Source organism: Labeo rohita, chromosome 11 (genome assembly GCF_022985175.1).
Source record: "Labeo rohita strain BAU-BD-2019 chromosome 11, IGBB_LRoh.1.0, whole genome shotgun sequence".
NCBI classification, from domain to species: Eukaryota; Metazoa; Chordata; class Actinopteri; order Cypriniformes; family Cyprinidae; genus Labeo; species Labeo rohita.
This window is the reverse complement of record NC_066879.1, coordinates 26,919,280-26,991,368: the sequence shown is the minus strand read 5'-3', so window position 1 is coordinate 26,991,368 and position 72,089 is coordinate 26,919,280. Positions and strand designations below refer to the sequence as shown.

At 36.7% G+C, this 72,089-nt stretch overlaps 5 protein-coding genes across 5 annotated transcripts; 1 reads left to right on the top strand and 4 right to left on the bottom strand.

Moving 5' to 3' along the window:
* Positions 1-4,928: 4,928 nt before the first annotated feature.
* On the bottom strand, positions 4,929-11,365 carry optc (opticin). Its single transcript, XM_051122057.1, has 7 exons — positions 10,919-11,365; positions 9,928-10,089; positions 9,142-9,307; positions 8,863-9,021; positions 8,486-8,688; positions 7,940-8,035; positions 4,929-7,856 (listed from the first exon to the last, which is right to left on the bottom strand). The coding sequence occupies exons 1-7, from the start codon at positions 10,958-10,960 to the stop codon at positions 7,686-7,688; spliced, it is 999 nt and encodes a 332-aa protein (XP_050978014.1). The 5' UTR covers positions 10,961-11,365; the 3' UTR covers positions 4,929-7,685.
* Positions 11,366-33,593: 22,228 nt separating this feature from the next.
* On the top strand, positions 33,594-53,033 carry csf1a (colony stimulating factor 1a (macrophage)). The gene is made up of 7 exons (XM_051122787.1): positions 33,594-34,002; positions 37,889-38,002; positions 38,388-38,450; positions 45,647-45,817; positions 48,412-48,601; positions 50,802-51,611; positions 51,958-53,033. Exons 1-7 carry the CDS (start codon positions 33,970-33,972, stop codon positions 52,188-52,190), a joined length of 1,614 nt encoding a protein of 537 aa, XP_050978744.1. The 5' UTR covers positions 33,594-33,969; the 3' UTR covers positions 52,191-53,033.
* Positions 53,034-53,760: 727 nt separating this feature from the next.
* Positions 53,761-60,262, bottom strand: LOC127173126 (uncharacterized). Its single transcript, XM_051122788.1, has 7 exons — positions 59,724-60,262; positions 58,815-58,845; positions 57,543-57,646; positions 57,333-57,431; positions 57,223-57,260; positions 56,811-57,059; positions 53,761-55,781 (listed from the first exon to the last, which is right to left on the bottom strand). Exons 2-7 carry the CDS (start codon positions 58,832-58,834, stop codon positions 55,677-55,679), a joined length of 615 nt encoding a protein of 204 aa, XP_050978745.1. The 5' UTR covers positions 58,835-58,845; positions 59,724-60,262; the 3' UTR covers positions 53,761-55,676.
* Positions 60,263-60,366: 104 nt separating this feature from the next.
* On the bottom strand, positions 60,367-62,629 carry kiss1 (KiSS-1 metastasis suppressor). Its single transcript, XM_051122790.1, has 3 exons — positions 62,315-62,629; positions 61,196-61,310; positions 60,367-60,876 (listed from the first exon to the last, which is right to left on the bottom strand). Exons 2-3 carry the CDS (start codon positions 61,278-61,280, stop codon positions 60,611-60,613), a joined length of 351 nt encoding a protein of 116 aa, XP_050978747.1. The 5' UTR covers positions 61,281-61,310; positions 62,315-62,629; the 3' UTR covers positions 60,367-60,610.
* Positions 62,630-62,776: 147 nt separating this feature from the next.
* Positions 62,777-71,302, bottom strand: golt1a (golgi transport 1A). Its single transcript, XM_051122789.1, has 5 exons — positions 71,181-71,302; positions 70,807-70,898; positions 63,331-63,509; positions 63,102-63,165; positions 62,777-62,979 (listed from the first exon to the last, which is right to left on the bottom strand). Exons 1-5 carry the CDS (start codon positions 71,203-71,205, stop codon positions 62,938-62,940), a joined length of 402 nt encoding a protein of 133 aa, XP_050978746.1. The 5' UTR covers positions 71,206-71,302; the 3' UTR covers positions 62,777-62,937.
* Between the last annotated feature and the right edge of the window lie 787 nt (positions 71,303-72,089).

The window sequence follows — 72,089 nt, the reverse complement described above, 5'->3', positions numbered from 1 at the left end:
GCATTAAAACCTACCTAACCAGCATATGCTACGTTTTTCAACAGGGAGTGTCAGTTTTTTGAAACTGAATAAATAAACTGGTGCAAGAAAAAAAAAATAATAATAAAAAAAATAAATAAATAAATAAATATTGAGAAAATCGCCTTTAAATTTGTCTAAATTAAGTTATTAGAAATGCATATTACTAATCAAAAATTATGTTTTTATATATTTACAGTAGGAAGTTTACTAAATATCTTCATGGAACATGATCTATACTTTTTTAAAAATAATATTGTTGCATATTGTTGGCTATTGCTACAAATATACCCATGCTACTTACGACTGGTTTTGTGGTCTAAGGTCACAATTATGTTCATATTTTTAATTAAAATGTAAAAAGTTACATGGGGATCATTCCCCTTGACACAACTTATCCCAAACAATTTATTATTATTATTATTATTATTGCATTTCAAATGTACTATTTAGCATGTAAAGTTAATTTTATTTAAAAGCAAATTTATTCTGGTCTGAAAAAAGTTATACATGTTGGTATATATAAGTATACCAACATGTATAAAACATGCAAATTATTTGGCTCAGTGTTAGTCAATAATTTTTAAATAAAGAATTTTATCAAAATAATAGGCTTTGGGGTAAGATGTGCCATAGTGAGTGCTTAAATAAATAACTAAAATAATTTTTAAGAAATTGAATGGAAATTATTTTATGTTGTTTAAGCGTATTGAATATTAAACCTGGCTGATTTGTGAAAATACAAATAATGTGAAGCAAATTCATATTAAGTAAATTGTTGATTAGCAATTTGCATCAGTAAACTGTTTTTACTCAACATTCAAGTTCATATTTTTAATTAAAATCTGCAAAGCTGCATGCACTGTTTAAGAAGTCATGTGTCTGTGATGTTGTAGATACTCTCAATACAATGTGATTTAATAGCAAACATCCTGAAATATGAATAGGCACTCTCTATATATCTATATATCTATATTTCACAAAGAAGTGGCACATCTTACCCCACCCTCCCTTGTATGTAACTCCCTAATAGAATGCAAACCAGTTTCCCCTTAGATTCAGATATCACAGCAATTGAGTGAGTTCGTCTTCATGTGGGAGGCTGGAGAGAGCATTTGTATGTTTATATGTGTGCGTGTGTGTGTGTGTGTGTGTGTGTGTGTCTTGTTCAGGCGGGGGCTCGACTCAATTATTCGATGGCTCTGGGCAGCTGAAAGGAGGATGGATGCGTGTTTTAAACATTCCTCTTGCCTTAGCCCCTCTCCTCACCTACTACCTACACAAACACACACACACACGGACGGCTGAAATACACCCCCACAGCATATGCACCTATCTGTGGCCCCTCCCTTCCCTGAATCATGTGGGAGGGAAGCCCGCAGGTCCTTTCAGTGATGAGATCAATGGATGAGCTCAGGCAGAATGCAAGGTCACCTTCACGGACCCGGCGCAGAGCGGGAGAGAAACACAGAGACGGTAATGTAGAATCCATGACATTAAAGCAGGTGCACGCTTAGCCGTTGTCGCAGGAACACGACTTGTTTTCAAAATCATTGTTTACAAAAGCGCTTTATTTCTTTGCTTTCTCATCTCAGACACTCCTCCTTTTTATGTACCAATTAGACGTTGGTAAGGTTCAGGCTTCAAACACCCCTTCCCTCCCTCACCGTAAAAGCTCCTGCAGCCGCTGGGAAAGGGAAAGAGTTTTCTCTCGTCTTTATTCATCAAGTGAGTCACTGGCAATGGCTGCCTGGAAGAGGTTAAAAAAGAGTCATATGCGACAGAGGAGAGGAAGGATGATATAAGCCCTCGTGAAAGCAACTAACAATGGGAGGATCATTCGGGCGCGGAGAATGGAGCCCAAAGAAAAGGAGAGGAGGAGGAGAAATCGTACCGATCGTAAAGCTTGACCGTACTGGGAGATTAGCAGCTCTTAGCCTCGCTCTCTATCTCTTCCGCTCATTGATGGACTGCAGACCACTGGCTTTCAACTTGTGGGCTGTGAACCAAAAAAGGCTCGTGGGCTTGTTCTGACAGAGTTATGAATAGCTGGGGATTTGAATGCAATGGAAACGGTTTCCATATCTTTTGTTGGTGACGTCAATGGCCACTAATCAGTATTTGGGCACAAATTCATCTCTCACTTGGTAGAAGCTACCTAAATTATACAGATGCCAACTTGAACAGGTTGCATAACGTGTCTCCATCTTCAAACCATGAACAAAACTACATTTGAATGCTATAAAGCTATGAAGACGGTCCTGTCCAGCTGTGTTGTAATTAAGACCACCTAAACCGAGACCAAGACAAGACCAAATCAAATTAATCTGAAAGAGCCACATTTACTGCCTGAGAAATGTCTTACATTTAATCAATAAATACATCTAGTATAAGACACTTTATAGAGCTGTTACCAATCAAATGAAATCGCTAACAACAAAACTCATCTTTGCACTGCAAAGCATGTGGAATTTGTATTAATTTTAGTTACATTTTTGACTCAATTCTCTAATAAATTCTGACACAGCGTAACAGTGTCAAATGAAATCAAATTAGAAATAAATTATTGATTGTATTTGATGCAGGAAGTTTTACATTCATTCAGTTGATTGATGTTAACAAAAACGCACTAGCAATTTAGTGATATCCATGCAGTTGTCGTCTTGACAGGTCTTAAAAAAAAACCTGAGTTCTTTTAGATTGTGACCGAGAAAAGACAGAGTAAAAATACAGTCGAGGCCAAAACATGACCAAGACCTTCAAAAAATGGTCTTAAAGGTGACATATCATGAAGTTGAAGTACTAGGTCCCTGATGCATTTACCAATGAGTGTTGCCAAGTCCGCTGTTTTCCTGCGGAATTGAGATACTTTAACACTGATGCAGCTGGTTGAAGTGACCCCCCCAAAAAATGACATTTATCCACTGGAATGCAAATTTTACCAAGGGTGGCCTGCCAAAAAATGTGGATTTTACCCTGCGGAATGTGATCTTTTAATGGGGGACCCCCCTCTAAATGAGATTGGGATAGTTTTGAGTAGCAATTGGGTGGGTTTTGTTGTAAAAACCAGGCAACCCTGCTACCAACCCCTAGCAATAGGAAGGGGATCTTATTATAATATTACCGCCCCTTAAGATGCATGTTTCCACCCACGTCACCATCATTTTGTTTTTGCGATTTCCTTCCCAGCTGTTTACCTTTACAGACATAACCGACTATTTATAACGTATGTTTTTAACATAAACTGGTGTGTATTTGACAGTTTAAGCGCAATAAGATATGAAAAAGAGTTTAGTTTAGTACTCACATGCTGTGTGACAGCTGCTTTCTGTGCATGTGCTTCAGATGAGTTTTGAAAACCGTATATCAGAAGTTTAAACTGATATGGCTTTAAAACACATGATTTCAGCACAATTGATATGGTAATCAAAACCAAACAGATGTTTTTTTGGCAGAGTATCTGCGGTACAAGCTGTAAAGGCACAGCCCTAATCTGGAAAAGTGGGCGGGGAGCAGCAGCTCATTCGCATTTAAAGAGACATGCGTGAAGACAGCGTGTTTCTGCTTTCACTCAAAATAGGCATTTTCAAAATGATATAATGAATGATCTGTGGGGTATTTTGAGCTGAAACTTTACAGACACATTCTGGGGACATCTGAGACTTATATTACATATTGTAAAAAGGGGCATAATAGGTGGCATTTGGTAAATTAAGACCAAGCTTTAAAAATGAGTACTATGGCGATAATTGATCAAAAATATAGTAGTCACAATTATGTTGTTTATATGCATTTACAAAATTGTTAGTGACAGTTCACCCAAAAATGAAATTTCTGTAATCATTTACACATCCTCCTGCTATTACAAACCTGTTTGGCTTTCTGTATTCTGTGGAGCATAAAATTAAATATTTTCAAGAAGGTAACCAAATTGTTTTTGTTATCATTTTTAATTGTTAATGTTAATCAATTTTAATTTTTGGGTGAACTTTTTTTTTTTTATCTATGTAGCATATTTTGTGTTATTTTAAAGGAAAATATTGGTTTCAATTCAAGTTAAACTTTTGTGGCATAATTCTTATCACAATAATTTCTACTCAAAAATCAAGATTATAGTGAGGCATTTACAATGGAAGTGTATGGTGCCAATATCTGGAGCAGAAATATGAAGCTCAGAATTCTATAAAATCACATACAATAATTTATCTTCTTTAGCAATATTTGAGCTGTAATATTGTTCTTGCCAAATTTATGGATGTTTTAGGATTTTAGTAGGGACACAAAAAAATCATGTAAATACATGCAGTTTACACCTTGTGGCTACTTGTGTGTACTTCCATTTTAAGTATTAGTATTTATTTATTTGTTTATTTAAAAAAACTTTTTTTTTTTTGTGGCAATCAATATTATGCTACAAATGTTGGAAATGGACCTTAACTTGTATTATACCTGAAATAATCCTTAAATTATTCAAATTAATTTAAATTGTTAAATTAATGTTAAATTTTAAGGACCATTTTGTTTAAACAATTTTGTAATTGTGCCAGGTGGCCTCTTTCTCAAATAGTCATATACCATATAAAATCTGTATTCTGAAACAAACCATTTGAGAACTACTGCTGTTGATCTCAGTGCCATGAAAAAGAGCCAAACTGTAATTTTCTGTTGTTGTGTTTAATTTAGTGTTTGGACAGAAATCTGGGCTTGATTCAAAATGTTGCATTAAATGGATCTGTGTGGGATGTTTGCAGTAAAGACCTGTGTGGCACTTTGTCCAATTGGACATCGCGCTTATGGCACCAAAGGTGAAAGAATGAGCGCACACAATTTGGTGTGTGAAAACCTGTTCATCCTCATGGGATTACATTTGTTGCGTCTTTACAGGTGCTTAACATCCAGTGCAAATAATCTAGGAGTATCTTTACATTGCACTCATGGGTAAATGTCAAACTATAAATATTTGACAGTTGCTAAGTAACCTCAGAAACCACCTGCAGTGGTACATGAACGAATTGATTTAAAAATAGATGCGGCTGAGTTGTCACTGTATATACATCCTGAAAACTACTGAATGGGAAATAGAGATTTAGCAAATCAAGCAAACATACGACATCATTAATAAAGAAGAGTGCATTTTCAAAGACTGTTAGCATCATACTGAGATTAAATGACACAAACACCTGACAGATGGAGCTAAGTGTCTATAGAAATGCAGAAATATCTTACAGCAGACAGAAAGTGTTGGAGAATGGCGCCACATTGTGGTGGAAACTGAAAATCATTTGTACAATATACTCCTGCTCTGGCTTCCTCTGCAGCTTTGTCATGACTAATCAATGTCTCTGTTCCAAAACCTAGTGATCTGCCTACTATGATATTTTAAGCCATCATAGGCGTGCTCACAACATGAAGGGTGTCCCAAAAGGTAGTTAGCATGATTACATTGCCTTCTTATGAACAAACTGTAAGGCAACATCACATACATCTTTCATGCAAAAGTAAACCCCAGAATACTGTATATTGCAGGGGTGGCGAACTCCGGTCCTGGAGAGCCGTAGCCCTGCAGAGTTCAGTTCCAACCCTAATTAAAACTCACCTGGCTGTTGCTTTCTAGTAACCCTTCAGACCTTGATTAGCTTGTTCAGGTGCATTTGATTAGGGTTGAAGCAAAACTATGCAGGGCTGCGGCTCTCCAGGACAGACGTTCGCCACCCCTGGTATATTGCAATGCCATTAGAGAACAAAATGTGCCCAAATGTGTGGTGGTTGAATCAAAAATCATTTATATAATTTATAAAAACACAGAATCTCAGTAAACAGAACATGACAAAAACGTGCCTATGGTGACATTTGTGTATATATATAAATATATATTGAATATATATATATTGTAAAAAATATATTGCCTGTTGCACATTATTATTACAACACTATTGCAACACTTTTAAAGTGAAATGTCCAGTGAGTGCTGCTAAAAGTGTGTTCGTATGTGAAACAAACGAAACATGAATCTGGAAATGTTTTATTATGTTGTTGTATGTATTGTATTGGTGAGTGGTGATAAAAAGGTTATAAACCAAGAGCTCCGCATAGCAAGTGCAGTGCTGTACCAGGTGAGCTACTGGGCAAGTTTACTATCAGAAACATCACACAAATGAAGCTGTTTATGTGATGCAAATGTCAAAATGCATTCGTTTCTAAATCATGCATTATGGCACATAGGGATGTGTCTGAATCAGAACACCATGTTCAGAAAGGAAATTACGTGTACTACGAAACCCCTAAAGAAAATAAATAGGAGATGGAAGGAAAAAATTAATTTCAATGCTTATAATGTTGGGTAATTTTACTGCATATAAACTGCGAACATCAGGGAGCCGCTTTCACTTTTGAGATTCACGATCACACATGCTCTGTGTATACTACGGTGTGGCAGTATACATGTGTAAAAGGGAATAAACACTGTTGGAGTTTTACTCCCTATAGTGTTTTTTTCAACTGGCAGCTGTAGAGCATTCCCTGATAGCACACGTACATCTTGGAGATGTCTATTTGACGTCTACATTTACATCTGCAGTTAGAGTGTTTGCTCATCTGCAACACATCTATAGGACGTTTCCTGTCAGATGTCAAATAGACTTCTATTAGACGTCTTTAAGATGTTTATGATTTAGAATGTATGTAAAACACATCTTGCAGACATCTGACAGATGTTTGTACTCAGCAGATGCTTTCCAGATCAAGTGATCTTTAACAGACATCTTGCAGACGTACGTGTGCTATCTGGGTCGCATGTATACCCTGATAGCACACGTACATCTCGGAGACGTCTATATGACGTCTGCATTTACATCTGCAAGACATATTTTTAGAGTGTTTGCTCATCTGCAATACATCTATAGGATGTTTCCTATCAGATGCCAAATAGATGTCTATTAGATGTCTTTAAGATTTTTATGATTTAGAATGTATGTAAAACAGACATCTTGCAGACGTCTATCAGATGTTTGTACTCAGCAGATGCTTTCCAGATCAAGTGATCTTTAACAGACATCTTGCAGACGTACGTGTGCTATCTGGGTTGTATGTATACCCTGATAGTACACGTGCATTTCGGAGACGTCTATTTGACGTCTGCATTCACATCTGCAAGATGCTTTCCAGATCAAGTACACATCTTATCTGGGGAGCTCGTTTTTGTAGTTTTGTAGGTGAACCCATGTTAAATTGATTTATACGTGACTATTGAATTGACCATTTGCCACATATTTGTGTGTGGTATTTTTTTTTATATAGTTATCTGACTAACTGTTCAGCAACAAGCTAACTGCAAACACTGTTGAAATCAACTGAGATATATCTCCTTTTTGTGGCAGTGTTGTTGCCTATGCAGACTTTTCCAAATTGGTAACTTATGGTGGCTTTTCATTTAGAACTATGCTGTATTTTTGAACAGAGCCCTTTTGTACATTTTTGTATTTTAATGAGTCAAAAGTCACTAGATGAAATTTAAAAGATAGATATTGATTGCCTAGATATTGATATGGTGACATTCTAAAGTATTTGATCTTTTTGCTTCAAATTATTTTCCTGTGGTCACAAGAGCGTTGAAGTTCAGAAAATACACACATATACACACAAACTGCAGAAAACAGGGGGACACTGTCCTAGACTGGGGTTCCTATAGGTAGTCGTGGTAAGCAGACATAAGCCTGGGCATACAGATTGATGTCCACAGGGTTGCCGTCAAGCCTGATGTCCTCCAGGGCTTTCCGTATGTAGTTTATGTCATGGGTGTTGCAGAAAGTATCTTGGCTTATGCTCTGTATGTTGTTGTTCTGGAGGAAAAGAAAGAGAAGTAGCTTTAAATCTGAGGACATTACTTATTACTAGTGAGGAGAGTAGCAGGAGCTGTTTTTACCTGCAGGTGGAGCACTCGTAGGCTGTCTGGTAGGGAAACGGGAATGTAGTCTAACTTGTTGTTTGACAGGTACAGGAACTGAAGTTCTTTCATTTCCTGCTCAGGATAGAGAATGAACACAAACAAGATAAGATTATCAAGCTCACTCCATGTGCTGTCTGTGATTTGCCAATGGAAATGTAACTATTTGAGCACCAAATCAGCATATTAGAATGATTTCTGAAGCATCATGTGACAATGATGCTGAAAATTCAGCTTTTCCATCACAGAAATAAAATATAATAATTTAGATATATAATATACCAATATAGAAAACAGTTATTTTAATTGTAATAATATTTTTCTATAAATACTACCAGTCAAAAGTTTTTGGACAGTAAGATTTTCAAAGTTTTTAAATCTCTTCTCCTCATCAAGCCTGCATTTATTTAATCCAAAATACTGCAAAGGCAGTAATATTGTGAAATATTTGTACTATTTAAAATAACTGCTTTCTATTTAAATATATTTTAAAATGTATAAAATCTGAATTTTCTGCAAATATACCTTAAAGGCCTCTGCATGCAAGCCTGAACTCCTCAGCTGGTTATTGCGAACGTCGATGTGTTTGAGGGTAGATGGGAGTTCTGGAAGTGCCTGGATGTTGTTATCAGCCAACATGAGATCCTGAAGCTGAAGCAGTGAACGAAAAGCATCCTTGTTCACTTTACTTATCTGGTTTTCACTCAGGTCGATCCGTTTCAGCTGATCTGAGAACAGCATTAAGTGCAGTCTTCTTAAACATAATTCAGTTTGATTTATAATACAACCTTAAATCTTAAATGCAGCTATAGACTTCATTAGCTAACTATCTATGCATTTCAGGCCTGATGTACACTGTGTAATGTTTGAAAAAGCACATTTGATGTCTCTTTGAGTCTTACTGAGATTGCTGAAGTCTGTGGCCCTGATCTCCGTGATCTTGTTGAAGCGAGCATAGAAGTGTGTGGTTTCTTTAGGGAGAGGGGGAATCTGAGTCAGATCTGAGTCATCACAGTACACACTGCCACTGATACACACACACAGCAGGCAGGAGGGCATCCCTACAGTTGAGAGGAAGAGAGGATCGTATTATGACTGTTTACACCACCAGAGGGCAAAGATGAACAACTTAAATAGGAAACACAACATTTTTATCCCTTTAAAACCTATCATCCATCTACCTAAGCCTGTGTCAGGCCCAAACAGGCCTGGATCATGGAAGTCTAGAGTGGAAGGGACAGGTGACTTTGTTGGACGGGGAGGCAGTGTCACTTCCTCAACATAATCCTCTGGAGGAACTATAGCAGGTGGCTGAGTGACTGCTGGAGGAGGAGCCAGAGTCCCAACCTCAGCCAGTGAGAAAAAAAGAACAAAATGACTTCACAGAACATAACAACGAACATAAACATGTTTATAGTGACTCTTCCTTAAAGGGATAGTTCACCCAAAAATGAAAATTCTGTCATTAATTACTCACCCTAATGTCATTCCAAACCCAAAAGACCTTTGTTTACCTTCGATATTTTCAATGAAATCCGAGAGCTTTCTGACCCTGCATAACAGCAACGGAACTACCACATTCAAAGCTCAGAAAGTTAATAAGGACATAATTAAAATAGTCCATGTGACATCAGTGGTTCAACCATAATTTTATGAAGCTACAAGAGTACTTTTTGTGTGCAAAGAAAACAAAAATAATGACTTAAATCAACAATTTATTCTCTTTTAACAGTGTCCTCACTACCGTTCTGGGCCTTGGACGTGTTAGTTATGTAGTTAAAAAGCTCTTGGATGTCATCAAAAATATCTTAATTTGTGTTCCGAAGATGAATGAAAATCTTACGGGTTTGAAACGAGATGAGGGTGAGTAATTATTGATGAAATTTGGATTTTTGGGAGGCTATTCCTTTAAAGGGGATAGTGACAAAACTAGACACACTGACAAAACTCCTGAAACCTCCACTCACCTCTTCAGGCAGGTCATCATAATGATACGTGTTTCCGTACGTGTTTAGCTCCCATGTGTTTGAGTCATCATAATTCTCCAGATCATATGCTGCAAGGTCCAAATCAACTGGAGGGGCACATAGACTGAAGCCCATCAGGGTCCAAACAAGGTACAGTGCCATCTATAGTAGACAAGGTGAATGAGCTGTGTAGATGTACTTAGCACTTAGTCATTTGAGACTCCTTATTTGTCAATTTAATTCAATATATGCCATGATAACTTTCTTATTAGCTGAAAAATGTTGCTTTCATTTGGCAGTTTTGGCAATGTCCTTTCTTTTTTTCCCAGGGATTTTATGGCTGTCTGCAGGAGCTCTTTGTCTGCAGCTCTGTATGCCTGTCACACAGGTATTTGTTTAACCTTTAAAGCCATTTCTTTCTGGCTGCCCAGACACATAAATCCATAATACGCAAAAACATCGCACATAATGACAGTGTGCAAGTTTATACACTTTAGACCCACCACGTATTTGAAAACATAAAGCAGTTGCATGGTTCGCAAACAATAGTCTATCATATGGTTTTATATGGATGGCCTAACATGAAGTGTTTTGTGAGGAAGGCTGTTTGCTTTGCTGACAAGGGTGTGCATGCTAAAGTATGGGTTTTCCGCACACATTATTATTGATAAATCCTCTCATTTGGTCAAACAATCTAAATAACCTACCAAATATAACATAATAAATCCTAATCACGTGTCTTACTCTTTGCTAAATCAACACAGATGGAGTCTGTGATGCATATCAACATGGTTGTCAATGCTGTGTGATCAGAGGACCACACCAGCCTCGCATTCCGATAAACTTCTAACAACTTCAGCCTGACACATCAGTATTCAGAGCTCTCCTGGGCATATTCAATTACTCACATAACTCCATTCTGAAAGTATTCAGAAATAAGACTAATTACCAAGGAGTCTCCACGCAGCAGGAAGGGAAAAAAGAAACCTACCTTTGATGTTTGTCTGTGAACAGCCATGGCCTGAGAGCGCATCTTAGGGGGAACAGTGGTATGGAAGCTGGCCCTGTGTTCTTCTGAGGTTTAAGAAATGAAAAACTGACCCAGGATTGAGGAGACGAGCAGGTTAGGTGAGGGGGGAGAGGTGGGAGCTCAGCTGGGGGATGGCCAGGTCTGTTTGTTCAGCTGTCACTAATTTTACACCACTTTCAAAGGTGTAGTCTTAGACTCGGTCTGGTTTGGTAATTTACCAGCAGGTTGTTATCATCATATGGCTTTCAGACGCATGTCCCAGTGACATGCAAGGATTCCTGTTTTTGGCAGTGTGTTTGATCATGTTTTGTTGTTCCAGAAGACAATTTTCAATTCCTGGAAGCATCTTGAATTGTTCTAGTAGCGGTCTGTTTACCCCTGTGGTTTGAAGTCAAGTTAATCTTACACTTTTTAGACCTCTTAATATAATAGTGAGAGCTGAGAAGAAAATTTGTGTGGTAATTGTTTGACTTGATTTGCTAAAGAGTCAGAACTGATTCTGACTGAACAGCCTTTAAAGTCTGATTCGAACTAATGGACTTAATGTTATTTCATGCTATATTAAGCAGGTCGGTAAGGTCAGCTATTTGTGATTCTGCCTCAGACTGATGTCAAATAACAAAGCTAGTGAGTGACCTTTGAGATCCTCTGATTTTTTACTGGCGTCTGCCTGACGAGACGCAAACAGACACAGAGACACAGAGATCTTGCGTCACTTCTCAATTACCAACTGTGTTTCACATATCAAACATTCCTTTGCTAAACGCTTTGTACAGATGATGAGGAAGGAGCTTAGGAGGTAGCACTGATTAACAAGAGAGGAAAAAAAATAATAAAACCAGTGGTGTATAAAGTACCTGAAAGCCATACTTAAGTAGAAGTAGAGAAGTACAGATATCTTACCATAAAATGACTTTGGTAGAAGTTGAAGTCACCGTTTAGAATACTACTTGAGTAAAAGTATGTGATATTTATTGTACTTAAATACATTTGAAAGTATTGAAAGTAAAAGTACAAGTAAGTGCAAAATGCAAAGAAGCAAAGAAGCATATATATGCTTATACACAGCTTGAGTAGCAAGATTGTGTTCAGTTTTAACTCTTTCTTCCAATTTTGTATTTTTGGGTAAGAATAAGAAGCACTTCATCCAGTACTTAGTGTCTTTCGTTCCAACATAAGAAAACATTTCTGGAATCTGCATCTGAAATAGTATTTAGATGTATTTACACAGTTTAATGTATCTCAGATGGGACATGGATGTATTTAAACTGCAGTTACAGATGCATAAATAGGCCTAATGTTTTGTTTTTAACATAAAACGTTGAATCCTGATATTCAAAATAATTTAAGACATGAAAAACATAGTCGAAATGTCCAATTAAAACCGCCAGTAGGTGGCAGCAAGTGACTGTTAATGAGTGAGTCATTGAGATTCAACCGATTCATTCAAACGGCTGCTTCATTCAAGAACAAAGCATTTGACTGTGTTAATGAGTGAATCACTAAATCATTTTTATCAACCGATTCGTTCAAAAAGCTGATTCACTTAATAAGTAAACACCGTCCATTGCTCAGAGATGCAAACAGTGCTGTGATCTTTGTTTGGAACTATTTCCGTTGGCAAAATTGAGCAAAAACAAGCAATTTAACATGTCACTTATTGTTTTACTAAACCTGTATAAAATGATTATTAAATGTGTTAATAAAGTAACGAATATGCTTCAGGGAAATGTATCGGAGTAAAAGTATACATTTTATTTAGCAAATGTAGTGGAGTAAAAGTAAAAGTTGACAAGTTGAAAAGTTGAAATATAAAACTCAAGTAAAGTACAGATACTCAGAAAAATACTACAATACTTAAGTACTACTTAAGTTACAATACACCACTGAATAAAACTTTAAAGATGACCTATTATGCCCCTTTTTACAAGATGTAAAATAAGTCTCTGATATCCCCAGAGTGTGTATGGGACGTTTTACCTCAAAATACCCTACAGATAATTATTTATTGCTTGTTTAATTGCCACTTTCAGGGTATGAGCCAAAACACACAATTTTTGTGTTTGTCCCTTTAAATGCAAATGAGCTGGTGCTCCCAGCCCCCTTTTCAGGAGAAGGCGGCGCTTCAAGAGCCAGCAAAAACAAAACAGAACAATCTCATGGACTGAAAATATCAGAAACTCTCAGTAGCGTTGTTCAGCCTTATATGTTCGAACTGAAATCAGTTTAAAAGTCAGTCATCTGATTTTACACGAACGGGTAGCACGTTGTGCTAAAAATAATGACATAGTTTGTCTCATGGTGTTTTTGTGTGCTATCACACACTTTATAAGTCCCACTTAAGGTTATGAGCTCGACACCATCAAGCGGTCGACTTTACATAGCTTTCACATGCAATTTTGAACTATACACAGTCATATTTATGATCAGTCTGGTAGCATGTAAAGTCAAAATCAGTGAAAAGAGACAACAGTAGCTTTAGCAATATTATCCTTACAGAGTGCCAAGAAGCTCTTACAGAAAGGCAATTTAGAAAACAAACGTGTGATTCTTACTTTGTCTGGAGCTGACGTTCGGACACAAAGTGTATCGATCCATAAACATATAGGGGAGTTCACCAGTTTTTTTTGGGACATTTCCTTCGAAAATTAAATTTTAACCACACCATCTGAGCCTCAATGACTCAGATGCTTGTTGGTGCATCTCAAAACCCAATACTTGTAATGCCTCTTTGGCACTGACATCGTATATTTCCAGCAGCTAGAGCGAGAAATTAGTAATGGCAGACTGCTTCTTATGCAGGGCTGACTGTCTATGCTAACAGAGCAGACATGTACAGAGATTACGTGTACGCATGGAAAAATCTGAAATGGCGTGTTCAAAGAGACTGTTTATGATTTTTTGGGATTATAAAAAAATGGGTTGGTGATGCTGGTTGTTTTTACACACTGTGGCCACACAACTGTGTTCAAACACTTTATAAGAGTGATTTTTGCATAAAAGGCCCCTTTAACTTATAAAAAAGTATGCTTATTTTCATAAAGATTTTTGTTAATGGTTTTGAAAGAAATTGCTTAAAAAATGAAATTGGAATATTGTGAAATGTTATTGTTATTTAAAAAACTACTTTCTATGTTAATATATTTTAACATTTATTCCTATGATGGCAAAGCTGAATTTTCAAGAGTCATTACTCCAGTCTGCAGCATCACATGATTTATTTGGAATAGAAATCTTTTGTAGCATTAATGTTGTTACTGTCAGTTTGGATGAAACTAATATATTCTTGCTGAAGATTTTCTTCAAATTCTTTCAAAAATCTTACTGACCCTAAACCTTTAAATGGTAGGGTATAATAAGTGTCATATATATGTGTCAGCTTGATGTGTTAGCATGCCACTAACCAGTATGTAAAACCACAATCCTGTGGTGCCTGGCTCTTGTCTCTTTTACTGAAATGTTTTCAGTTCTCATATCTGATAATAAAAAACACATTGCTGTAAGAGGGAAACATGCAGTAAGGTCTCCAGAGATGTTCTTCAATAAATGATATTGGTTCTACATAATGCCTAAATGAAAACAAATATTGCCAAATAGAATGAGAAAATTTAACAACTGAATCAAACATACATATCAATATAACTCATCCACTTGCATCCACTGATGCTCACTTTCCCATAATTCATCTGGAAAATCTTCTGATAGGTCTTCTTCCCTCTGTGGAGCTGTAAAGCCTTTTATAAATTAGCATCTTCAGAAACTGATGATTATTTCTAACAGTTTTTTTTTTATTTTTTATTATTAGTTATCATTTTTATTACATAAATCAGAATTCATTTTAGCACCATTGCAGTAATATCTGTTGCCACAATACAGTACAAAAACTGAAATCTTATATAATAGTGTGAAAATAATTATATACAGTTGAGATCAAGTGTTTACATACACCTTGCAGAATCTGCAAAATGTTAATTATTTTATCAAAATAAGACAGATAATACAAAATGCATGTTATTTTTTTATATTTGTTTAGTACTGACCTAAATAAGATATTTTACATAAAAGATGTTTACATATAATCCACAAAAGAAAATAATAGTTGAATTTATAAAAATGACCCTGCTCAAAAGTTTACATACACTTGATTCTCAATGCTGTGTTGTTACCTGAATGATCCACAGCTGTATTTTTATTTGGTAATCTTGTTCATGAGTCCCTTGTTTGTCCTGAACAGTTAAACTGCCCGCTGTTCTTTAGAAAAATCCTTCAGGTCCCACAAATTCTTTGGTTTTTCAGCATTTTTGTGTATTTGAACCCTTTCCAACAACTGTATGATTTTGAGATCTTTTCACACTGAGGCCAACTAATATGTATATATATTAGTTGCATATGCTGAAAAACCAAAGAATTTGGGGGCCTGAAGGATTTTTTGAAGAACAGCAGGCAGTTTAACTGTTCAGGACAAACAAGGGACTGATGAACAACTATCACTATCAAAAAAAAAAAAAAAACACATTCAGGTAACAACACAGTTTTAAGAATCAAGTGTATGTATGTAACGTTTGAGCTGGGTCATTTTTTTTATAAATTCAGCTAATTTTTTCTCTTGTGGACTATATGTAACCATCTTTTATGTTAAATATCTTATTCAGGTCAGTACTAAATCAAAAATAACATGCATTTTGTATGTAAACTTTTGACCTCAACTGTATAAAATGTAGGCCTAATAGGCCTAAAAAACAAAAGTTCTTCCCTGTCAAGCTGACTAATTTCAACTATAATAACAGTTACAGTTGTCATGTTTTGATATCCACCTGCTGGGGGAGCAAGATAACTGAGCAGTTAGTCACATTGTACAGCATTCCATCAGCCACCTGAATGACATTAGTCAAGCCACAGAGAATGTATAAAATTACAGAAAGCTCACTAGGATTCTTTCTAAGAACGAGGACGATGTAGCCACTGTTGGAAAACTGGCCTTTACTTTTTAAAGAAGCATTAAGAAAGCTATAAAAGCTGTTTTAATGTTTTGGGATTGGAAAATTAGGATTGGAGCTAAGATAGTGGCATAAAAAGATTAAAAGAAAAAAAGTTTAGTTATGTAATCGTCATGTTGTTCCAAACCTGCATGACTTATTTTTTTCTGTTTTTGTTTTTTCTTACTTTTTTTCCTCCATAGAATTAAAGTCCAATCCGTATGTTGTTTTGGACAACCGGCAATTGAAACAATCTTTAAAATATTTTCTTTTATGTTCCACATAATAAAGAATGGTTTGGAATGACACAGGGGAGTATAAAAGATTCATTTAAACTTTCATTTCTGGATGAACAGTCGCTTTAACAAAAACATAATAACCATTAAAGGGCAAGACGTGACAAAGAGCAAAGCAAACAAGAGTTGTTTCTACTCACTAGGATTAATGGGAAAACAAGATTATTTTAAAAGACACCTGGGGACATGCAATTAACCCGGAAAACATGACAAAAGAGACACATGAACCTAAATACTCAACTGATAAAAAAAAAAATTAGTCCTTAAATTGTTTGTTAACCAAACAAAATCACTAAACAATACCATATGCAAGTGGTGATGATTATGATTCAGAACTCTTTTGAGTTCTGAATTGTTTTCTGATTCATTATTGGTTTTCTAGGTAACACCAATAGGCGAGTGCTGTATTTATTGCAGTAAATCATCTAAAACTACGTTCTTCTGTTCAAAAATTCAAAAATACCATCATCCAACCAAGCAAGTGTAAGTGTGGCTTCTGTTAGTAATAACAACCTCTGCGAACTAATGTGCAGTTCGCTTGTGGGTAGGTTTACTAAATAACCAGTGTTTTTGAGAGCATGACTAATTGCTCACTCCTACATTAATGTTCCTGTGTAGCAGAGAGTGACGATATAATCAAGCAGCTCTTGAACCCAGTGGGCTGAATGTCTGTGCATCCATAACTCAAGTTTAGAGAAAAAGCATGAACAGCCTGACTGTTTCTAACACGACAGCTTCAAAAGGAACCATGTATACAGTTACCATGTTAAGGGCTTTTGCAAACACAGTGTAGTATCTACTTACTCACACGTTTTTCTGCACTGACCTGTATGTTTGTTTTCATGAGCACACAACATGGTGTCTGTTGTTCTTCACCCAGCACGACAATGTTAACAATTCACTTGATTTCCATACATGTATAGCTTATAAAAACGGTTTGTTTGTTTTCTGGGGAAAACTCAGTTCACAGTTTCTCTGTTTCTAAAATAACCAGACGGTATGCAGATGATTCATGAATTGTGATATCTGCAATAATAGTACGTTATAAATCTACGGTTGACTTTACGTTATTGATTGAATAGATGTCTCACTTTGACTGTTTTTAGTAATTCATAGCAATGGCAGAGCTTGAAAAACATTGAGAAACACTGCAATAGTCTACTGTCAGGACATTTCATCTGTTTTGCAGTCACACGTCAGAAGAGTTTGATTGGTTGCAGGTGGCAAGAAGACAAATTTTGGAATCTTTATAGATGTCCTCATATTTATTCACATTTGTTCTCACTAACAGTGAAACAATGAACCTACTTGTGAGGACATTTCAGCAGTGCTATTTTAGTTTTATTTATACTTTTGTATTATACTTTTATTTATTAACATTTTAAATTAGCTTTTAATTTTACAGTTTTCATTTTAATTTTAGATACGGTACATTTGAGTAATTTTATTATTTTTGATAGTCGCTTTTGTCATTTTTATTAGGATTTTTTTTTTTTAATTGGCTTATTCTATTTACCTCTGAAGGCAATATTTCTAATTTTCATATTTCATCTAAAATCTATGTCTTATTTTATTTCAGATTATTTAAATCACGGATGCAAAATTTACTTTTACATGTTGTTTGAACATAAATTTGTGTTGGCAGTGTGTGTACACATCTACTCTATAATAATAACCCACCCAGTGCTTTTTTTAAAAATCCTTACAAATAATAACAAATCAAGTTCCTTTCTCAAATCAAGCCATTCTCAGATTCTTGGCTGTGTGACACCACACAGACCAAGGCAGCGCCCGCAATAGTTGACTGACATGGCCGTCTTACCTTAGACCCGCCCTGAGTGAGCTGAATGAGCGATAAACTCTCTGCCATTGTTTCAACGCCAGAGCAGGAGTAGACAAGAATGTCTCCTAAGCATTTGAGGTATTCTGTTGTTGGAGGAACATAGCAGTCAACATTTTCTCCCGACATCTGAGCCGCTGAAGATGCAGATGATTACTTTTGTTTTTTAAGGGAATGCGCCCCCCGATCTACCTAAATGTGTAAATTTTCACACAAATCATTCGTGATCCAGGTTCTTTCCTAATAATGTGCTAGTTAGTAAGTTCAGCGGCTAAAGTTTACATTCTCAGAGAGAACCACACGTCACCCCACAGCAGAGAGGGGCGGAGTGAGTAGAGCTCATTACCATTTAAAGGGACATGCACCAAACGGGTTGTTGTGAACAGAGCTGCTTTTGACAAGGTAAAAAGGGTGTTGTTTTACACAACAATTGGGAAACTTTACTACTTCCTGAATCGACATATAACTCGGTAACATTGGGCTGTTTTCATTTATATGCTGTTTATTGTTGATGATTGTACTATTTTTCATATGCATCTGCTTATATATGAGAATGCTTGTTTCCGCGTTTTCCTCACCTGTTTTTTTAAATCTGGAGATTCTGGACTCAAGAGTTGCGTAATAGCGCCCCCAAGCATATAACAGTGAAAACATGAAAACACGGAAAATTGCGTGTTTGGCAGAGAAGCATTGTTTCATAAATAGCGAAAAATTACATGTTTGGCGGGGAAGCGTTGTCTCTCAAATAACGAAAAATTACGGGAAGCATTGTCTCATAAATAATGATAAATAACGTGTTTGGCAGGGAAACTTTGTGTCATAAATAACGAAAAAATTGCATGTTTGGCGGGGAAGCGCTTGTAAATAACAAAAAATTATGGGGAAGTATTGTCTCATAAATAACGGAAAACGTGTGTGGAGTTAAATGGACTGATATGAACAGGTCTGTGTAAAGGTTTGTCTTCACTAATACAGTAAATCTGTAACATGTGTACCTGGTATTTCCTACATTATGAGGACCAAATCTCCCCACAACTATAGTAAAACCATTTTGACCTTGTGGGGACATTTTTTTTGGTCCCTGTGAGGAAACAAGCTTATAAATTATACTATAGTTGTGGGGACCAAATGTCCCCACAGCTGTAGTAATACCAGTAAATTCTGACCTTGTGGGGACTTTTTTTTTTGTTTTGTTTAGTCCCTATGAGGAAGCAAGTTTATAAATCATACCAAATTAGGTGTTTTGAAAATCTAAAACAGCAGAAAGTTTTCTATGAGAGGTAAGTTTAGGTGTAGGTTTAGGGTAAGGAAATAGAAAATACAGGTTGTACAATATAAAGACCATTACGTCTATGGAATGTGTCCACAAAATTGGAATCCAGATTTGTGTGTACAATTTTTTTGAGGTTTTCTTATGAAACACTGCTGAGAGCCACAGCAAACATTCTGACTACTGCGCTATTGTTGAGATGCCTCCAAAACACACTGCTCCTGAGACATGGAGGATACATTTACCTCAGCTTATGAGGTATGCTTCTTGAGAAGTGTTTCTTAACTTCTTTAAAATGGACGTTGCTTTTTCATCATTGAAAGCAGAATTTGTATGTGCTGGACTTCTGCTGGAAATGCATTAGTGTAAATATGAAGAGTTCAGATGCAAAACCAGCTAAATCCATCTGACATCTTTCTTTCTTGTTTTCGTCAATTAAACAAATATTGGCTGCATATCCTGTGGCCTAATAACTGATCATTACATTTAATCAAATAAGAATATGCAAGCCTGGCAAGCTCATTATTTAGCAATGTGCTAAGCCTGTATGGCTGGTGCTCCACTAGCCGACTGTTTTTCAGCTGATTATCAGTTGTAAGATTTATTTCCATAATCATTGATGAATCGTCAGGAACAGATGTATGCGGTTGGATCTTTCAGCGTGTGCACGGCGCTAACAGCCACAGCAACTCAGCTCCCTGCAGATTTAATGGTCCTGTCAGCTCAATGTTTGATATTACTTTTGACAGTCGGTGGAACGGTCAAGCCGTTATTATACTCGGAACTGATCCAAACTTTTTCCCCCAGCAACTGAACAACCACATATCGTGAATACAGATTGTTATCCATTGTGTAACCAAGCTTTTTTTGTGTGGTTTTTGAGCATTCAGTGACATTCACACGTGACCATGGTCCGTGAACTGCATCCTAATTTAGTATTAAGTGTTATGTTTGTATTTATGTGGTTACATAGTCAACAAAACCAGGCTGATCTAATCTTAAAGGATGTTTAAAGGACACATGAAGATTTTTTTATATCTTCCTTTGCTGTCTCATACATGAATCTCAGTACTTTTAACAGAAAATAATGAACTGTTAGAAAAATATGATTTTATTTGTCTTCCTATGTTCAGGTAAATCGATTCTAAACTCCATTCTTGTTGTCTCACACAGAGAGACATTGTAAAAAAGATCATTCTCAGACGATTTTGTTTCACCGTTTCATCCTCACACAGTTTGAAGGAGACGGGGATCATCTGAAACCTAATCTGAAACAATATTCCATTCACCCCTACAGATGCGCTGCAGTCAGTGCATAATCAGTTTTGCAAGGACAGTCTTGGTTACTTAATCATTTCCAAATGACTTTTGTCGAGGGTGTGAAAGGATGGATCTCAAGATGGATGAATGTGAATAGATGCATCTCAAAATTCTACAGTGACTGCTGGAAATTATTCAATTATTCAAATATACGGAATATGCAAGAAAACAGAATAATGTCCAGAATCTGGAAGTGTTTTTTTTTTTTTTTTTTTCTGGGCAGTTCAACTGCGCAGGACAAAAAAGGGACTCACAAACAGTTATCGCAAAACATAGACACATTTGTTGATCATCCACAAAGTAGACTGAAGATTCAGGGGTATGTAAACTTTTGAACCTTTGTCTTGTGGGCTGTATGTAAACATCTATTATGTGAAAGAGCTTATTCAGGACAGCACTAAATAAAAAAGAACTTGCCATTTTATGACCCTAATATTTTGTTAAAATTATTAACATCTTACGAATTCTGCAAGGGGTATGTGAACTTATGAACAGAATTGTACAGAAATGTCATTCAGCATCCATAGCGTCCGTGTTAGTGTGCTAGGAGCGAAAAAAAAACTTTAGAGAAGAGCATAAATATATATGCACCATATCATAAATACATAATATTTTTACTTAACCTGTTGCTGATGCTTTATTTTGTTTATTGTTCTGTAAATCTCCTAATTTTGTCAAAAAATAAAAAATACAAAACTAATAAATCAAATAAAATAGATTTAAAAAATTGTTTGGAATCATTAGAGGCCATTTTGTCTTTTTTTTTTTTTTTGTGACAGTCATTTAAATAACTGTATCTCAACAGCGGTTTGGAGTAGACACGTAATTATACAATTACCAAATAGAGTATTTCATTTTCTAGGAATGTGTTTTCAAGGATACAAAGATGATAAATCATATTTGTCGTGCAAGGCCTCACACACACTGAGAATAAAAAACACAAGGATTCTCTTTAGGAATCTTTAAAAGGACTTTCTTATTGCTGTACAAACAGATATATGATAACTCTGTGGTTGCGTTTCTGCTTTGAAGTATATGTAGGTATGAGGAAAAGGCTGAGAAATTTTTTTTGTCTAGGGGTGTACTTTCAAAGGAAGAGACGGGGAAAATAGATGACCAGATGCAGCAGATGTAGCTGCTGGCTGGCAGGTTAAAGTGTAGCTTGCTTGAATTCAGGGGGCCCAGGACATAATATTTATGAGTGATGCCGAATTCACAGAGCCCTAGAAAAAGAGATGGGCCCCAGAGCCCATACGCTCAGCAGTATAAAGGTACGTTTATTGGACTCCCTGCATCACAGGAATAATGTCCAAAGTCTTGGCTGTTTTGTACTATATAGTATACTAAGTATACTTTTAGTCTACTTTTTATGTGCTTCTCAGAAATGTCCTTTTATGTACTTCTCAAAAATATACTTAAAATTACATTTAAGTATACTTGACTTAGAAAAAGTCTAAATATATTGGGGCAATATTGTTTTCTGAGAATCCATGTTTTTATTGCTATATGGTAGTGGGTGCTATTACGCATTTTCTGTAAAGAATTTCCAAAACACAAGTGAACACAAGAAGAAACCCAACCAACAGATGCTTCCACACATTTTTAACACAGTCATGAATCATAAAACAGCATCAAAACTGTAACGTTATAGAATAAAATGTGACCCATGAAGAGGTAATATCAAGCTTTGGGGTATTGATCAACTCCATCAATGTTTTGATTGTCACTCTGAATCCAATTCATATTCTTTTTATCTTTTTGTTCTATTCTAAAAAAATATTTATTTTTTATTACTTATAAAACTTACCCACATTCAAGTGTTTATAAAAAAATGTAACAAATATATACAAATTTATTCCTAATAGTAGGGACATAGTAAGGACATAGTAGTAAAGGGGTGCGCGGGGCACAAACTGGTTTAATTATTTCCACACACAGTAGCGTAACCAAATTTACGGTGTTTACTAGTTGCCATAGGAACGCTATACAGAGAAAAAAAAAGTATGCCAAAATTCAAAAGCCTTTTGAAGATATCGCTAACCAGTTTTATATTCCAGTCACGCTGATGGGAAACGTTGTAACGAAAATAGTGTACAGATTGCGTTACAATCTGTACACTATTTTCTTTGATGGATTTTAAAAAGAAACCACAAGAAACAGGTGAATAAATACTCACAATCGATGCTGAGAAATTATTATTTCAAGAAAATGCATGTAAAGCATTTTGGCCCGTTTATGTGTCTCGTGTTCTATGAGAGCTGTGTTTGGAGGGAGGGGAGTGTTTTTGTGAATGCCTAAATGTGTTTCATCTATTTGGGCCATTTTTTTTAACCATACTGTATAGCTGTGTTTTGCGGTCAGGGCCGTCCCACACATGGTTGCGATGTGTTCATTGTGAAACTCAAAAAATTAGATGATTTTTCATTCTTAAAAAACGCCATTATTTTATTTGAAAAAGTTAATCATTTTATTTTATTGACAAAATACTGTTTGTTGTGTATATTTTTTTTTTCATTCAATCAGATAACATTTTAAGCTGTCATATGGTCATGTTACAACGTGCCCCTCACATGTTACAATGTACCCCATCTGTGGGGCATGTTGCCACTTTTCACTTCCTTTCTTTTGAGGTAAATAACGAAAAACGTATACACTGTAATTATGAAACAAAGCAACACATTTGTACTAGACAAGTGTGAAATTAACATGGATAAAAAATTATACTCTAAACCCCAAATGGATTTACACAAACTGAGAGATTTAAAAAGTGTTAGGTTGTGCCCTGCGGTCCCCTACTTAAAGTATGATGTAAAGTTCACTTAAAGAAAACTTACGAGTATACTTGCAGTATAAAACTACAAAACTAGTAGTTTACTGAGACTATACTTCAAAGTGTACTAAAAATGCTACAAGTATTTAATTAGTAAACTATCAGTATACCTATAAGTTTTAGTACAGTTGGAGTACAAACTAAAACTAGTTGTGTACTCAAAGTTTACTACTGTTATACTTAAAGTTTACTTAAATGTATACTTTTATATACTAGAAAGTGGGCCAATTTAGTCCCAAGGAGTACTGAAATAACACACTTACAAGTATACTACTAGTACACTGACATTTGTATACTTACTACATAAAGTATACTTAATAATATACCTGAACTTTACTTATGTATACTTAATGACATAAACTTGAAGTATACTTCTTTTTGGTAAGGGGAGAGACGCGGACTCCCACTGTAACTTTACCTGCTGGCGTTGCTGTTGGATTATGTTTCTTTAGAAAAGCAAGTGATTTGTACACTTCTTAATGTCATATTTTGTAATATGTGCGTTTTATTTTTGTACAATTTTTTTCATCCAATTTTTTGAGGAGACACTGCATCTCATGTCTCCTTGAGGGAAATGATCCTGATGTGAACTATTTATTAATTTATTTTCTTCGTAATATATGTATTTAATGACAAAAATCTGAGGTTGCTCACTCATTTTTGTTTCTCACTTCCCCATATAGTGCATTATGTGCCATTCACTAAATAGGAAATAATGAATAAATGACTGATTTAGATGTAGCTATGAAGCAAATGAGATTATGACCCATGAAAAAACTTCATAATAAATGCCAGACAAAAACAATAGCTAAAAACCAAAAAGGGCAGAACTACACGGTGGATCCAAGTGGCGGATCTGCCTCAACAATAAATTTTACAATATTTTTATGGGCTGGCCCCACTCTCATGAGACCAATGAATGCTGCTAGGCACTACAAGACTGTAGTGGGCCACACGTGTTTGCTGCTACTACATACAATGTGAGGGAAAAGGGTTTGAGGTTAGAGAAAATATTTTTGGACGCACAGTCCCAAAAGCCCAGGGCTGCTGAGAGGGCAGTGTAAAACTTGTGGCTAGCAATTCAAACCATTAATCTGGGCAGTTACCACAACCACCACAATGTGAGCACATATTGCTCAGTGTGGTAAGTAAATCCCCAAAAACAGATAAATAAGGTTGACAAATTTCCAAAATCAATGGAACATTTGTTGAAACAATTATAAAGCCAAAACAGTTCCAAAGGACATTGGTGTGCTAAAGTATAGTCTCTGAAACATCCAGTGTTGGGAAGTCATGTGACACAGTGTGCCTCTGCTTCAGAAATTTAATAAACCAGAAGAATATCAGATGGTATAAGGTTAGAGGAGGAAAACTGTGTCTGAGAGAGGGAAAGAACAACTGAAAGCTTTAAAATCAGCAAGTTAGATGCAGTGCTGGGCAATTTGACTAAAAATCTGTATGACGTTTTTTATAGGATTCTGGCGGTTGGATGGTTTATTGCACTTTTTCCCTAACTGTGCATTTATATTAATCACAATTAGGGATGCACGATATTATCGGACTGATATCGGAATCGGCCGATAATGACTTCAAATGTAAATATCGGCATCGGCCCGATATGAAACATTATGCCGATATGTTTTGCCGATAAGATGAATATGTTAACTCACATGTGCTAAGGGTGTGCTAGGGATTAGATCATGTCAGCAGTGTGGCTCATTCTTGAAGCAAGGTTTTGACTGAATGAGGAGTAGATTCACTGTTTTGGATCGCTGCATTTAAACTGAGAATACACATACAGAATGATGCATAGCAATAGCACGTGCAGTGGCAGCAGCGGCTATAGGAGAAAACGCGCCGTTGTTCCATTTGGGATAATTTACTGTTGCCTGTTTCATATCCAGTCACTAGATCGCTAAATGCACATTTTAAATGGTTTTATGCTCTTTGTTGTATTTTGAAACCCAATGGCTGTGTTTGCACATGACATGATCTGCATTTAAAATAAAAAGTAATTACGGCGCGCGGTCAGTGAATTCTCTTTCTTCGGCGGCGCGACGGCAAAACACACTGTTGCTCATATGAAACATTTTTCGTGAATATGACACAAGTGAGGTACAAAGCATTCTTTATAAGTTAAATAATTGGTTAGCAGGCAAATGTTAGTAGCGACCATACTTTTGGATTCATGCCGTTCGAGCCAATACATTTAAAGCCATAAGCGGCTGTGTGTCCTGTTTTCCCGGTTGGTCACGAATTGCCACAAACTTAATAATATTTATGGTTTCTTTTCACAAATCATCACCGTCTCACCCTTTAATTTCGCAGGTTTGTTTTCTTGTCATTTACTTTTAATCCATGTTGTCGGATCATTTATGCGGGTAAACTGCGTGTGGGAAATAAAAGATTTCGTGGCAATAAATTAAGAATTCGTTAATACGACTTTTTAATTCGTTCCCTTATTTTACAAATTAATAAATTAATAAAACGTAGGAACGAATTAACAAGTTGTAGGAAATAATTATGTTCGTGTCCTGCAGCCCTGTCAGAGCGAAGTGCACCATATAAAATAATTAGAAATTATAATTAAACATGACTTAGTGACTACATTTCTATTACTTTCTTTCCATGTTGAATGCCTTTGTATTGCAGGGCTCTAGACTGATCAAAACTGTCACATTTTTTTTTTTTTTTTTAAATGTGCAAGTTAAAATTTGACATGGTCGCACTGCTCCATACAGCGCGGGTTACAGAGTTACAAAGCCGTGGCATATTCAGGATTTCACTGATCACGCGAAGAGTAGTTTTCGTTGTGAGCGCTTCGGGTGTAGAGCCTGGTTTGTATTTGTAGTGTCAGCACGAGCCAGGCGGTGACGGCAAAAGGACGCGACTATTCTGGAAAGATTGCGGACGGAGGATTTGGTTTTCGAGTAGGGTAAAAGACCGCTTGTTAAACCAGAGAAGGTAAACATGTTGGTATTCTTGTGCAAAAAAAGGTGTACTGTTTTGCCAGTTGGTCACGAATTGCGACATAACTTAATATTTTTATTTTCCCAAATCCTCACCGTCTCACCCTTTAATTTCTTAGGTTTATTTTCTTGTCATTCACTTTTAATCCATGTTTTCGTATCTCTTACTGTGATAAATTGCGGGTGGGAAATAAAATATTTTGTGGGAATAAATTAACAATTCGTTAATACTACATATTAATTCGTTCCCTCATTTTACAAATTAATAAATTAATAAATCATAGGAACGAATTAAGAAATTGTAGCAATGAATTATGTCCTGTTCATGTCCCGCAAAGCACCCTCACAGTCACCCAGTTTAGTTCTACTTTTCTGTTTTCGTTTTGAAATGTTGTATTCAGATTGCAAAATCGAAAGTGAAAGCATCCGAAGTTCGGCTTATAACATAGCAAAAGTGAACTTAATTTACAAAATTCAGATCATAAATAATGCTAGTCTACTGATGAAAAAGAAGGGATTGAATGTAAACCACTCATTACTATTTATTTAATCCTAACAAATAAGTTATTGTTAAAAACTAACTTTCCAAATAAAATGATATATATCGGTATTGGTATCGGCCAAAATGAGATGAAAAAATATCGGCATATCGGATATCGGCAAAAATCCAATATCGTGCATCTCTAATCACAATGCATAAAACAGTTGCAGAACCACGCCATTTTAATCACGATACACAAACATGCTACATAGCATGAGCAGTTTTTGCTGTAAATTAGATTTTACAGCATTTTACAAAATTCAAAGCGAAAACAGAATGGTCTGACTTTAAAGGGGTCATCGGATGCCCATTTTCCACAAGTTGATATGATTCTTTAGGGTCTTAATAAAAAGTCTATAATATACTTTGGTTAAAAATTTTCAGTGGTTGTGTAAAACAACACCCTTTGTACCTTGTCAAAATGAGCTCTGCAAAAAGCATGTTTTTAGCGTGTTAAGCCGCAAAACTTTCTAACTAGCTAACTTATTAGGAAAGGTGATTGCAAAGATTCGAATGATTTGCGCGAACATAGACGCATTTATGAAGATCAGGAGGTGCATTCCATTCACAAACAAATGTAATCCACTGCATCTTCAGTGGCTCTCTCTGACCGCAGGTGGCGCTTATGGAACAGCAGCGATGCAGGATTTCCTTCGTTACTGCTGTAAACAAAGCAGCTCAACGCTTATGAATACTGCATTAAAAAGCTATGCATTAAAAAGTCTAAACTTTTCTGAATACAGTCGGTTCCCCTCAGAGATACATTCTAATAAAGCCACAAATCAGTATTTAGAATTTTCTTCCTACATTTTGTGCATTGTGAATGGTGAGCTTGATCTGCCTGCTACAATATTTTCACCTCTTTGCATTTGTCTTCAGCATCTCTGGTTTCTGTTAAGGGGGTCATCGGATGCCCATTTTCCACAAGTTGATATGATTCTTTAAGTCTTAATGAAAAGTCTAGAACGTACTTCGGTTAAAAATTCTCAGTGGTACTGTAAAATAATACCCTTTTTATCTTGTCAAAATCAACTCTGAAAAAATCAATCCATTCTGTTGGATGTTCCTTTAAATGCAAATGAGCTCTGCTCACCCTGCCCCTCTCTTCTCTCTGTGGCATGAGGAGACACTGTTTACTTTAACCGCATTTAGCCGTGTTTAGCCAGGCACATTCCCTTCACGAACAAAAGTCATCCACTGCATCTTCACCAGCTCAGATGTCAGGAGTAAATGATGACTACTATGTATATTATTACGTCCGACAACAGAACACCTCAGTCGCTTAGGAGCAATTTGTCTACTTTCCTGCTCCGGCATCGAAACAATGGCAGTCAGACTGTGTACACACACTGGCAATACACATTTATGTTCAAACAATATGTAAAAGTGAACTTTGCATCCGATGACCCCTTTAAAAATTCATACCGTTTGTGTAATTCAAACTGGTATATCGCCCAGCACTTGTGCAACATCTGTAGTTTAATGGAGTAAAGTACTGAATATGTTCAAGCCTCCAAAGGGAAAACAACATCCAGCTATTGGATAAAAGAGGATGGTTATTTCTGGAGAGTTATGCTGCCAAATGCATTTCACAGTGCTGTTCATCTCACATGACTGATTCAGTAGCTATGTTGTGACACACCCAGATAAAACCAAATAAGGGAAAGTTTGCTGTTCCTTAAATGAGTTTGGACAGGTACTACCAAGGCAGCTTGAAAACATTTAAATCCACATGTTGATTAAATGCATTGTTTAAGACCTTTTTGTTAACATGTAATGCCAAATAATGTTTCATTAGAAAATGTCCACATAAAGAGGAATCAAAATATCTCAAAACAAAAACGTTAACATCTGTAACATGTTACTGCACAAGCGTTGAATAGTTTGATTAGATTTTTACTGCTTGTCCACAAAAATGCATTTAGGTTTTGTCAGAATTATGTCACTCCGACAAACCTGGCTTCAGGCATGTGCTTTATATTGTCTACTTGGAGCTGATACTTGGATTTGTGATATAACCAGGGTCATCTAAAAGAAAAGCAAAAGAAGTGGGATAGCTGATCCAGTTTTAATGCTGAATATCCCCACTCAGTGTCCCAAAGGAAGAACAGAACAGTGATCTTCTGACAGCACACATGCTTTGGGCCTGTAATGGATTTCTCTCTCCATCTTAAAAGAAACGGCACACATGTCACCCATGTGCATATGATTACTGTGGTGTGAAGATATTCATGTGGGTGCATGCATGTGACTTATAATTCTGCATCGACTCTTCAGACAAAAAATCATTTAGTCCTTCTTATCTTAATCTTCTTAAGACATTTACTCAGCGGTTAAACTTCATTTTTATGGAGTTTAACCATTTCAATTCTAAATAGCTTACACAATAATAGTTAGCTTGCGTAAGTCATAGTTGGCTTACATCAACAAGTTTATGAGGTTGAAAATTAAAGCTTTGCTTGTTTTTTGTTTTGTTTCTAAATTTGTGGCTGTAATGACTAATAAAATGCAACTTCACAATCCAAAACTCAGTGACAGGCAGTAAAATATAAAATAGAAAACATGAAAATATGAACCAATCCTAATTTGTACCAGTATCTCAGCCTGTTTATATCACCACACATTTTTTCATCCTTCATGGATTTGTGTGTCAGACTGAATGTCTGAGCAGAACAATGTGTCATTGATCACCTAATTGATATATAATTGGACTGAATCAACTGAAAAGCTTATTTCAAGAGACTAATAACACCAATTTCTAGCAGAGACAGAAGTGACGTTTAGAAGCAATTTAATTAGAGTAAGGTCTTGGATATTCGAGCCACTTTCGGCTGGAGGAAATATCTCTAGATAAGGTCATCCTTCCTCTCTGTACCATTCAGGTTATAATGACTAATGATATACTTCATATGAACTGCACATGATCAGAACTTAGGTGAACTTCTATTTTTAGACGATAATTCAATGTGTTATGTAATGCATACACATCAGTTTTTTTTTAAAACTCGAGTATCTGGAACAAATATGTGAATTTATAGGCAAGTAAAAGAGTTTTTTTCTTAAAGACTTGCACAACTAGGGAGAATGTTGTTTAAACATTGTAAAAACAGTATTTATAAGGGATGTCAAACATCTCTCATCACATTCAGAGGGAGTGAAGACAGTACAATGAATAGTTACTTCAATTTCTGTCAGCATTTACTCATTTTATCATCTTTTTAAAGTTGCATATGTTTCAGCTTTCCTCAGAGCACAAAATAAAATTTGGAAGAATGTAATCCATAAATAAAAGTAAATGGGAAGGGAAGTTGTCAAGCATCACAACATGACAAAAAAACACTTTATAGTTATAAATCCCATCTAACATTTAAAGAATAGGCTAATTGACGACGGGCCGTTGAATTATTAGAAAATCATGCACACCCAAGGTTTCCAATAATTCAACAGACCAGATTATTGCGCTTATAGCCTACTACGGTTACCACACTTCTCATATTGTTCAGATGTTGTATTTAAAGTAGCGCTGGTAAGCAATTAAAATTTGTAATCTAATTAATTACATGATGTGGCGATTAATTAATCTAATTAATCGCAACTCAATCACACATCAAATTTGGCTGAGAAATTACTCCCAAAACATAATTCATAATTCAAAGACATTGTTCGGTAAAGCATCAAACTGACATTACAAAAAGTAGCTTCAGCAAGAAATATTTTGTTTGATTCAACGTAAAATATACTACATAGGCTTTTAGACAATGAGGGTGAGTAAATGATGACAAAATGTTAATTTTGTGTGGGTGAAATGCCTAGTTCTTTCATGAAACTCTAGATGGTGCAAGCTGACGGGTGTTAACATAACTGATAATATGCACAGCCGTACATGACTTGGCACAAGCTGACTGGTTCATGTCGCGTACACAGCCAATGAGTTTGCACCTTTACCTTTAAATGGCTGGTTGGCATTCACTCGAGCCTTTCACAACAGTGTGCTTTCAGAGTTCCTCTGAAACCCTCCACCTTCCCCAGCTCCACCTGTATAGATCTGCTACGGGTTATTTTATATGCTATTTGTGCAGCAGGAGTATGTCTTAAATACTCACAGCACCGTATCGACATATATGCTTTGGCAGTAGCAAGTTCCTGTACTTGCTTGCAGCAGCAGCAGCAATAATCTACAACTATAGCAATAACCAACATAGCAGATTTATTCCGCCAAGACCAGATACATTACCTTTGTCATATCCATTACCATGCTAAAATCTTTCGAGAGTTGTCATGGAAGAACTATACCTTTAATAATTTTTATTATTATTTTATGGAAATATGAAATTATTTCTTTATTGAAATGATACTCTAAATAAAAAACTAAAACTGCCGATAGGTGGTGATAAATGTCTTAATGATTAAGTCATTGAGTCATTTATTCATTCATTTGATTAGTTCAAATTCATTCAGGAGTAAAGTAAATGGCTGTCTTTATGAATGGTCCATTGGTTCATTAGGCTTGTTTGACTTGAAGCAGATCATCACCATCAGACCGATCAGTGTGTGACATCAAAGTACCGCGAGCGATTAGTGATGAAAAATGCTAAAGATAAAAGATGCTTTTAAATCACTCTTGCAGTACTTTGATGTCATACTCCGATTGGTCTGTGCATCGCCACTTTAAACCCTCCCCTCCCCCACCCCCGTTGGGAACTTTTTTGCAAGACACATTTGATGTGAAATCTACTGAGTGGTGCTAAAACAGTGTTTGGTTTTACCCTGGAACAGATGAATGTACATTGAGTACATTTTATGTGACGTTGGTTTTGTACGTGTCACCGTTGTTCTGACTTGAGTGGTGCTATAACACTAATGCTCTATGACGTTTTAAAATAAAATACCATCTGCACTACATCTGAACCTACCTAATAGTATGAACAAAAGCAAATGTGATGTAAAAACGCGATTGCAAGCATGCTGTTTTGTTTTAGATCTCTCATCTTTCTGCTCTTTCATCGTGAGTTATATGTTTAATGGGATTCGTACCCAAGGATTCTAAATCCAGTTCAATACTGGCTGATCTACCGAGTAAACTTTTTACGTGTGGTGTTGTGCCCATTTTTGACCCTTGCCAAATTCTTACCCTCTCTTGTTGAAATCGCTACATGATTGCCTAATCCTAACTCCACACCTAACCCTAATCCTACCAGTCCTAGTACTGGTAGGGGGTAGTAATCTGGCGGGAAACACCGGAAAGCAAAGTATATGGAGTTGTAATCATTAATGTGTAGGAAAACAATTACAAGTGTGTACTGTTTTACAGCCTCTAGTCGTCATTTCTGTTGGAAACTGCAGTGATATTTACTTATTGGTACATATTTGGCATCTTGCGAAAAAGTTCCCACAAGTACATTTTCATCATGAGATCAGGTAGACTTTAGCCGTGTGCTTCCCTGAAAATAACTGCACATTTTAGAACGTTCGTCACATATCATGAAAATCTCATCAGGTGCATCTACCAACCCAGAAAATGTGAAAAAGGACAACCCAGTACTTTGTTTTGGTAAGCCTTTTTGAGCATATGAAAAAAAACGAGTGCGTCAGATTTTGCAAGATTTTTGTAACTCCTGTGTGTTTTTAACATAAACTTGTGTGTATTTGACAGTTTAAGTGCAATAAGACATGAAAGAGAACTTAGTTTAGTACTCACATGCCGTGTGACAGCCCCTTTCTGCGTGCGTGATTCAGATGTGTGCACTCAGAAATCTGTATATCAGAAGTTTAAGCTAATATGGTTCAAAAAGCATGATTTTAGCACAATAGACATGATAATCAAAAGCAAACAGATGTTTTTAGCAGAATATCTGAGGTACGAGCTGTAAAGGCACAGCCCTATTCTGGAAAAGGGGGCGTGGAACATCAGCTCATTTGCATTTAAAGAGACATGCACGAAAACACTGTGTTTCTGCTTTCTCTCAAAATAGACATTTTCAAAATGATATAATAAAGTATCTGTGGGGTATTGTGAGCTGAAACTTCACAGACACATCCTGGGGACTCATGAGACTTATATTACATAAACGGGACATAATAAGTCTCCTTTAAAGTGTGTCATGAGACACATGTGAACTAATGCTGTTAAGTGTCATTGATGTCAAACTTCATATTGACATCATATATGAACAAATGATTGCAGAAGGAAGGATTTCTTCTTCAACAAATCTACTGCAAATCTGTTGCTTGCCTTCAGAAAACCTACTGAATGAGTTGAGACAATAAGACTTTTATACTTAACTTCTGATTTTATGGTTCTTTTCTGGCCATTTGCCTTCATTGTACTGCTAAACATCTGCTATTGCTTCTCAAATGAAATTCATGGACGGTTTGAAGTGACATGAGTAAATGATGAAAAGATTTTCTGGCTGAATCATACCTTCAAATACATCTTTCACAAGAAAACTACTTACAATCAAGATCTGCAAGTTTCTCAGTAGAAACTTAACATTTAAAACATTATGACAACTTGTAGAATGAGCTGATGATTTGACATCCCCACTGGATTTTAAACTCATCCCCAAATGTTACTTTTGAGAGGTCTTATATTGGTTTGGAGGGAGCTTAACCGTCCTTCATCAGTAAAATGGAAGGATGCTGGAATGATCTGAGTGAAGAGAAAGTGAGAGAGGTCTTTTCATAAGCCCAAGAGTGGGAGAAGAGGAGGAGGAGGTCTTTACCACAGCTTACTTTATTGGTCCACTGTAAACCTCAGGCAGAAACGTTCACCCTCTCAAGGTGGCACGCTTCAACTGTTTCACACACAGATCCGTTTTAAGACAACCATCAATATCTGGACGCTTGAAGCCCTCAGAGATCTTTGGAGGGGCAGACGCTATCTTCATTAGGACCAAACGCAAAACAGAAAGACTAATCCAATGAATCTACGTGTGGACTTCATTGCTTTCTATTTGCTCAGGTCAGCCAGATGAACACACACATAACAGCCCACAAAGCCAAGGTAAGTCTACTGATCTCCGTTGACATATGCGTGTTGCTTGAGAAAAGCGTTGAAGTGAATGTTTGGTCTCATTTAAAATTTGAAGTTCTGTCAGTTTTTTGTTTTTTTTTTTCTCTGCAAACCCGCTTTCAGTTTCTGCTTCTGTGCGATTAATAAATGACGTTGGATTGATGTGTATAATGAGGTTTGTTTAATGTCAGACATTAAATTAACGCTGAGGAGCCTTGTGAAACTTGAGAACATTGTTGAACATTCTTGTTGAACCTTTTCCCATAGACTTTTATTTCTTGATTCATGGCCATCACACTATTTCAGTGTAAGAATGCCAAACCAATAAACAACCGGGGGCAAATTTTGTGAGAAATGGAAAGTGTAGAAGTTTGTGGAATTTCATTGCTTCAGCTGGCTTATCATTGCTCCTCTTGGGCAACTGCTGAGTAAAAAAAAAAATCCCTGTTAGTTATTCTGGCTATACGATTGTTGATTGTTAAGTTGCTATGCCCACATTTATTCCTATATTTGATTTCTCACACACAAGTGGTTTTATCCAGCTGTTTAAAGTCAGGTAATGGAAACATTTACTTTATGGGGTCTTTGTTCTTCTTACCTGTTATCACTTCATGATTCATTGGCTTAATACCCCAGGACGTCCCAGATGCATGGCAGGAAACACTATTTCAGTTAGATTTAAAACAGTTGTGCTATTAAAGAGTTATTTGAAAAGTTGTGCTATTGAATTTGTTCCATTGCTTCTAGAAAGAAGAAAAAGAAAGAGAAAGAGAAAGGAAAAGGTCTTGTTTAATAACAAATGTTTTCTAATTACGGACTTTAAATTTGAATGATATGTTTATTAGAATTTTTTTAAAGTTTATTTATTAAAAACTTTTAAGCGGAGAATATATTTATTCACATATTTATTTATTTTTATATGAAATTACATAACACCCTGAATTATATGTTAGTATATTTATTCATTTTCAACACCCTGAAAAAATTGATTGATTTTAACACCTTGATTTATATATATAGTAGTATATTCAATCATTTTCAACACTCTGAAAAATATATTTAGTACATTTATTTGTAAGGGACTTTTAACACACTGAAGAATATATTTCTTCATATATTTATTTAGGAATGATATAACACCCTGAACGATGTTTATTAGTATATTTATTCATTTTCAACAACCTGAAATATTTATTTATTTATATATTTATTTATTTTCAACACCTTGAATTATATATTCAGTAGTATATTTATTTATTTATTGTCAACACTCTGAATTATATATTAATACCTTTATTTGTTTCAAAACAGTGACACCTGAATTATATATTTATTTCTTAGAGACCAGAAGGATAGTATATAAGTCATTATATAATATTAATCTATCACTATAGATATTATCACAACAGGTCACTGTATAAAAATAGTCTGATGTAAAAAAAAAAACTGCAATAGTATTTAGAGATGAAAACCATTAAATGGCAACAGGCTGTCTGAACTGCTTTTTAAATTTCCTCTGTAAATTTTGCATTTCATTGCCTAGTTAAATCTGACCAGCTAAATTTGAGTCAGACTATTTGCAGATTTTTGCCATAAATGTGCCATGTTAAGCACTCTTTTTGTCTCCGATTCTGTCAAGAAATTGTTAACATGCTGTCTGGCTTTTATCAAACTCCAAGAAATTAAGATGTAAAGCTTAACATCTGGCATACACACAACTAAGTCCATTTAACTCTCCTGTAGAGAACCACTTGGGTGATATCTATTGCTTGTTTTACTGATCTGGCCTAGTTTCAGCAAGTTTTCACACCAGAGACTTTGCTGTCATGTTTCGAGAGGTTAGGCAGTACTTAACCCGACTTATTACATTAAATGATAAATCCATGTTGTCTTGCATAATTCAAGTGATCCACAATGCAATGAATATGAATTTTAAACATGAGGTTTCAGGTTAAACCCAGGTTGGAGTGACTTAAGGATTGGGAAGGTACTGAGGTTACATTCCTTTTCCATCAACATCTTCCCCCTTTCAACACCAGGTTGCATCTGGGGGATTGTCACTGTTGTTAATATAAAATGAAGTAGCTTTGGATATGTTCAAAGCTGCATGTAAGTTGGACAATAACAATGAGATCAAGCTGTTTATGTTATATTTTCTTAATTTTGCTAGTAAATTTCACAAATAATTACAAAGAAATGGCAAGTAACACATTGAAATGAAAATGAAGTGTTTCATTTTTTATTTTTTTTTTAACATTCTATAGCAGGTTACATAAAATGTGAATTTGGCCAACAACATTACTTATGACCAGTCACATTGGCAGTTTTATTGATTATGTGAATAATTATGTGTATTATTTACCATTTTACCCTCTCCAACTAATTGCCCATCATTGCTTAAAGAGGTCATGATCTGAAAAAACAAAATTTCTTTGATATTTTGACTTATAAGTGATCATTACACTATAAAAATATCCTGTAAGTTTCAAAACTCAAAACTTTCTTGTTAGTCTAAAAACGACAGGTTCTGGAATGTGCCACTCTATGATGTAATAGTGTGGCTAAATACCGCCTCCACCAAAGACCAACGCCTACTTCTACATCACTGCCTGTTTAGCCCCGCCCACTGTTTCGCGCATATAGTGTAAATAGTGTAAAAATGTCAAAGAGCACTTTTTTTTGCCTTAAGTAACTCAAGAAGTATTAAAGATAACTTAATATCCTTTTAGAGTCTGGTTCGTAACAAACTATTCTTTTGGTAACTTTATTTTAATGGCCCTCGATGGTTCAGTCCCAAAGATATGGAGATAATAATGCGGCTCCGTGAGTAAATTGGTAAATTGTTCACATTTTCAGTGGTCAAAAACCAAATGTGTCACTTTGCATACAGGTGATACTTTTTTCTTTTAAAGAAAAAGAAAGAAAAATAGTTCAAATTAGAAATGTTTCTAATTTTTTTTCTATCACCTCAATTGCATAGAACACACAAGTGCTATAAATACCATATTTACTTAGACACTTAGACAGGTGTGTTCTAAAGGGCATCTGGTGTAAAACATATGCCAAATTGGCTGTGCGGATCACTCCGCTGTGGCGACCCCGACAAAGGGAGCAAGCCAAAGGACAGAGAGAGAGACAGGTGTGTTCTATGCAATTGTGTTAATAGAAAATCACAAGATACATTTTTAGTTCCAACATTTGTTGTATATTCCTATTTAAAAGAAAAATATATCAGCTGTATGACCCACATTTGGACCCACTGTAAAGGTGTACAATTTACCAATTTACTTTAATGGAGCAGCATTAAAATCCCCATATTTCTCGGCTTGAACCATTGAGGGCCTTAAAACTAAAATACCAAAAGGAAAGTTTTTTAAGAACCAGAATCTAAAAGGATATTAAGATATCTTTAATACTTCTTGAGTTACAGGCATGCAAACTTGAGGCAAAAATTAGGTGAACATTGTCATTTTGACACCCCGCTACAAAATAGTGGATTACTCAGAAAATATGTGTCTGTGACATTTAATATTTTGGCATTCGTGACTAAAAGCAGGACAGAAAATATGACTTCTAAATTATGTTTTGTTTTGTTTTTTTGTTTGTTTTTTAATGTAAAAATTGTATAAGGGGACCTCAGAGAACAGTACAATATAATAAAAAAGCTAGTTCATGACTCTTTTAAAATCTGCCAAAATTGCAAAAACTAATAAAATAAATCAATTAAAAGAAGAAAAAAACTTAGTTATAAGTAAATGTCTTGATCTTAAAAAAAAGTAAAAATTGCAGTAATATAAATCAATCAATCAATAAAATCTACTATATCTATGCAGTTGTGATTTTGTAAATAAAACTCCTAATCATTTTGTGATTGTAGGTAAGGCATCTGTGCTTCTTCCTTATCCTGTGCTTTCATTTGGTGTATGCTGGTGTGCCAGGTCCATGTAAGCACTCTGTCACCCAGGACCATCTCTTGAATTTAAGACGTCTGGTAAGATAAACTGCTTTTACTGTTAGTAAATCATCCTGTGGCCTGTACAAAATGTACTTGTATTATAAAATTACACAGAAAAGGATTTATTATGCTTCGTTTATTATAAAATCCCACAGCAAACCACAGCTGTCTGCAATGATCTCTCATAAGTAAGTGATTTGGATAGATGGAGTGCTAGTGAAACTTAATACTTAATTTAGAAGTACTTTGGCATTTAACCTTTCTAAATGAAAGGCAGCACACTAAATATCAGGCCGATAGCCTGAATGCCGTCTAATAGGAAAACGTTCCATGAAACCTAACCTCTTTTAAAGTCCCTTTTAAAGTCCCTATTTGGATATGGCAAACTTTGATTTCTCACACTGAATGCTTTCCTTTGCAGATTAAGAACCAGCTGCAAAATGGTTGTTCAATAACCTACACCTTCACTGAGCGCCAGAACCTGGTACGCACATTTTCACTTTTTCATATATATAATGGCCGATATGGATTACCCAGCTTTCCTATAGGTATTTCAACAGTAATGAGCATTATATGAAAGACCCTGATATGATCGCTGACATTCTGGTATAATAGATCCTCCTACTGTGCCACAAAATCAGACATTGATCTGAAACAGATGTTCCATAAGATCATGTTTTAAGCCAGAGAGGCAGCAAAACCATGTGATGCAAATATATTTAAGCAGTTTAACAGTCATAATATATGCATATATTACTATATGCATATATACAGTAGGGTTACATTTACTTTGACACTGTTTTTCATGACATACAATGCAGCTGCACTAGACCTCCCTGAATTTTTGGAACATGACTGTACAGTTCACACAAGCAGAAGCTCAATTTTTCCACAGGGAAATGATCCTGGAGGTCATTATTATGTGGTCATGTCTCTTAGCAGCTCAACTGCAGTATGGGGGATTGAGATTACTACAGCATCCTCCTGAGCACAATAAATAAACAGCTTTGGTGGCCTGTTTAAAGAGACAGTCCTAGACAGTCTGAACTCATGGATCATGTACAGTAGAGAGTAATGCAGTACAAGTGACACAAGTGTAATTGTGTTCAATTTTTTTACCATTTCAAGTGCGTAGGGAAGGTTGCGACTGTATGTTTGAAATAAATGTGGCTGACAATTTAAAAAGTATTTCATATATAACTGGTTATTTCATCCCATTAGTATTGGACTTTATATTGCCACCTACTGTAGTGAACGCATAACATTTATCCAGCGACTATGCCGCCTCAACATCACCCAATCGCCCTGCTGTGGGAGCTCTGCAACCGGAACTGTTGCATCCAAAGTCATATCTGTGATCTTCAATTAAAGTTTGGATGTGTGTCTCTAGTTCTAAAACCTTTTATGTCAGCCTAACAATTTCCCTGCATTTATCACATGTGAATCCCTCACTCCTGCCAGAGAAAGCTACATGTGACAAGCAGGGCAGGTGACAATAACAGGAGAAGAAGCCAGGACTCACCGTGATTGTTGAATGATTCCGACTTAACACAGTTGTTTGATGAACGCATGAAAAACGGAGTGAGAGAGAGGGAGAGAAAAGAAATGGCTAATGGAATACTAACGTGTTGCACTAGTGGTTTAGATTAAAAGCGAAAAATGTCAAATTAGTTTGATAGATAATATCAGAAATATGGTGAGAATTACACTGACCAAAATTATAAATGCACTTTTGTTTTAAAACACTTTTGTTTTTGCCCCCATTTTTCATGAGCTGAACTCAAAGATCCAAGACTTTTTCTATGTACACAAAAGGCCTGTTTCTCTCAAATATTGTTCACAAATCTGTCTAAATCTGTGTTAGTGAGCACTGCTCCTTTGGCGAGATAATCCATCCACCTCACACGTGTGGCATATCAAGATGCTGATTAGTTGTCCGGTGAGTATGCTGGCCATGCAAGAACTGGGATGTTGTTAGCTTCCAGGAATTGTGTACAGATCCTTGCAACATGGGGCTGTGCATTATCATGCTGCAACATGAGGTGATGGTCGTGGATGAATGGCACAACAATGGGCCTCAGGATCTCATCACTGTATCTCTGTGCATTCAAAATATCATCAATAAAATGCACCTGTGTTCGTTGTCCATAACATACGCCTGCCCATACCATAACCCCACCGCCACCATGGGCCACTCGATCCACAACCTTGACATCATCAAACCGCTCACCCACACGACGCCATACACGCTGTCATCTGCCCTGTACAGTGAAAACCCGGGATTCCTCCATGAAGAGAACACCTCTCCAAAGTGCCAGGCACCATCGAATGTGAGCATTTGCCCACTCAAGTCGGTTACGACGACGAACTGCAGTCAGGTCGAGACCCCGATGAGGACGGCAAGCATGCAGATGAGCTTCCCTGAGACGGTTTCTGACAGTTTGTGCAGAAATTCTTTGGTTATGCAAACCGATTGTTGCAGCAGCTGTCTGGGTGGCTGGTCTCAGATGATCTTGGAGGTGAAGATGCTGGATGTGGAGGTCCTGGGCTGGTGTGGTCACACTTGGTCTACAGTTGTGAGGCCGGTTGGATGTACTGCCAAATTCTCTGAAACACCTTTGGAGATGGCTTATGGTACAGAAATTAACATTTCATTCACGAGCAACAGCTCTGGTCGACATTCTTGCAGTCAGCATGCCAATTACATGCTCCCTCAAAACTTGCAACATCTGTGGCATTGTGCTGTGTGATAAAACTGCACTTTTTAGAGTGGCCTTTTATTGTGGCCAGCCTAAGGCACACCTGTGCAATAATCATGCTGTCTAATCAGCATCTTGATATGCCACACCTGTGAGGTGGATGGATTATCTCGGCAAAGGAGAAGTGCTCACTAACATAGATTTAGACAGATTTGTGAACAATATTTCAGACAAATAGGCATTTTGTGTACATAGAAAAAGTCTTAGATCTTTGAGTTCAGCTCATGAAAAATGGAGGCAAAAACAAAATGTTACATTTATAATTTTGGTCAGTGTATGTTATATTTAGCTGTTTAAACAACAGTAAAAACAACAGTGAAAGTAAGACACACTAAGCTACAATTGTAAACTGCTCAGCAGCACAACTGTCATAAGGTTGAATTTTTTTTAAATTGATCTATACATTTTGATTTATATATAGATTTATATATAGATATAGACATCACCTGAAGGCTGAATAAATAAGCTTTGCATTGATGTATGGTTTGTTAGGACAGGACAATATTTGGCCGGGATACAGCTATTTGGAAATCTGGGCCCGTATTCACAAACATTTTATTTTACCACTAAGAGTTCTCCTAAATAGCAGTAAAAGTTTTTAGTTAAGAGTTTTCTCTTAAAACCTATTCACAAAGCTGCTGAGACAAACTTTTACTAATGAATAGAGAGAAGTTGTAAGCTAAGAGAAGGGGCGGGGTTGACCTCGTTGCTATGGATGATGTCAGCATGCGTACTAAGGCTGCCTTCATGCAATGTCATAATTACATAATTCCGAAATGACAACATGTGACATTTTACTCATAGCTTTCCATGTTGTCGGACTCAGAGGTAGCGCCTAAGTAGCGTCAAAATGAACCTGGTGGCTGAATCTGTCACTGGTCCAAGTCGTAACTCTCAGAACATTCCTAGTTTACAAGTTGTAATTACAAGTTCAGGAACATGTGAGGGCTTTGGCGTTGATAGTGTTGCCACAGAAACACATAATTCAGATAGAGTAGAATGTCACGTGTTTTCAGCTCAGAATTACGAGATGGCGTGAATACAGTGATTGGCTGATAGGGGAGGGGTCTTTATCAGAGATTTGTTCATAGAAATATTATAGAGCGTGATATTATGTTGCCATATTCAAATAAAAGTTTAAAACTAAAAATGTTGCCACATTCAAATAGAGATTTTAAAAAGCAGGCTAAGTGTCACTAGTTAAGTATATGTTCAGTTAACTGTCAGCCTCTTACATGTGTGCTTCTCGCAAATAATTTTGAATTGACATAATAAAATAATCATGGCTGATAGCAAGACATGCAGATGTAAAATAAAACCAAACTGGACTCAAGAACAGTTGTTACTTCTTGCCCAACTGTTTAATGAAAACAAGGATATAATTATAGGAAAATTGTCCCTGACAAATTCTACAACAGTCATAATACCCCCCGTGATTAAGGTGAAGCCTTTTTAAAAGCTCATTATCATCAAAATTTTCTAAAATGTTTATGTTCTGAGGCAGATTGCTGACAACAGCCATTTTAGGATAGTTTGGGATTTGGTCTTAGTGACTTAGTCCTCTTTGCTACTCCTAACGTTTCATAGCTTTAGGAGCTGATTTTAGCACTAAAACGCTTTGTGAAATACTTCTAGAAATGTAGGAGTCCTTAATTTAGGACTGACACACCCATTATTTTTAAGATTTTCCCCAAAATCTGCAAGTTACAAGCTGCTTTTAGCCTTAATTTGTTTTGTGAATGTGGGCCCTGGAATCTGAGGGTGCAAAAAAAAAAAAAAAAAAAAAAATCGCCTTTAAAGTTGTCTAAATGTAGTTCTTAGCAATGCATATTATCAAAAATACGTTTTGATATATTTACGGTAGGAAATTTACAAAATATGTTCATGGAACATGATTTTTACTTAGTATCCTAATGATTTTTGGCATAAAAGAAAAATCAATAATTTTGACCCATAAAGTGTATTGTTGGATATTGCTACAAATATACCCATGCCACTTAAAACTGGTTTTGTGCTCCAGGGTCACATATATGCTTTTATATACACTGCCAGTCAAAGGTTTGAGATCAGTAAGTGTTTTTTTTTTTTTTCACATTTCCACATAAATAAATAAATAAATAAACAAATAAATAAATAAATCAGCTGCACAACTGTTTTCAACATTGATATTAATGAGAAATGAAGGATTATTTGACTCAAGACTGGGGTAATGGCTGCTGAAAATTCAGTTTTGCCATCACAGGAGTAAATTATATTTTAAAATACATTAAAACTAGGGCTGTCCTGATCAGTTTTTTTTTTTTTTTTTGTGCCCAGATAGATGTAAACATGTTAGTACACACTGTAAACAGACTGTGTGCTGTGTGGTTACAATTCTGAATGTGGTGTGAAACTTCTTGTATTTTATATGCAGAATAACTGCAATATAAAAGGAAAAAGTGGAGATAAGAATAGATACCGTGAAACCTATTTGAAAATGCATACATACCACCACCTATATATACAAAAATATTACCCACCCCAAACTTTTTGTGCAGTGAATCTAACAAATAAATGCATTTATGCATGTTTATAGTGGATTTGTTGTGGCTTTTGTTTGCTGTGGCCGATATATTTGTGCTAGAGTTCCATCTGTTTGTCCTCACTCTAATGTGGGTCCTGAAGGTCATCACGTTTTGTTTAATTGCTTCAATAGGGACTACTTGTTTTGACATTTCTTTTAATGTGTAAAGCCTCCTTAGCACAGGCAGAACCTGATTTTACCAAGTATGACATGTTCCTGGATCAACATCTTTGTTGACCCTGGAACAACATGGTGATTAACCAATCAGATTTGAAAAAAACAGTTTATAGTTTTTGTGAAGTTTAGGCTTACAATCAGTGTTTGGTGCTTGTACATCAGTGTCATTCATCTATTATTTCCTCTGATTTTAGGGATTACTCATGGGTAAGGTTAGGTTTAGGTGATGTGGTCAAGATTAAATTTTTGGATTAAAATGTTGTTCCAGGGTCAACAAAATATGTTGAAATCAGGACATGCCTAGTATAGCTTAACTGGAGCTGGATAAGCTGGAAAGGGTCTCAGTGGACTGTCTCAGAATAGTCTCGCTATCATTCTCGCTATCATTCAGGGCTCCAGACATGGCCAAGGGAATTTTGGTGGAGGTGTGAGATGGTTGCACACGTATAATAGCTATTTATAAGATAATGAGTAAAGATGTTTCTGTAAGTAGCAATAAAGATCTATTAGTCTTCCTGTCATTTATCTTTTACATTAGTTACTGTGTGTATTTATTACAGTTTAATACAGGTTTTAGTCAGTCAGTACTTTTACAAAGAAGCTAGCAAATATAACTTAAATCATTTTTTATTGATGGTTTACACAAAACCTTGCACACGCAAATGTATCACTTCTTATCTTATAGTGTGAATATGTCGTGCCTTGTTTACACTGCCAGTTTTTTCACATAATGAAGTTTGAAGTTCATGACATTCTTTAGCACCAGGAATTAAATGTAATCAAATTAAGCTACTTTTTTTCTGACTGTTGACGTCAAAGGGAGTCTGTTTTTAAAGGCTATTAAACTCTCAGAACGGTGCATGTTAAGTGTGAAGAGGAAGCGTTTACTGAAGGAGACCACTGGCGCAACAGAAATAGTGAATGAGTCGAAAAGTATGTGCTTTTGGAAATTTACAAGGCCATCAGTCATGTTAAGAGTTTGAAAGATCACAGCTTGAAAACTGCTCTGGACACAGATGTGTTTTGGGATGCCTGCAAGTCAGCAGGAATTGGTCATATATGGCCAGATGTCTTTTATATTTAAAGAATGCATCTTGAATCACTGACTGTGAGGGGGGTGGTAACCGTTGAAATGACAATTCAAAGATTTCAGGCTCCTTATGCAAGTGAGCAATTCTGCTGTAATTGTGTGCTTGACCAAGTCAATTATCCCTAAGGGGGGCTTACCCTGCTATTCGTGTGAAAATACAAAAAGTTTATAAGGATAAAAAGTTCCACTCCATTCATATACTACTGACGGGTAAGCTTTTGCAGGAAATTAAATTAAACAGCTCAATTAAATTAATCAAAGGAATAGTTTACACACAAATGTGCTGAAATACTCATCCTGAAACCATCTGAGATGTATAAGAGTTTATTTCTTCTTCAGAACAGATTTAAGGGAAAGTTAGCTTTACATCACTTACTAACCAATGGATCCTCTGCAGTGAATGGGTGCTGTCAGAATGAGAGTTCAAATAGCTTATAAAAACATCACAGTAATGCATAACACAACTCCAGTTCATTAATTAACATCTTGTGAAAAATTGTTTGTTTGAAGAAAAGCCATAACAGGGGTTGGACTATTTCACTTGAGGAAGCATTATTATGGATCATGGACCGTTTATTAAAAATGTCTTCATGGTGGATTTGTTTCTTACAAACAAGCAACCTTTCACTTCTCAAGACATTAACTGATAGACTGGATTACTTGTGGGTCTTTGTGATGTTTTTTATCAACTGACTCTCATTCTGACGGCACCCATTCACTGCAGAGGATCCACTGAGCAAGTGCTGTAAGATAAAGACTGCTGAAGACAATGTAAAGACAATTTATCTTAGGGAGTGCAGTGAACATTTCCAAAGTTCTGATGGCTACATGTACCCATCTCTAGAGATTTGAGACACCCCATCAGCATTCAGCTGGAGCGCAAGCTCTACGAAAGAGTGGGTTTGATACGAAGCATGAAGACTGCAAGCAAAGCTTGTATTACAGGAATGAAAACTCACAAAATGGAGTCTAAAGAAACGTGGCGTATGATAACAAATTAAAAATTAAAAATTAAAAATACCCTTGTGTGTTATATTGTGTGATCCAGGTATCAATATATTCATTGTGGTTGCATTATGTTTGTGTTCCAGAGTGCTGTGTGTTATGTTAAAGCAGCATTCCCTCACATACTGGAGCTACTCAACACTCAATTCAGATATGCTAAAGACTCGGACAATTACCGTTACACTAATTCACTGAAGAACTTGATCTACAACATTTATTCCCAGAGATGCATCCCTCCAATCAATGACGAGATTGAGGTAACAAAGTCCACTTTATTTTCTTTGAGAGCTGTGATGCCTTAAATTAATTATAAATAGGATTATGGAAGAAGATTTTGTGCTTTTGTAAGTTTCATATATTATTGTGTTTAAATGTCTACAAATGAAATACAAAGAAACAAATGAACATCAGGAAATGAAAGGGTAATTATTTCATGGAGCTGCTAAGAAATACATCATACAAATGGTAGTAATAAAATGGTAAATATACCAAATAATAACCTGGCATTTTTTTAAGAAACAAGCTAGAGGAAACATCAGGCATTGTGCTGTATATACATAAACTTGAGATATATTTACATTTAGACATTTGGCAGACACTTTTTATTATGTTTTTTTAAGGAAAATATTTTTGCATTTTTTTCCATATAATAGACTATTATATGGTGTGGTATGGTGCCCTGATTTTGAACTTCCAAAGGGCAGTTTAAATGCAGCTTCAAACGATCCCAAATGCAGTTGTAAACGATCCTAGCCAAGGAAGAGGGGCCTTATCTAGCGAAACGATTGGTTATTTTCATTAAAAACAATTTAAATACTTTTTAATCTCAAACGCTCATCTTGCCTTTCTCTCCATAAACTCAGTGTCTTCTGATTCAAGGCAGTTAGGGTATGCCGAAATCGTATTTTTTCCCCATGTCAAGGTTAGCAGGAAGGGACCCAAATGCAGAGCGAGTGAGACAAACAAGTATTTATTGAAAACAAGTTTAGGGGTGCACAGGGGAAAACGATCTTGAGACAGCTCCAACCAGCAGGAAGACAATTATGCCTCCGGAGATACAGTCTCAAGAACAGTCCCAGTTGGTGGCAAAACCAGGCAGAAGACAGAGTAGCTAACAGCAGAGCGTGCAATCAGAGGGACAAGACTCAAAGCAGGCCAGTATCACAGATTAGGTTCTCAGCACCAGGCTTGGTTGGCAGGCTGCCCTGAAGAACCAACAGGCAGGAAGTCTCAGACTGGTGGAGCAGGACTGGAGGGAACACACAGCACAAACATACAAGACCAAACAAGACACCATTCAAGACCACACAACATCACAACATCACAACTCAGCACAAAGCAAACAACTAAGTTTAGACTAATTATGTAAAGTGTAAAACCCAAGAAAAACAAGACTAGACCCAAAACTGATAAACAGCTAAAGAAAATATTACAAGTATAAGTAAGATAATCTAAGCTCAAGACCAAAAAAACAACAACAAAAGAAAACTGCAGCAAGGATACTCAAATCACAGCAAATAACAGAACAAGACTGGAATCTAGAGCCGCAAAGCTGTCCTGGAGACAGAGGAAAAACAGCACCATATATAGGGAGGAAAGTACACAAGGAACAGGTGGGCACAATTAAAGAAACGAGGACAAGACAAGGGCTACACAAGAGGGTGTGGCCAAGGGAAACAAGAAGGCGGGGTCACAGGAACACATGGTAGACACAAACAAAGACAAAGCAATGTGTTAAGACACAAGACAAACAAAGAAACATTAAACAAGGACAACACAGATAAAGCTGCCAGGGCAGAGTCCTGACACCCTCAACTTCAAAAATCATTTCAAAATCATCCTACATCACTGCCCAACTACCGACCCAGTCTTTGCAAAGTGAACATGCAAAGAAGATCAAACACCCTTAACAAAAAAGGTAAAACAGCGATATAAACATGAGATGGGAGTTTTTCGACATACCCTAACTGTCATGAACCGGAACAAAAACAGTCCAAGCAGAGTAAGACAAGATGAGTGTTTGGCATAAAAAAAGTATATAAACTGTATTCTTTTTATTAAAATAACCGATCGTCACGCTAAATAAGACACTTCTTTCTCGGCTGGGATCGTTTACAACCACATTTAGGATAATTTGAAGCTGTATTTAAACTGCACTTTGGAAGTTCAAAATCGGGGCACCATACCAGTTCATTATATGAAGAAAAATGCTGAAATATTTTCCTCAAAAAGCATAATTTCTTTATGACTGAAGAAAGAAAGAAATAAACATTGTGAATGACAAGGGGGAGAATAAATTATTTGTAAATTGTTGTTCTGGAAGTGAACTTCTTTAAAATGTTTTACTGTAAGTTGAATTCTGGCCATTTTTTAGAAAAAGGACTTCAGAGTTGTGGTTTCTCTGTTAAGTTAACCTCTGCTATGTTTATAATGTAATCTGTATCAGCCACATAACTATTTTCTATTACAGCATGTCTTCAAAAAATGTCAAGATGAAACCTTTCCAGCTGCAGTCCCAGTTAAATCAGAGATAAATGCCATGGTGCATCATATGCCTTTGTCTACTCTATTTTAGAATCAAAATCAGACAGTTTGTTGTCTTTGGCAGGATGTACACGTGGAAAACCAGTGTATATGATTTAGCTACTTTTATATATCCTGGAACGTTTCCCAAAAAAATATAACATTTATTTAACCTTAAAAGGCAATGGTTATGTCAGTGAATGGTCTGCTTGAATTAAAATGTTTGCATTAAAATAACTTTCAATGACCCATGTAGCCTACCACCTGCTTTCCCAGTTGTCAGGGTTCAGCCTAATAATGCTGTAAAAACATGTTTTGCACCCTACAGGATAGCCCAGTGAAGTTCGTAAGAACCCACGTGACTTTGCCCAGGGCAGCTTTGGAGAAAGCCGGGGAAGTGATTCGCATGTATATGGGTCTGATGACTCAGAGCAACAAGCCTGTGGACTGGAACTGTGAGGAGGAGTACACAGAAGATTACCCAGAATCCACCACTGAACCTCTCAGCCAAACTGCAGGTAGCAGAACTGCTAAGTCATTTCATCTAAAAGTACACACTATCACCCTCCCAAGATTGTGAGAGCTTTTGTGCAGCAGTTTAACAAAGAGTTAAAGAACAAGTTTGCTCATTTTTAACTAGCTTTGTATACTTTTCGTTCCCTTCAAATAGCGCAAATTGAAATTATGACGAAAATGTCAATAGGTGCATTTTCATTACAGATTCGCACAAAACTTTTGCAATATTTTATAAATGTCGAACTATTCCCAAAAAAAACTATTGCGAAATAACTGATGTTATGCATCTAAAGCGTAATTTTTTCCTCTAGCGAAAAGTCATGACAACCGATGTTGGTAGGTTTATGTATATCGCAGCCACCGCACTAGCCATGTTTTTAATCAAAGGAGATGTAGACGTGTATCTTTAGCAAGGCAGAACTTTCCATTGCAGTTTTGCGAAATTTCCTTTTTCGAAATGCCTGAAAAGTCACCTTATATGAGCGTAAAAACCTTTTTTGCATATATGGGAGTTGTGGCAAAATTGCCGTTTTTCTATTGGGCATAATTCGCAATTTATTACATTCGCAAAAATGCTAATATATTTGGGAAATTTTTTTTTACACAGCATAAGGTGATTGCTCAGTCTTTTTGAAAAAGGAATATTTCAGAAAACAGCAATGTAAACAGGAATATTTTTTTCATATTTACAGGTCACCTGGCATATGTAAAAGTCACATGATCATTCTTTAATTTACTGTAACCTCCAAGTAACCTTGCCGTTATTGGTTGAATAACCCCTTATTTACACTGTACACGTCTGTGGCGCATTACTGCTCTGACATGGCCACTGGAGCTGAACACAGCCACTCTAATTAATGCTTGTGTTTATACCATTTGCAGCACGGCACATTTCAGAAGCAGCTCTCTGCGCAGCTCTTCACACAGCTCTGCTAAAGATACACACCTACATCTCCTGCGATTAAAAAGAAAGCCTAGTACAGTGTCTGCGATATGTAAACCTACCAACTTCCATCACCATGACTTATTGCAAAAGGAAAATATTCTGCTTTAGTCGCATAACATCAGTTAATGAAAACGCAGTAATTTTGCCATAGCTTTTTTTTTTAAATCAACATTTATAAAATATAGCGAAAGTATTGCAAAAAACTGTAAGAGAAATCAGGCTAATGATGGTAGTATATGTAAATGAACAATTGCTATGTTTTCATTACCCTTCAAACTGCATAAATTGAAATTGCGAATTTATAATATGGTAACGTGAATTTCGCAAAAACTCTGAATATATCGCGAAAAAAAATTGATGTGTTGGAACTTCCAAAATGTTTAAATGCAGCTTCAAATGGCTCTAAACGATCCCAGCCGAGGAAGAAGGGTCTTATCTAGTAAAACGATCTGTCATTTTCTAAATAAATTGACAATTTATATACTTTTTAACCTCAAACACTCTTTTTCTGCTTGAACGTGTATTCTGGTTCAATACAGTCAAAAAACTTCCATCTCATTTTCTCCTCCAACTTCAAAATCATCCCGGAATACACAGAGTTCACGCAGAGCTAGACAAGACGAACATTTGAGGTTTAAAGTATATAAATTGTAATTTTTTTTAGAAAATGACTGATTGTTTTGCTAGATAAGACCCTTCTATATGGAGAGAAGTCCTGAAATGTTTTCCTGAAAAAATAAAATTTTTTGAACATCATGAACATCTTGGATGACAAGGGGGTGAGTAAATTATCTGTAAATTTGTTGTTCTGCAAGTGAACGTCTCCTTTAATGGAAACGGCATAATTTTGCAGTACTTTTTATTGACATTTATAAAATATTGCAAAAGTTTTGAGCAAGTCTGTAATGGAAACAAACTACCGTTTACTCTTTCTTACCTGCATTCAGATCTACCCATTTATATATCAACAAAAGACTGCAAATATGCGTAATTTGGCATCATCTGGCGGTCTTTTGACAGCTCCAGGGCTTTTGATAAAACTATAAATCATACATCTGCTTTTTGTATCACAGACGGGTGCATTTGTTTTTGTCTTGCCAAATTTTCTCTGTTTACTCTTGACCCACTTATAAAGACACTTTTTGCCACTTACTTGTGTCACAAATACCCATCAGTAATACACAGATGGACACACATACACAGACAAGTGGTGTAATACAAATACAATTCATTAAATTGCATTACATTTCCTCTAGGTGCCTCCGAATGCCCCTGCATTTGTCCAACCATGAGCATTGGATCATCTAAGACCTCTGCATCCACAAGCCATTGGAATATTTACCTGAAATCTACTCCATCCCCAAAAAGATCTTCCTTTTCACCTGTGGTAACCTTACAGGGTGGTAATGAGAGAACTAAACAAATCAAATCCGCTGTCCCATTAACCAAAAACCAAGCACTAGCTCTAGGGTCGCCTGCCACATGGAGGTCAACGCAAGGAGATTTATCCAACTTCCTCTTTGGTAGCACTCCAGCTGTTGATGAGGAAACTTCAAATTCAGAGATGGACCATATGCTATCACTGGATCATTTCCCTTCATTTACAAATCTTCAGGATGTATTTCCAAGCAGAACTGGCTTTGGCCCCTATCAGAAAGGCACAAGCGAAAGCACACAGGGCGGTGTGGAGAAGAGCACGCCGCTTTTACTTGCCAAGAGGTCTTTAGATTCCAAAAGCCAAGAAGCACCATCCAGTTCCGACGTGAAATTACCACAGAACTGGGTTACCTCAACGTCTGAGCCAACTAATAAAGATATAAAGAGCTCAGAGATAAAAGACAAGCCTTTCCAAAAACTTCAACTGAGTAAACACTTTGTACCAGTCACAACTGCAGTTCTGCCTTCTTTGAAAGCAGCTGCTCATTTGTCAGAAGGTCTGAATGCCCTTGTTGAACTGCCAGGTCATTTAAACAGCCCTCCTGAAAATTTGCAAACACACACCCAAAATCCGACAAGGGTGCCAAGGAATTTCATGAGAACCATCCATGAGGCGAAGCTCAGCAAAGGTGAGGAAATCAGATAGTAGCAGTGTTATTGAAGTATTATGTATGCACTATTTTAGTTTTTATTAATATCTTGAGTTAGGCTTTGTTGTGATATTTTTCATTTGAATTTTAGTAATTTAGTTGTGTGCTTTTGCTATTTAGCATCACTATTCAGGCTTAATTTATTTTTAGTTTTCATTTGAAGTTTTCATCTAATATATTTTATTTTATTTAAGCTGTATTTCAATTAACTCTGAACAGCAGAAGTCAAACATGTTTCTCAAGTAGAAGAATGCATTCAAGGTCACTTCAGTCATGTGTTATTAATTCTGTGATGATTCACCAAAGATGCCTTTGGTTTTCACAGACAGCAGATACCAGGAGGACAGGCAGGAGACAAAGGGCCAGACACATCAATACAAAGAAACAGAGATGAACTCTTCCACAGAACAATCCAGCAGTACAATCATCACTTTTGGTACCGTGCTCTTAATTACATTAGGGTGTGGTGGACTTCTGCTCGTAACTGTCCTGTTTTACAGACAGCAAAGAGTAAGTGACTCACAATTCATTCTTGCTCTACTGAAAAGACCCACTTAGAATGACATGACTTGGTCACAGTGCTGGTTTGGAGTTGCTCTAGCCTAGGAAACATACTGAGACCAGTAGTCAAAACATATGCTGGTGACTAGCTCTGGTGATCTTTTCAACAGGGTGTCCCAAGTGATCTCGTTCAAACAGAAAACAGACGTTCTTTGAAGTTCCAATATGAAAGAAAGACGCATCATGAAGAACAGAAACCCAGTTGATGGAGTCATTATTTATTCAAAACAAACCATAAATTGGGAGACAAAATATCAGCAGGTTGCTTTTTCTTATTCTGTACATACATTTTAAAAAAGACATCTTTTATTGCTCAAAGGGCGTCTACAACTAGAATATAGTACTAGAACAGTAAATTACTGATCTGGCAGATGGTCCATTGGAATGAAATATGAAAATAGTTTAAGCATTCTTGCACCAGCTAAACTTGACATGTTCATCTTCGCTTTGCACATTTTGACTTGGCAAACTGACCATGAAATGTTGAATGAAAAATATCAATAATTCTTAGAAAGTTAGTTTTTCATTCATGTCAGTTTTCATGTCAGATTGTATAACGTCTGGATATTCAAACACACAAATATATATGGAGTGTATATAAATAAATATATACTGTATATACAGGGCAAGTGGAATAAAGCCACATTCTAAAGCCTAAAGTATACTTCAGTTGAACGCATAGCCTTTTAAAGTATCCACCTTTTTTTCTCATAAGAGTGGACATTTGTACATTTTATAGGTCAGGCTTCTGGTCTCATCCGCGTCCAGCTACTTTTAGCTGTACAAAACAGCTTGTTTTGCTGCTTGATATTGCAAATTGGTGTGTCTTACCATGTTATTTTAATGTATTATCCTAATAATGAACACACTGGTTTGTAGTGCAAACAATTTTACTGTTAACTGCACATTGTTATTCTTCTCGTTATTTTCCAGTAGCGGATAATGAAACGGAAATCTCACCCATAGGCTTACTTCCACGTTGAAGAAAAAGGTGGATACTCTGTGTCGACACATGCGCTCTAGAAAGCTTCATTCATGTCCAGTGCCCGCTCTATTTTTATCCCTATAAGTTATGACTGATAACAATTTTTTTTTGACTGTTTTAAACAACTTAAAGCTGGACCATCTCATACCCTCTCGCTCACAAGCGCTTGTCAATGCAGCCATCTGTTGTTGTTGTTCAGTCTCTTCAGTTTCATTTACTACTGTGAAACAGTGGCCTGAAACAGTGTTGCCACCTTGTGGAACAACTGATTACTGCAAAACAAATTCAATGCGTATGTGCGGACCCCTGCGTAAACGTAAAAAGTGAAGTATACTTTGGGCTTAAGTGCCGTCGTTATGTCAAAAGCAAATAAATTAATCAAATGATTTACTGATAAAAGGAATCTAACAACAATATATTTTGTTCAGTATTGAAACAGATTAAAGCGTGTGCTTTGTAGAACACTTATGAACAGACAACATTAACAGTGTGTTTGTCATTAAAACCACCCATTTACAATAAATCTCATGTTAGTTGGTTCTTGACTCAGATGTGCATTATTTTATTGCTTTGAAGTCACATGCTGCTTCTCTCCTCTAACATATGACTTTAATAATAAAATATTAAGGGCAGATGTATGTGCAAAGAATGAAAAATGAAAATGCTGTTGTTATGTACACACCCTCGTGTTTCCATATGGAGTAACTATGTGAAAAACGGCAACTGGGACACGTTTCCTGTTGCGTGTCACAGAAGAATCCAAGTCAAAGTTTGGGTGAATTGTCCAATAAAAACACTTGCATTAATGTATTTATATAATGCATCATGCTGGGATGCAAGGAAGCTGTAAAGGATGCTTGTTATTTGAAGATTTTACGAGACCAATAGCATTTTTGTCAAGGAGACATAAGTTTGACATTAGTTCCTTTTTATTCACTATCCAAATGAGTAAGATGTGTTTAAACTGAAATTAACCATAAAAGGTCTCAAACGGTGTGGTAATAAGGCCAGGGAAGTTTACTCATTCCAGTTTTTTTATTATTTATTCGATCATGAAGCCGTTGCGATACCATTTACATTCTGAAGCCTTCAACATCAAACATTTAAGCTATTAAGACATTTTTAAGACAGCTTACAACATTTGATATTTACCACTGCTCTTTTTTTCCCCTTTCTATCATCGGTTGTTTATACTGCAAGTTTTACAGCTTAATTTGATGACACTGGCTTATAAGCAATGCATTGATAAATGCTTGTGTTTAAATATCAGAACATGCAATTAGCATTTGTATGGTTTATATTGAGAGAATCGATTTTTTGGTGGAGATTTCTGAAAACAGTGCTGTTGTTTAACCCAAACCACCAATTTTCACAGGCCAAACCTCTGTGGATGTGCCAAAAATGATTGGAATCTTGTGTCACTGGCTTACATTGTGCAATAGTCAATCTCTTTTTTACTGCCTGTGGAAAAGCACTTTTTGTAATTAAATGTTTGATTATGTGACAATGACTCTTTTTTATAAAGAAAAAGGTTTGGTTTTATTGAAAGTTAATTAAGAACACTCTATATCTTGGACTAACGACATGATGCTCGCAGCTGAGTATTTAATGAAACAGACAGCTCAAAGGCCATTATTAGTCGGATGTTAAGGAAGATGGAACACTCGTCAACTTTAGCATCTGTTATGAAATGAACTGTATTTCAACCTTAAACAGAACCACATGCAGGCGGCATATTTGTTGCAAAGCCTCCATGACACAGAAACATAGCAGAAGACATACACTTTAAATTCTCTGTTATTCCATTCTGGAAGCAGTCACACAAACGTTTAAATCTCTGTGCGGTACCTGAAAGGAGCGCTGCCATACTCAACTATTTTTGTAATGAATTTAATTCAAACGCTAACTCAAAATAGAAGCGTTTCTAGGAACTTTGATGTCTCGTCTAGTTATTTAAACATCTGAGCCTTGTCAGAATTAAGATGGTGACTGTTACAGTCCTCTTTGGTTATTTTAAGAGCCTGTGTTTTTATGTGTGGTTAGGGTTGCCCTTAAAATTAGAATGATGATATAACATTGAATTTGTTACAGTGTGTTCTCAGCACTGGCTCATGTTGAAATGTCCAACAAATAACATCACAGTTTAACACCTTTTCATAGTGTTTACTACATCGTCATATAGTAACACATGCAGAGCTGTTGACACCACCAAGTGGTGGGACACTGACAGTGCAAGTTGATGGGACGTGAATATCAAGTATTAAAGCTGTAAATGTCAAATATTAAATATGGTGGTACTGGGACACATCAAAGTTATATTTAAAACTGGTTCTTTTATAACAATGTTCCTGAGAGACAGCACATTACATCATGTGAGATTTTAATGGTTTCCCTCAGGCCCTAAATGAAAACTTGTGCTTGGTGGTGGAACAGCAAGTGTCGATGCTGAAAAGGGGGGCATGTTTGTTACCACAGTACAGCATTTGATGACTGCACATTTAGAGAAGTTTTTTTATTACTGTTAGACTTTCACAGACGCATATCTGGTTCCTTCCTGTCAGGATGTGGTGTTTTATGATCTGAAAAATGCACAAAAAGTGCACCTGAAATGCACAGGATAAAAAAAAAAAAAAGTTTATGGGAACCGTGTTTAAAATGGTATGTTTTTGTTCAGAAAATATGAATATTTGTAACTGTATACATGCGCATTTCTTAAAAAATGTTCAAATGAAAATTTACCTAAAAAGAGAAAATTCTGTTATCATTTACTGACCCTCATGTTGTTCCAAACTTATGCTTTTTTTCTTATGCTCATCAAAGTTGCATTTATTTGATTAAAAGTATAGAAAATGCAGATATGCTAAATTATCATCAGTGTTTGAAACAGTTTCTTCTGCTGCTTAATTTTTTTTTTTTGGAACCTGTGATACTTTTTTTCAGGATTCCTTAAAACAGATTTTTTTTCTAACAATATTTATTTATTATCACTTTTTTTTAATCAGTTTAACACAATAAAAGGTTGGGGTTTTTTTTTCAAAGAAAGAAAGAAAGAAAACATTTACTGGCCCCATACTTTGGAAGGTAATGTATATTGTTAGAAAATATTTCCATTTTAAATAAATGCCATTCTGTTAAACATTTATCAAAGAATCCTGAAAAAAAGTATCACAGGTCTAATTATTCAACAGTGATAATAAATCAGCATATTAGAATGATTTCTGAAAAACACTGAAGATTCAGCTTGCATCACAGGAATAAATTCTGTTTTGAAGTATATTAAAACAGAAAACCACTATTTTAAATAGCAATAATATTTTACAATATTACAGTTTTTTCTGTATTTTTAATAAAATAAATGCAGCCTTGATGAGAAGAAAAGTCTTCTTAAAAAAAAAAAACATTAAAATGTAGTTTTGTCTATACAATAAAATGTCCATCAAATTTTATTTCTGACCCCACTAACTTTTTAATTACATGGGCGAAAAACAAAAATGCTTTTTGTTCCACAGAAGACGGAAAGTCATACAGGTTTGGAAAAAACGTAAGGTTAAGTAAATGTTGACAGAATTTTAATTTCTATTTACACAAGCTACTAATCACATCTTTTATGTATCTGCCTTAACAAAGACAACCTTGGAGTAATTCAAAGTAGATTCGTCGCTGCTAATACTTGTGGTACCGTCATCACAGCTCGCTTGGCCTTTTCTTCTCGTCTTTTTCTGTCTGGACTCATTAACATTCACATAGTCTATATCTGTTTTTTTGTTGTTAAAGTCCACTAGTCCAAGGGAAGCTGTTTCTGAAACATTTATGTAGTCAGAATTTTTACGACGTTCTTCAAGGCTTACGTATCGTTGAGAGCCAGTAGAAAGTTCCGGCAGCTGATATCCAAAAACAAACAAAAATACAACCCCATATGAAACAAATAAAGGCCAAAAAAAAAAAAAAAAAATGTTTTTGAAATTGTGCATAACACATCTGGAATACGTAATGGATGGTGTGAGGTGCGTGAGGAAGAAGCTTAATCATTTTCAAATGACTTACCGAGCCATCAGAGCTAGTAGAGGATGAATTATCCGCACCTAATTGTTGACAAGGTAAAGGTTTAGTATGAAAGCCTCAACAGTAAGACTTATTGTAAAATGTGTTTTTACCATCATTTGAAGTAGGAGAAAAGCTTAAAGCATTATTCTGACACAAAGCAGTTGATTCTCCTGTGTCGCTGGTTTTGTGGGTGTTTTCTCTTTTAATATCTGAGGTAAATAAAAAAAGACTTAATCACAATACTAATAAGCACTCATCATCATTTACTATGAAAATAAGGCTTAAATAAGCAAATAAACATAGTACTGTAATACACTCACCACTTTGCATCGAGAGGAACATTTTAAACAGAAGTATGAGGAGAAAAAGAACTACAGCAGCGAGGAAGCAGATGATGCCGTACATCAACGGAAGAAGATCTTTGCTAAAACAATGCAGAAATAAATGTTCACTCTTAAAAATAAAGGTGCTTTATACGGTGCTTCACATCAATGCCATAGAAAAACCATTCAGTTCTTTAAACGGCCATCTCTTTCTTACCTTTTTATAATCTGAAGAACCTTCTTTTGCCATAAAGAACCTTTTGTGAAACAGAAAGGTTCTTCAGATGTTAAAGGTTCTTCATGGAACCATTTAAACAAAAAAGGTTCTGTAAGACTTTACAATACAGGTGCACAAATCATGAGTTAATATATAACTAATGAAGAACTAAACCATTTATTAATAATTACTGAATCAGCAAAAAAAATAACATTCTTTATGATTCATAGATTAAGTACTCAATAAAATGTTATTAGTTAAATGTGTCATAATGTATTAATTACCTTAATAACTTATTTTATTAACTAATAGTGTAAATTCATGTGTTAATTGCCACAGTGGGTTAAAGCCATGCATTTCATCTTCCAGTTGTCTGCTTTAATTAATCATTAGTTAATGATTTGCAAAGATATCATTATGTTATATCATAACTATATCATTTTTGTTGAGGCACAGAACTATTAACTATTAACTATTGTTAAGTAATATGTCATTGTGGTTATGGATTTAGAATTAGTTAGTTAGTGTGCCTCAACAAGCAAAGTCATAATATAATGATATCTTTGCAAATCATTTGGTAATGATTAATAAAAGCAGACAAGCAGAATTTATTGATTAATTAATCTATGAATCATATCGAATGTTCATTAGTTGCTGATGTAGTAGTCATTAATAAATGGTTTAGTTCTTCATGAATTATACATTAGCTCGTGATTATCTGTGCATTAATTAAGCATGAATTTGTGCACACGTATTGTAAAGTGTTACCAAAGGTTCTTCAATGGCATCGTAAAGCACCTTTATTTTTTAAAAATCTGGAATCATCACCAGATTAAATTACGTAGTGAGGGGAAGAACAGTTTCAACCCATTACAACCAACTTGATCACTTCTATGGAAGAAAATGCGAATACTATACAATTCAAAGGCTGTAAGTGAAAAGATTTGAAATGTGTACATTACAATTACATTACATTACAATTCAAATGGTATTTCAGTAAAAAAAATAAAAATAAAAAAAATAAAATACTTTGAGAATTATTATAGAATTACCAAGTTACGCCTGAGTCCATTTTGCCGTTATCTGCAGAAATCAAGACATTTAATTTGCATTAAAACAAACTGATACAATGTTTTTCTGTATTCCATTTTTATATTCCATACATTCTGTTACAAATTGCATGTCACAGATTCATTTCAAGTTTCAATTATATCTTGAATATGTTTGTTCACAATAAATCATTCACTGTCACATCAGAAATTGCATTTTTGTTCACTCTTTTTACATGTCTGTGCTACATAAATAATTAAATAAATTTTATTATATTTTAACTTTCAAATCTTATAAAAAAAAAAGGTTAACTGTTTACATATCCGCTGTATTATAGTGATACATGCAGTATATCATTAACAGTTTTTAATCATTTAAAATTTATTTGTATTTTTCACTGCACATTTCCTTTAAGAATATTATAAAACAACATTTTATTATATGCGATTGTGATGTTCTGACCCAGTGGTTGGGTTAAATGTTTAACCCAAACGTCTGGGTAGCTTTATTAAACTCAGCTATTGTTTAATCATTACTTCAAATTCACCCAAAATAGGTAAATTAAAAATCAGACACATTTTGTAAAAATCTTGTATATATCAAAAAGTGAACATTTAAGCAATTTAAAACGTTTCTTATTTAATTATTATTTATTTACCTTATTAATAAATGTTAATTCATTGAACATATTAATAAATGGTAATTTCCAACCTATTTTGGGTTCATTTTAACCAAGAAATATAGACGTTTTTAAGCAATGGTTGAATTAAATAAAACTACCCAGAAGGTTGGGTTAAACATTTAACACAACCGCTCGGTTTGTTCATATTTCGCCCAGCGCTGGGTTGTATCATAATGTATTTGAAAATATATCAGATACAATAAAATAAAATCTATGCCACGTGTCTTACCTGCCAGCACACTGAAGAGAAATATACAAAGAGTAATAATAAACAGTGGGTTTATAGTCCACTTGATGCCTTCAAAAACTCACACAAATTATTTAGATCTTCAATCTTCAAAAATTCCTTTTTATAATGATCTTAATATTTATTTATCAAAAGGCTGATCAAGTCCCCCCTTAAAAGCACAACTACGGAAATGCTCAGTGATTATCTACAGTCAGTGGAAACTTGTGGTTGAACGTCACCAGTTTTAAATAAGGTAAAACACTGAAGATAAGGCACTGAAGTATCCTGCTTTAGAAAGTAACGTTCTGAATGTTCAATTTCTACCTAAACACTATTTTTTAAATCAGTTTTATTGATTATTACCATAGTAAAGAAAACTGGAATCTGTAATTTCTAATCATACAGTATATTTTGATGATAATTAATTTTGGCTGTAAGTGGAAGAGTTTATCATGCTAAAATATATATTTTAATCATTTCCAGATTTTACTTCATGTGCCAGCATGATCATAGTTTCTTTGTAATTTAAAAGGTCAATAAGCCTGAGATTTAATTTTTTAAAAACAATGTTAGGTTTGCTATTACCATGTGTGAACAACAGGAAGTGCACAACCATGAAAAAACAAAGACTGGCTGACTCTGATTCAGTCATATTAAATAACATATTATCTTTTATTACTAGCAAAATGTGTCCTCAGAGTTATCATTACAGCTTTTTCCTAAAGATTACGAATTTTCATTAATGTTCTGTCTACAGATCAATCCTATATAGTACATCCACTTATGGCAATCAGATGATTATCTCAAAGAATGCATGAAAAGAGATTTTTTAATTAATATAAAACCCTAAAGAACAATATACATTAGTTAAAAAGCCCCACTGGACCTCACTTTACAGGTATGTGCTGTTTAAACCCTGCAAGCATGTTCTGTTCTCTCTTCCCATAGCGGAGGCCAAAGGAATTGAGATTGTAGTATGCAACATTCTGCCTTCTTTTCGTGTAAGGCCTTTCTGGAGACCACCACCATGTGTTTCGCTGAGGACCTGCACCCATGGAGAAGTGCATCGAGAGCTTGGGAGAAGGAGATTCAGCTGTGGGATGAGAATCAGTTCCCCTGAGCACCCGGAGTGATGTTTCTTCAGGAGTTTCATCTAGAGATAGAACAAAAAGTTGAGAGATAAAACTTACGAGACAAAGGCCTACAAGTGAAACATCCAAAACAGTATAATGCTATATCTTATAGTCACTTTTTAATCAACAAAATGTTGAGATTTTTTCCATGAACCTTAAAATGCATCCAGAATCTTAGATATCTATATTTAAAATGTTATAGTGTCATTTCTTGTCTTTAGACTATTATTTAATAACACTGTGTTGATATTAACTATTGATTACTATTTGATACCAACCATAGTGATACTGTCTTTGTTAGAAGTTATTGCCAAGTAATAAAGACAACATTAAACATACCTTCTAAATAGTACTGAAAATGCCTTGAAGGGTATGTGTCACCATTTGCCACTGACAACACCAAAATGATGGTAAGCAGCATCATTTTGAATGCGTTTTGAACCAAAATTAGTTTCTGCGAGAAAGAAAAGCAATTAGAACGCAATACACTTTTTCTTTTTAAATCATGGGTGCTTTTTACAGGATTTATTTATGAGATCACACATCTTAATGACATTTGTGTATCTTTTCAAACTCAGTTCATGAGCTCAGACACGCATATAGAGAAACCCTATCTTTATCTCTCTCTCTCTCTCTCTCTCTCTCTCTCTCTGTCTCTCTCTCTCTTTCTCAGACACACACACACACTCACTTCAAAGAGAATTTAAGTTATCAAAAGCATCAGAAATCAGCCTTCCACATCTGCTTCTATGCTATGCTGTTCATAGATATAAAGAATAAAATACAAAAATATAATAATAATAATAAAACACTATTATCATACAAATATTTCATAATAAAAGTGATTATTTGATACAAATCCTGAATATAGAACATAATAAAAAAATATTTTATAATGAAAATATTTGTAAAATTATAAATAATAAAAAAGCAATAATTAACATCTTTTAAATTATTTTACATTAAAAAATACAATTATTGAAAATAATAAAATCAATTATAGAATATTAAAAATTGCTAACTTTGTAACCAAAAAGCCACTTATCTATTTAAGAAATAACAACAACAATAATATAGTAACATAAAAGGATCAAAATGTACATTTATCTATTGTATGAGGAAAAAAAAACTCTATGAACTGAGATCTTGGTCTGATTGAAGGAAAGAAATAAATGCATGAATGTAAATATGTCATTCAGTTTCTCCATACCCTAATCACCATCACAAAGAATGCATATGAAGAGATCATTTGCATAAACGGATAACTCCACTCAACAATTTTCAAAAATCATGTTTCATTGTGCATTCCAGTTAAGCTTAATCAACGGCAGTCGGGTTATTTTGATTAGGTAAAAAATAACTATACAGCTAACACAATAAAATCTGTTTTTGCAAATAAATTCTTCATATGCACTTCACACTTGAAGCTGAACATAGCAATGGGAGTAAATGTCTTACCTTTACACTTGCAGGTACGAAGGTTGTGTTTGATTCATGCAACCTACAGACACAATTTATGTTTCTCGTACAACAATATTACCTGCGTCATAGCCTCCTCGGTGGGTCGCAGACCTCCACAACCCTCCCCTCTTTCCCTCTGATCTTGTCTTTTTGCCCTGGAGGTGGGTCCACCACCCATCCCTTTCACAGGAACATTCCGGAATCACAAAGCCTTTATATATTTGAACTCAATATCATTTTCTATTTGAGGGTAGTTCATTGAAGTTTAGAGGGAGCAGACAGATGAAATAGAAATGAGGTGATTGGAAAAGCACTGCTCTAAAAATATGTATTCATAACTTGAAGGGCAGACAGCACATCAACATGCTTTTAAAGATCACTGGACATTTCATTTTTGCTTGTGTTCATCTCAAAAGGGAAATAGAAATTCAAGTTAATAATAATAATAATGAAAACACATATATTTAATGGTGAGTTTATTCAACATATTATAAAGTTTAACTAAATAGGCTAAAATATTAAAAAATAACATAAACCGTACACAACTATCCATCATAAAAAAAAAAAAAAAAAATGAACAGTTCACTGCAGAAGGCCCCCCAGATTTCCAGCATATGTGCTTACACCATCGAGGAACTACTTCCAGATATCTTGTTTAAAATCTACGAGAGAGAGAATATGAACATCAGAGAATGTTTAACTGCTCCCTGGGTGGTTAACTGCATAGGTTGCACTTTAAATTTTATTTGGTAGCTACATTTATAGATTTCTTTTTCTTCCATACCGTAGTTAAGAAAGGAATGTTTAAGGCTGTTGCGAGAAATCCAAAAGCCATTGGAAAGAATGACCTGCAAACAATACAAAAGCGTGTTAGTTTATGAGAGGAATAACCTTAAAATTATGCCAATTCAGGCTGAGAAAGATGATGGATTTAAGGTAATAAACAGTAAAATTCATGTTGGAGGCATCTGCTTTGCACATGAGGACAGGGTATGATTCAACAGCTTACTTACTTAAATAGAAGAACAAAGCCATAGGTCTCCACTAGCATGCCAATACGAGGCCATCTTAGTAGAACTAAAGCCACACCTCCTAGAAAGAAGGCGGAGCTTCTGAGCTTCTGTCTTTGGAAGAAGAAGTGGACCGTCCTCCTCAAGCCAATGATGAAGGCCAGACCAGACAGAAACAGAATCTGATACAGGAGAAATTTACACTAAGTGCAAATAGCCCACCTTGTTGGCAGAGGCTGTTTACACTGACTCCACCCACCAACGTGGACTAGTCAACACTACAAACTAGTCAACACTGGACTAGTCAACACTACAAAAGATGACTGTTAAACAACAGCTCTGGTGTAGATGGTAATGTAGTCTTTGCCAAACTTATTTTCTCCCTTTTTAAATCTATATATGTCATGTGCCTGGTCTTTGTCTTCTGTATTCGTGTTTAAGGACTTTTATTTTGTAGTTTTTGTGTCTTATTGTTCCCTGCTTCCCTGTACCTCTGTTCCCTTGTTTGTTGCCATGGATCTTCATTGAACCACACCCACTCCCTCATCAGTTACCCCGGTTACCAATTAGATCATTACCTCACCCTGTGTATAAATAGTCCTTGTCTTTCCCCTGTATTTTGGTCAGTTGTTTAATGTCTGTGATGGTTGCTCCCTGTTCTTGCCTGGATTCTAAGGGTTCCCCGTTCTGGATAATTTGTTGTTTTCTTTGGATGTACAATAAACTCTTGCACATAGATCCTCGTCTCATCTCCGCTTCGTTACAGAACAACTGACCAACTATGGATCTAGCAGGAGTTTATCGCGACCCTCTGAGCACTCTTTGCTCAATTTTTCAAAACGGCCGACCGATCGAATATTATGTGGAGGAGTTCCTTTATTACAGCCAGCTAGTGCCTGGAGATGACACCAAAATAAAGGACTGTTTCTGGAGTGGACTCGATCCAGAGGTTAGTTTAAACTTACCGGATGAGGACCCCAGCTGGACCCTGTCACAGTATATAGACTTTGTTTTGCTGTTCTGTGAATCCCCTTTTTCTGTTAAGGAAGTAGAAAGGGTAATTCACAGCATGGTCGCCACTCCTGAGTCTCCTTGCAAGATGGCCGCCAGCCCAGACCCACTGCACAAGATGGCCGCCACGCCAGAGCCTGTCGCAAAGATGGCCGCCACGCCAGAGCCTGTCGCAAAGATGGCCGCCACGCCAGAGCCTGTCGCAAAGATGGCCGCCACGCCAGAGCCTGTCGCAAAGATGGCCGCCACGCCAGAGCCTGTCGCAAAGATGGCCGCCACGCCAGAGCCTGTCGCAAAGATGGCCGCCACGCCAGAGCCTGTCGCAAAGAAATCAAAGCCAGTCCACAAGATGGTCGCTGTCTCCAAGTCACGCCACATGATGACCCACGTGTTGGACTCCCCCTAATGGCTGTACGGACAGCTAAGATGGCGCTCCCTCTTGTTGCGGCAGCTACCCCTGATTCAAGTCAAGCTACAGGGCCGAGTCAAGCTACAGCAGCTGTTCCCCACGAGTCAAGCCAAGTCAATGTTGTTCCCGAGTCAAGCCATGTTGTTCCCGAGTCAAGCCATGTTGTTCCCGAGTCAAGCCATGTTGTTCCCGAGTCAAGCCATGTTGTTCCCGAGTCAAGCCATGTTGTTCCCGAGTCAAGCCATGTTGTTAAGTCAAGCCATGTTGTTCCCGAGTCAAGCCACGTTACAGCAGATCTTCACAAGCCAAGTGACGTTATCGCTGCTGCTCTTCCCTTAATGGCAGTGGCCATGTGGTGTGTGTGGGCTACACACTGTGCTCCTGAGGTCACGCCTGTTCACAGGTCAGCCTCTGAGCTCTCGTCTGATCACAAGCCTGCACCAGAGCTCTCGTCTGGTCTCAAGTCTGCCCCAGAGGCCCCGTCTGGTCTCAAGTCTGCTCCAGAGGCCTTCCCCGTCGGAGAAGCTGCGCCTATGCCTCCAGAGGTGTCGGCGCCAGCCGTAGAACCTCTTTACGGAGGGGGCGTTAACCACCAAACTCTCTGCTTCTCCCTTTTCCCTGTCTACATCCTCTGTCACTGTTCTCCCCAGGTCCCAGTCGATGACGCAGCCTCCTGTTCCGCCCCGGAGGGCTGCTCCGCCTCCTGTTCCGCCCGGAGGGCTGCTCCGCCTCCTGTTGAAATATCCGCCTCCTGTTCCGCCCCCGGAGGGCTGCTCCGCCTCCTGTTCCGCCCCGGAGGGCTGCTCCGCCTCCTGTTCCTGCTCCGCCTCCTGTTCCGCCCTGGAGGGCTGCTGTTTTTCTCCCTCTATTCTGTCTGCCTCCTCTGTCCCTGCTCTCCCCAGGTCCCAGAGCGTGATGCAGATTCCTGTTCCGCCCCGCATGCGCCTCCTGCTCCGCCTCCTGCTCCGCCTCCTGTTCCGCCTCCTGTTCCGCCTGGGAGGGCTGTTGTGCCTCCGGCTCTGCCCTTGGGGGCTCTAGTGTCGCTGGCTCTGCCTCCGGCTCCGACCTGGAGGGCTGTAGCGCCGTCTGTTCTGCCTCCGGCTCCGCCCTGGAGGGCTCTAGTGCCACCTGTTCTGCCTCCGGCTCCGCCCTGGAGGGCTCTAGCGCCGCCTGCTCTGCCTCCGGCTCCACCCTGGAGGGCTCTAGTGCCACCTGCTCTGCCTCCGGCTCCGCCCTGGAGGGCTCCTGAGCCTCCTGCTCCGCCCTGCTGGGTACCGCCTGCTCCGCCGTGGAGGTCTTCTCTCATGATCTGGTGGTCCTCAGCTCCTCCCATCTGGCCGACTCCACCCTGGCCTCTTGCTCTGCTTCAGTCCCTTGTTTATCTCCCCTTACATGGACCTGGCCCTCCATCCCTTCCCCAGTTCTGCCTGAGCTCCTCCCCCTTCCTGGACTGGTATTTCTGTTTGGAGCGTCTGGAAGCCACTCTTTTGAGGGGGGGTTATGTCATGTGCCTGGTCTTTGTCTTCTGTATTCGTGTTTAAGGACTTTTATTTTGTAGTTTTTGTGTCTTATTGTTCCCTGCTTCCCTGTACCTCTGTTCCCTTGTTTGTTGCCATGGATCTTCATTGAACCACACCCACTCCCTCATCAGTTACCCCGGTTACCAATTAGATCATTACCTCACCCTGTGTATAAATAGTCCTTGTCTTTCCCCTGTATTTTGGTCAGTTGTTTAATGTCTGTGATGGTTGCTCCCTGTTCTTGCCTGGATTCTAAGGGTTCCCCGTTCTGGATAATTTGTTGTTTTCTTTGGATGTACAATAAACTCTTGCACATAGATCCTCGTCTCATCTCCGCTTCGTTACAATATATCATGTCAGAAAGGCATTTATTTTCAACAAAAATTAAGGAAATAATTGAAAAGTTTAAAATAAAGTATCGGGTAGGTGTAGGGGCCAATAAGGTGGTATCTATTTAATAATTTGAATTAAAATTATAATTTGCACTCAGTACATTATTATTGCATAGTGTTTAATAATGTACTACAATACTGAGGTGCAGATAATTGCCAGTATTTGCAATAAGTAGTATAAATAGCAGAAAATCCTGCTAGTTTAACATACTGTAAATAGAATCTATAGCTATTTGCACTTAGTGTAAATAGTATATGGAAATCCTGTTATTTGCACTTAGTGTAAATAGAATCCATTGCTATTTGCACCTAGTGTAAATAGCGTATATTACTAAGAAAATATACTAAAATCAAAATCAGTTTTTTTTTTTTTTTTTTTTTAAATTCACCAAGGATGTGTTAAATCTTCTTTTCAACTATTTATTTATCAAAGAAACCTGAAAAAAAGTATCACAGGTTCTAAAAAATGTTTGGCAGCACAACTGTTTCCAACACTGATAATAAATCAGCATATTAGATTGATATTGGATATATGATTTCTGATGGATCATGTGGCACTTAAGACTGGAGAAATGGCTAATGAAAATTCAGTTTTGCATCACAGGAATAAATTATATTTTAAAGTATATTAAAATAGAAACCATTCTACAGAAATGTCCACTTTAGTATGGCAAGATGTCTTAAAATGTATTTATTTTTCTAACATTTAAACTTAGACCACATTATTAGATTACCTTTTGAATTTGAATTTGAATTTGCAGTTGTGCCTGTAATGATAGATAGTCACACAGTTAGGATTGTTGATCATTTTAAATATTTTGGCACATACATAGGTAGCAAACTGAGTTTTGTGTATAACACTAACTATTATTATTATTATTATTATTTTTAAAAAAAGCACACAACGTCTGTTTTTAATATGGAGAATCAGTGGGTATGGCATGAGTCAGAACATACTGGAGATGGCTTACAAATTATTGGATGAGAGTGTGCTGACCCATAACCTCCCAGTATGGGCACCTTAATTGTAAGCAGAAAATAGTCTGGCAAAGGTCACTAATATAGCTGGCAAAATCATCAGCAGACCACAGAGTAATTTAGGTTTGAGATGTGTAGGAAAAGCAGAGTGTATTCTAAAAGACTTTACTCTTTCTTTGTATAACCAATTTGTTCTGTTGCCCTCTGGGCAGGGCTCTAGAGTGCGACCTAATTTCTCAATGGTGCGACTAAAAAAAATCTGAGGTCGCACTGGTGCGACCAGCCGTTCGAGGGCAAAAAAAAAAAAAGTCTCCGCGACTGTGGTTCAACAGACACACATTAGGCCCATATCGTGGTCTAAACCAATCCGAGATAGTGAAGGGAGTGTGGGAAGAACATGGCCGGCAAATAGTGATGCGCGGATGGCGGTTATATCCGTGGGCACTGCGGATAATCCGCGGGTCAGGTGGGTCGGGTAATAAAAAAATGCATTCTGATTATTTGCGGGTGGGTCGCGGGTGGATGAGATAAATCAATAATGACGCAAATATTACATTTTCTAAAATGTGAACCCGTTTTAAATACTTTTTTCATCAGGCAAACAATTTCATTTGTGTGTGTGTGTCTGTTCGCCTGGCCGAAATGTTGTGACAGAAAAGGTGACATTCCAGATAAAGTTTGAAGGGAGTTACGCCTGTGTTAATGCTATTGAGTAGGGTAATATGCAGTGATGTAGTGCAGAACCTGCGTTTACCCATTTCATTATCAGTCTGCGTTGCGTATACCCACTTCTAAATCCCCTCTGATGCGCATCATTCAGTAGTGTCCTGCATTAGCCAAAAACATGACAGACCACCATTTCTAATTAAATCGTATGTGAATAAATGCAAATATTCACTTAAATCACCCAGTAAAGACGGTAAGGACCGTGGCGCCGGCATCCTTTGAAATACACTATATTGCCAGAAGTATTCGCTCACCCATCCAAATAATCAGAATCAGGTTTTCCAATCGCTTCCATGGCCACAGGTGTATAAAATCAAGCACCTAGGCATGCAGACTGTTTTTACAAACATTTGTGAAAGAATGGGTCGCTCTCAGGAGCTCAGTGAATTCCAGCGTGGAACTGTGATAGGATGCCACTTGCACAACAATTCCAGTCGTGAAATTTCCTCGCACCAAAATATTCCACAGTCAACTGTCAGCTGTATTATAAGAACATGGAAGCGTTTGGGAATGACAGCAACTCAGCCACGAAGTGGTAGGCCGCGTAAACTAACGGAGCGGTGTCAGCGGATGCTGAAGCGCATAGTGCGAAGAGGTCACCAACTTTCTGCAGAGTCAGTTGCTACAGACCTCCAAATTTCATGTGGCCTTCAGATTAGCTCAAGAACAGTGCACAGAGAGCTTCATGGAATGGGTTTCCATGGCCGAGCAGCTGCATCCAAGCCATACATCACCAAGTGCAATGCAAAGCGTCGGATGCAGTGGTGTAAAGCACACCGCCACTGGACTCTACAGCAGTGGAGATGCGTTCTCTGGAGTGATGAATCGCGCTTCTCCATCTGGTAATCTGATGGATGAGTCTGGGTTTGGCGGTTGCCAGGAGAATGATACTTGTCTGACTGCATTGTGCCAAGTGTAAAACTTGGTGGAGGGGGGATTATGGTGTGGGGTTGTTTTTCAGGAGCTGGGCTTGGCCCCTTAGTTCCAGTGAAAGGAACTTTGAATGCATCAGCATACCAAGACATTTTGGACAATTCCATGCTCCCAACTTTGTGGGAACTGTTTGGAGCTGGCCCCTTCCTCTTCCAACATGACTGTGCACCAGTGCACAAAGAAGGTCCATAAAGACATGGATGACAGAGTCTGGTGTGGATGAACTTGACTGGCCTGCACAGAGTCCTGACCTCAACCCGATAGAACACCTTCCAGAGCCAGGCCTTCTCGTCCAACATCTGTGTGTGACCTCACAAATGCGCTTCTGGAAGAATGGTCAAAAATTCCTATAAACACACTCCTAAACCTTGTGGACAGCCTTCCCAGAAGAGCTGAAGCTGTTATAGCTGCAAAGGGTGGACCGACGTCATATTGAACCCTATGGATTAGGAATGGGATGTCAAGTTCATATGCCAAGGCAGGTGAGCGAATACTTTTGGCAATATAGTGTATGTTTGATAATTGCGCCTTATGCGCCCGCGCTCTCTCCATCCGTGCCCTTTTCGTCCAGATTTGCTGCCTGTTCATACACGAGAGCATGTCAAGGGAGGCACGCCAAGTATTAAAATAAGAATTATTATTGATTACTAATTTGAATCAGTACATTATAATGAAAACAATAGATTAAAAATGTAAATAATTAGATTTTTACGATCAGAAATTTCTTAAACTGGGTGAACCCCTGTAAACGTTTGTCCAAGGATCCAGTAGGCATTCCAACACCCAACCGATTTAATCAGAAATACAATACAATTCATCATGCAAAAATAGGAATTAGAATAATTGTAAATGGTGATTAAATGCGATGAGGTCGAAAATTTGGGTGCACCTAACTTTTGTGCTGGTGCACCTAAGAAAAAAAGTTAGGCGCACCAGTGCAACCAGTGCAAAAAGCTAGTCTAGAGCCCTGCCTCTGGGAGATGGTTTTTAATGCCTAGAGCAAAGAGAAATATTTATAGAAGATCCTTTGTACCTGCTGCAACTGGATTTATTAATCAAAAGGCTATGTGATTTAGTATGGTGGTTTGTATCTGGTATCACTAGTATGGTCAAAGACTAATTCAAGCCAAAGTTGAAAAGTTGTCGCATCATGGCGCAATAATATCTATACAAGACTGTCTACACTAGACACGACTAAGCGACTGTTGCAAATCATTTGAACTTTGTGTCAGTGACATAAATAGAAAGAGGCATCAGTTTAATGTCAGGGATTTGTCGTGTTGCATCGCACCATGTCTCATCCAGTGTAGACAGCGTCATTGATTATAATGGGTTCTATTGTCTTTTGTCAGTGTCCCTTTCAAAACAAGAAATATTTGTAACATAAGTCTGAACAGAATGACAGAATTCTCAGTTTCTGGGTGAACTATGCCTTTAAGAAACCTTTCCCATGGTCAAAGATTTATATGATTTCTTGCGTCATGTCTAAACAGCTCATTACAGCACTTACGTTTCCAAATGCCAGCAGGACAGAGTCAAAGTACAGCAGTATTCCAAACAGCACAAAGAACACGCCGAATCCTGACAGACCCACACCGATTTCTACAATCCAGGCAGAATAGATTGGTTATAGCTGTGTTCTTGGTTAGTCAATAAAGAAGATATTTCAGTGGCCATTTATAAAGGAGAACAAACAAAAACATGTCTAAAATACAGGCCGTTCCTAATGTGTTGATTTACATTGTTTTCATTCAACTAAACACCAACAGTTTACATTAAGAGTGAAAATATGAACATAGCAGTGGCTCTGAGTTGAGTTGTAACTGTACAGAACTGTAACTTATACAGTGCTTAATTTTTATTCAGTGAAAGAAAGACACTCACTCTGAAACTCTGTGATTGTGATCATGGTTTTCCCTCTGTTGTCTTTCTTGGCTCAGATCTCCCGGTTTTTGTTCTTCGGTTTTTACTGGGTTGTGTCTTTCACACAAATGCTTGACTTTTGAACCCTACCATAGGGTGAACATTAACCAGACCTATTAGAATGATGAGAGAACGCTCAGCCTGATGATGACTTAATCTCATTTACACTCTATCACAGTCCATTTACAGAAGCATGTGTCCACTCACCCTCTGCCCTCATTTTTTACCTCACATCCCACTATGACAGCTGACATCTTGCCAAATGCACCCTAAACAACAGCCTTTTATATCCCTTGCCCTTTAATCAATTTTAATTTAATGCAACATACTTTTATTAGAATGACACCTAATTGTACATTTATATGAGTGGTGTTTTCAGAAGAAAACCGTGCAACACAGTATACAAGAAAAAATCAGATACAATGATGACTGGATGGTGACTAGATACACAAAATTATTATACAGTGGTGGATAAAATTATTGATACCCTTGGTAAATATGAACAAAAAAATCTGTAAAAAATAAATCATGACCTCTTTTGCATGGAAGCCCGTTTCCGCCACTGAATAAAAAAAAAAGAAAAAAAAAAAAGGTTATTGCGACTTGTTATCTTACAATTCTGACTTTTTTGTCTCAAAATTGTGAGATTTAAACTCACAATTGCGAGTTATGAAGTCAGAAGTCTGAGAAATAGTCATAATTGGATGATATAAACTCGCAATTCTGAGAAATTAAGTCGCAATTGCATGATATAAACTTGCAAATGCGAGTTATTAAGTCAGAATTGTGAAATATAAACTCGCAATTTTATGAACATATCACAGTTTTTTTCTCCTCAGAACTGGACTTTATGACTTGCAATTGCGAGTA

Bases quoted from the DNA above. Each gene is read 5' to 3' on its own strand.
- optc (XM_051122057.1), bottom strand. From the start codon at position 10,960: ATGCGCTCTCAGGCCATGGCTGTTCACAGACAAACATCAAAG. The intron at 8,689-8,862 runs GTAAGACTCAAA...TGCTGTTCTCAG, and splicing joins CACAGACTTCAGCAATCTCA to ATCAGCTGAAACGGATCGAC. The intron at 7,857-7,939 runs GTAAAAACAGCT...CTTTTCCTCCAG, and splicing joins TACGAGTGCTCCACCTGCAG to AACAACAACATACAGAGCAT.
- csf1a (XM_051122787.1), top strand. From the start codon at position 33,970: ATGAACACACACATAACAGCCCACAAAGCCAAG. The intron at 48,602-50,801 runs GTAGCAGAACTG...CATTTCCTCTAG, and splicing joins ACCTCTCAGCCAAACTGCAG to GTGCCTCCGAATGCCCCTGC. The intron at 51,612-51,957 runs GTGAGGAAATCA...TGGTTTTCACAG, and splicing joins TGAGGCGAAGCTCAGCAAAG to ACAGCAGATACCAGGAGGAC.
- LOC127173126 (XM_051122788.1), bottom strand. From the start codon at position 58,834: ATGGACTCAGGCGTAACTTG. The intron at 57,647-58,814 runs GTAATTCTATAA...GCATTGTTTTAG, and splicing joins ATGGACTCAGGCGTAACTTG to CAAAGATCTTCTTCCGTTGA. The intron at 57,060-57,222 runs GTAAGTCATTTG...TTTGGATATCAG, and splicing joins CTACTAGCTCTGATGGCTCG to CTGCCGGAACTTTCTACTGG.
- kiss1 (XM_051122790.1), bottom strand. From the start codon at position 61,280: ATGATGCTGCTTACCATCATTTTGGTGTTGTCAGTGGCAAATGGTGAC. The intron at 60,877-61,195 runs GTATGTTTAATG...TTCTATCTCTAG, and splicing joins TTTTCAGTACTATTTAGAAG to ATGAAACTCCTGAAGAAACA.
- golt1a (XM_051122789.1), bottom strand. From the start codon at position 71,205: ATGATCACAATCACAGAGTTTCAGA. The intron at 70,899-71,180 runs GTGAGTGTCTTT...CCTGGATTGTAG, and splicing joins CACAATCACAGAGTTTCAGA to AAATCGGTGTGGGTCTGTCA. The intron at 62,980-63,101 runs GTATGGAAGAAA...TCTCTCTCGTAG, and splicing joins ACATTCCTTTCTTAACTACG to ATTTTAAACAAGATATCTGG.